This window comes from Ochotona princeps, chromosome 18 (genome assembly GCF_030435755.1).
Source record: "Ochotona princeps isolate mOchPri1 chromosome 18, mOchPri1.hap1, whole genome shotgun sequence".
Classification (NCBI taxonomy): Eukaryota; Metazoa; Chordata; class Mammalia; order Lagomorpha; family Ochotonidae; genus Ochotona; species Ochotona princeps.
The window spans coordinates 3,103,723-3,174,758 of NC_080849.1; the positions used below are offsets into that span (position 1 = coordinate 3,103,723).

Sequence of the window (71,036 nt, forward strand, 5' to 3'; positions counted from 1 at the left end):
TAAATCTGGTTAGAGAAATAGGGCTAAAAATGCTTTGTTTCATCTCGGCAGCCCCGCATGCAGTATAGCTCAATTTGGTTTTAAAAAAAGTTCTTAGGAGAGCTCAATTTATTGCTCAGGGAAAGACTGAGCTTGCTAAATTCTATGATAAAAGAAAGTGCTCCATTTTATAGATATGCCATAAAAATCTGGGCTCTAATCTTTAACTACTGTTTCCACAGAATGCACATTTACCCAACTCCCAGTCCCTCGGGTGTATGTGAAAGGCTATGGAAACCCTACAACTTCTCCCTGGCAATTGCACAGCCCAGAAGGCTGAGGGACCCTGACCCCGCAGGGAATGTGGGAGGGGTCAGGGTCCCTTTGGTGGCCGGGATCACCCTGCTGGTTTCTCAAGGAGTTCTGGGCTCTGCAGGTGGCTGGGGAGACTTCTGGCCGAAGTAGTTCAGTGTGATTCTCAGGGAAAATGCAGAGGGCAGAGAACTCCCTCGCAGGCAGCTGCTAGGGCTCCACTGGACACACAGGCTGCGGGAACCGCTCCAGAACCTTACCTGCCGCTGAGTAAAAAGAGGAGGACAGAAGAGATCAAGGACTGCTAGCTTCAAGAAAGGCCTTCGAAGGACGTGCGCCTGTCTGGAGACCCGGGCCAGCCAGGAGAATCATGGTTAGCCATGTTAACATGGCTGCTGCATCACACGCTCTTCTTTCCTTTAAGATTTATTTTATTTTTATTGGAAAGTCAGATTTACAGATGGAAGGAGAGACAGATCGTCCAGCTGCTGGTTCACTCCCCAAGTGATTGCAATGGTTGCAGCTAAGCTGATCCGAAGCCAGGAGCTCAGAGCCTCTTCCGGGTCTCCCAGGTTGGTGCAGGTCTCAAGGCTTTGGGCCGTCCTCGACTGCTTTCCCAGGCCACAAGCAGGGAGCTGGATGGGAAGTGGAGCAGCTGGGATACGAACCTGTGCCCATATGGGATTCCAGCGCACCCAAGGCGAGGGCTTTAGCCACTAGGCTACCATGCTGGGTCTGGTTGGCTTACTTCCTTGGTGATTATCAACTTCTGTGAGTTCAGGAGTCAAAGAAAACAAAACAAACAAACAAAAAAGCCCAAACCAAAATTTAGGAGTCCAAAAACTCAGTGTTTTCAAATGTTGATTCTTACCAAGATGAGCATTTACCAAGTTTAGGGGTAAAGACAAAAAAAGGAAATTGAGCTTCCCTTTGCTTCCTAACATTTCTGAATTTATTTCAGCATGGCAATACGACTAAGGAACAGAACTAGGAATTTACTTGAAAAAAGAAAATGTGCATGTAATCTTTATGCTCAGAAACAGAACCACCTGAGTTTGTCTTGGAAATTCCATCCTGTTGCTCCTTTTACCTGCGTGGCCTTCCCGACATGCTCCCTGCGAGTGCAGCCGAGGCTTTCTGGTCAGCTACGCTGGTGGACAGGAGCTGCGCCGCACGCTCGGGGTGCGTGTGCTGGGCCGGCTCCCCGTCGCTGTGAGCGTGCAGTTGGACCTTTCCTCCAGCACACCAGGCTACCAATGAGAATGGATTCCTCTTGGGGCTCTGGAAAGAAGCCAGGGGTACAACATAAAAATATTATGGGTATTTTGAAATCCTGGAATGTAAATAGCCCACCATTCCTTGAGTATTTTTAAATTCAAGAATTTCAGAATATAATGAATATAAAGTAGTAGCAAGATGATCTTCGTGAAATACAAGACATTGAAGAGTTCTTGATGGAAGCTGGCAGTTTTACTGGCAGAACACAAGAGAGGAAGTCTACATTTAAAATTTAAAAATCAATTCTAAGACTCATGATTGACTCAGATGATTGACTGAGTCTTTTTTCAATTAGTTTCAATGTGGTAGTAGTTTCCAGAAATTTAACAAACTGTAGAGGAGAAGCTTAGGATTGGGAAGTTCTGGCTCACAGAACAGTGGCCTAGCTGCTACAGTCCTCGCCTCGCACATGCCGGGCTGCCATATGGGCACCAGTTCTAATCCCGGCGGCCCTGCTTCCCATCCAGCTCCCTGCTTGTGGCCTGGGAAAGCAGTGGAGGACGGCCCAAGGCTTTGGGACCCTGCACCCGCGTGGGAGACTTGGAAGAGGCTCTGAGCTTCTGGCTTCAGATTAGCTCAGTTCCAGCCATTGCAGCCGCTTGGGGAGGTGAATCATCGGACGGAAGATCTTCCTGTCTCTCCTCCTCTCTGTATATCTGACTGTCCAATACAAATAAATTTAAAAAAAAAATTGAAAACTTCTGGTTGCCTGATGAAATCTCATGAGGTGTTTGTTCATTTTCAGCTTTGTCCTTTCACTCCACATCACAAATTCTTTGATCGCAAACTCTGTCAATCTACACTCCCACCAGCAGAACCTTGAGGTCATATCTGTAAACCGAGTCACTGCCAGGCTGCTCCCTGGGGACTCCAGTACTGTCTTGCTCCAAGCTGAGCACGCGTGGTGTCTTGGGAGTGGACTGCGGCAGGCGTTAGGGGCCTCTGAGCCTCCACCCAGAGCCTGAACACTGGTCCTTCAGCCCTCCACGGGCAAGCTCACTCCCCTGGGCACCTCTCTGCTCCAGCAGTCCACCCTCACCCACCTCGCCTTGCTCTAGTTCCTTCTTCCGCTCTACTTGCCACTTTATAATCATGATATCACTCACTCACTATGTTTATTGTGATATTGACTGATAGGATGCACATGTGGTGTTGACTGAACTATCCCAAGCATCTGTAACAGTTTGGGCACATAACAGATACATACAGTACAAAATATCTGTCTAATGGGAGGACCAGGGCTCTGGGGAACAAAAAGCCAGGACCCAAGCAGTTTGTATGTGTAAGGAAGCACAGAAGGGAAGGGATTTGGGAAGCAGCTGCGCCTTTTCGTTCCTGCAGGAAGGGGCTTCCAAAAGTCTGGGGAAGTAGGAACTGGCTTCAGATTCCACTTCTTGCAAGCTTTTTGCGGCCCCGTTGTGCGCTTTGACACAGAAAATGCGTGTCTGACACGGTCCTGTGTCCACTCATGTAAAAGCAGACAGCAGGCAGGTCGCAGCGCCAGCACTTCAGGCGCCGCTGTCTCTGTAGCCTCTTTGGATGCGGGTAGATGCTGAACACTCTTGAGTTTTAACAAATAGTATATTGGCAGCGCTAGAATAACACCACATCACATGAAATTCGAAAATCTGGTTAGTAAGCTGGTTGGTTAAATGATAGCTTAACATTGGTAAGCCAAATTTTCAAAAACTTTTTTAATACAGAAAGCAACAAAGTACACAATGATTAGAACATTAAAATACAAAGAAAAATGTACAAGTATAGCAAGCCACAAATATTACTTAACTATACGAGCAGAACATGAGCAGCATTTTTCACATTCTATAAATGCGATGCTTGGCGTCATCTTGGCCCTCTGCCCAAGGCTTTTTAATGCAATGACTGATTTCTTAATAAGAGTGTCTGGATATACGTAAATATAAAATCACTTATTTATGGTTTTAAGGTTCTAATGCTTCTAAAAATAATGTACATCTGGAATGTGAAGAATTCTTGGAGAGGGGAAGGAATCCATCCTGAATATAAATCCCCACAATCTTAGACAAAGAAGTAAAAGTTGGTTTTTTCTAATTAGATTTAGAATTCTTTTGGCTTTCAAAAATTGCAGTTTTAAAATAACCAACATTATCAGTGACTTCTCTGGTGAACCTGAGCGGAAACAGCTGGACAAGAACCTTTCTGAACATGAAATGCTAAATCAACAATCAAGCTATCTACCAATCTATACTAGTTCAGACACAAGTATATGCATGTACATACTTAAAAACTTTCATAGGGGCCCGGCGCATAAGCCTAGTGGCCAAATCCTCACTCGGAATACACTGGGATCCCATACGGACACTAGTTCCTGTCCCAGCTGCTCCACTTTCCATCCAGCTCCCTGGGAAAGCAGAGCCTGGCTCAAAGCCTTGGGGTCCCACACCCATGTGGAAGACCAGAAAGAAGCTCCAGGCTTCAGATCAGCTCAGCTCCAGCTGCTGTGTCTATTTGGGGAGTGAACTAGCAGATGGAAGATCTTTCTGTCTCTCCTTCTCTCTGTAGATCTGCGTTTCCAATACAAATAAATAAATCTTTTAAAAATCTTTCATTAGGATAGAAAATAAAGCTACATAATAAAACACACTTAACAGTGTAGGTTTTGTTTATAAGTTAGCTTTAAATTAAATGTACACTATAAATGCTAACCTTCAGACATTAATGGACTAGAGGAGAGACTAGCAGGATTCTATATAGTGTTGGAAGACAGTGCTTACCATCTCATCTGTTGGTTTATTCCTCATTCCACACAGTCCAGTACTACAGTGAGTTCTCCACCTGCGGCCTGCTGCCCGACCACGGACATGTTACGGGGTGCGAGCGAGATCATACCAGACACGTTTAAGCTATATCAAGGAGTCTTTACTAACCAAGCTCGGTGATAACAGAGCACACTAGAAGTAGCAAATCACGAGTCCATATGGCAATCCAACCAATCATAATCCAACCAAACATAACCCCAAGAGGAACAAATGGTCATTACCCTGAAGTCCATCCATTAAGCTGAAGACCTATGTCCCAGCTTCCCCAACAATAGAAGTTATCCTAAGAGACATGCAACGAATAACCTGGACACACTTACAAAGCTGCAGACACTCACCTTCCCCTGGCTTCTCCGCCCACATTCCATCACTGCTAGGCCTCACTGCTCCTGGAGCTCCTGACAGCACACAAACCAGAAACAACATTATATTCATTGCCCTATCTAAGCAGCACACAGGGACCATGCTCAGGGGTTTACCTGTCCTGGGTCAGCCAAGAGTCGAGGTGCCAGAGCAATGGAAGCACCTGACAAGAAAGAGAGCAAGAGCCCCTGCTTCATGGGCCTTTTAAAGGGGCTTGTGAGAGGAGTGGTTACAGGACAAGGCAGACCGTCCCCTCTCAGATGACAGGTGAGTCACAGGTGGGCAGGAGGGAATACCTAGGTGGTGGTGGGGGAGTGGCTGAGGGCTTCCTAAGGATGGAATTAACATTCCATTGCCATTAGGACCCATCTTCAGGACAGAGGGTGGGGGACACAGCCACATTCCATTTGCCCACTGTCAGTGGGTGCTGGCTATCACTGGCTGTACCCCGTAACAGACAGGCTGCTTCTCACAGGGTGCGTGTGGCGAGGCTGACCACACATGACACAGTCACAGTGTGACTTTCAAAGATGAGTGTCTTCACACAGCCTCACACCACGACGGAGCACCACTCTTCACTGGCTCGCTGCACCTCTCGCACCAGCTTCCCGCTGAGAGGGGCACGCTCCACACGGTGGACACTGCAAGTACGGCTCTGCGAGAATGCTCAAATCACTGTGAAACCGACAGTTCTGGGAAGCACAAATGCTTATAGGAAAGGAATATAGCAAACTAATCAATGAGGCACAATTTCAGGAGCAAGAGTTACAGTTTTGAAGTGGAGCTGATATTTTTTTTTACTCTCAGTTACAGTATTTATTAAAGTGGTGGAGACTATCCCAAATTTAAAAAAAATTAAAAGCTCAGTTTACACTTGGTTCTCTGTGATCCTTTTCATCTGAGAGCTACTGCTTCAGCGCAACCCTGCAGGATGATGCTCCCTTCTAAACACCTCACACAAATTATGTCCTATTTTATAAACTGGACGATCCTTCTCAGTGAGAAACTCTATTTGTTTCTAAAGTTTTCCCTCAGTGTTCTTTATTTGTGATGGGGACAGCAGGCCACTGGGACATTCGCCTCCGAAGCCTGTGCTGCATTTTCTAGAGGTCAGAGCAGCACCTCAGGGCTCGGGCCTGCACAGACACACAGCACAGGGTAATGGCCTTTACTGGACAGCGGTATCTACACGCCAATAAAACTTCCAGTGCTCTTGTGAAATAGCTTTTATGTTTACTTGAGATTTCCTGTTGATTTTCATGTAAAAACAAAAGTAAAATTTAGTAAGCTAAAAGAGGTGGGCGCCTCCAAAACAAGTGCATGCACCTATCCCTTCCTTTACAGTGTAGGGCACCTTCTGCTGGAGGGAAACACGGGGTGCCTCTGGGTGACATGACATGGTGGCTGGGTTTGCCTTCAAATACGTCAGCAGAGGCATCACGTGTGGGAAGAGGTGAGACAACGGCTGAAAGTGAACAACTGGCTATGTCAGCAGAACTTGGAGCTGCTTCTGCCGGCACTGTGCGTTGCGTGGCTTGGCAATAACCAATAATTACACTTCAATAATAAAAACAAGGGAAAAATAAGGGTATTTTTCACCTGTAAAACTACTGTTTAACTGGATTTTTTGGTAAGGATCCATAGAAGATTATGTCACATGGTTAAAATAGTTAAAAGTTGGGAAGACCTTAATGTCACTCAGGAGGTGACTGGTGAAATACAGCACATGCCTCAGGAAGCCACGCCAGCAGCGCGGAGGGCGGCCGAGGGAGCACAGGGCCGGCTCCCTCGGAGCGGGGAGGAGCCGCGGCACAGTGCTCCGTCAGTGCTCCGCCAGTGTTCCGCCAGTGCTCTGGCACAGTGCTCCGCCAGTGCTCCGGCAAAGTGCTCCGGCACAGTGCTCCGCCAGTGCTCCGGCACAGTGCTCTGGCACAGTGCTCCGGCACAGTGCTCCGCCAGTGCTCCAGCAAAGTGCTCCAGCACAGTGCTCCGGCAAAGTGTTCTGCCAGTGCTCCGGCACAGTGCTCCGCCAGTGCTCTGGCACAGTGCTCCGGCAAAGTGCTCCGCCAGTGCTCCGCCAGTGCTCCAGCACAGTGCTCCGGCACAGTGCTCCGCCAGTGCTCCGCCAATGCTCCATCAGTGCTCCGGCAAAGTGCTCCGCCACAGTGCTCCGCCAGTGCTCCGCCAGTGCTCCGCCCGTGCTCCGGCACAGTGCTCCAGCACAGTGCTCCGCCAGTGCTCTGCCAGTGCTCCGGCACAGTGCTCCGCCAGTGCTCCAGCACAGTGCTCCGGCACAGTGCTCTGCCAGTATGCCCAAGGCTGGTCTGCAGAGGAATTCCAAGTGCTTTTCTGCTGTTTCCTTGAAACTGTTCTGAATTACTCAAACATTTTACAGGTGGAGATATTAATTTTATAACCGAGGGAAGCTATTTTCTATTGCATCGTACAATTTTTCTCATTATGTTGTTCTTTCTAGCTAATGAGAAAGTATCATACTTTTAAAACAATATGACATCCAGAACACAATTCATTTATTTCAAAAATATAAATGGCAATCTTTAAGGATAAACACCATTTTCCTCAACCTATGAAAATGCACTAAACTATAAAATGCCAAAGACTACATAAAACAGAGCATTATAACATATATAGGAACAGAAATAAAAATCTTTTGGTTAATTCAAATCAGGCTAAAAATACTGTTAGTCATACGAAGAAACAGCATCTGGAAGAGGGAAGATCATGTTTTCCAGTTGGTTCTTGAAGAATTTGAATTGAAAGTGTTCCAGCAGTTCTATGCAAAATATATTTAGGGATATTTTGGTAGTATGTTTCTTCCTGGAATAGAAGAGATGGCAAAATAGAATAACATAATTTCCAGATGCATGACTTTGTAAATTCAGTGCTACCAACTTAGCTTTATTTCACTGAATTTCGAGTCAGCACTGAATTTTAGTCAGCACAAGAGCACTTTTGGAGTAAGGCTGAACTTACTGGTGACCCCTGAAACATCATGTAGGGTTTATTACCCTGGGGGAGAGCCCAGGACACTAGATGCTGCAGCGGCTGTGAGAGTGTGAACTCCCAAGCAGTCTGCATGGAGTTCAGGAGGGGGCAGGAGGGAGCCCCGGGGAGCTCCACACCAGCCCTCTCCAGGCTCCATACTGCACACAACAGTGCTGTGCACACCCCTGATTCAGGAGGCACAGTCTTCCCACTGCTTCCTAGTTCCTCGCTACTTTAAGGTTTCAGGGAACTTAAAAGTCACTCTCTCTCATCAAGAGATTAGGGATCTCCGAGTGTGGCAATCCCATTTTGGAAACCGTAAAGACAAATCAGCAGATACCTGGGAGACATTTTCTTCCTTCAAATCCATGTGCTAAGCTTTAGGAATGATGAGAGGTTTCCTAGGTTTGGATTTATCCATGTCACAGATCTGCACCAGAATGGAAAAGAACATTTTATTAAGAAATAGCCATATTCATGTATACCACATTTATGCTAGGGTGCACTCCTGTGCCTTAATTATTATGCTTCTGCATCACATTGGGGAAAATTCCTTAACTTGTTACAATGTGTTACAAGTGTACCATACAATGAAGCAGCCCCAGGTTAAAATTCGCACCTGGTTCCTAGCAGTGGGCTGCCCGGGATGGCTGGCACTGGGGTGACGCTCCTTGGATGAGCTGGAAGAGTGCAGACACGACTTCCTCTTGGACCCGAGGCTTGGTCTGCCTTCACCCTCAGTGGGATGTGCTGACTGCTGCTGTGGCCGTGGGAAATCGTCCATTTCTGTGTCTGACTCAAAGATGTGTGGTTGTCTTCTGGGCTTTGATGGCTCCCAGCACTGCCCCGGGGTTTGCGCTGTGTGCTTGCTTGTTGACTTTTCTTTGGCCCTCACTGGGAAGTCAACAGCATTTCTCATCACACCGAAATTCTTGCCTGACATCTGAAAGCCTGCCTCACTGGGCAGCTGCCGACTCGGATTGGAAGGAACACTGTGTTTCCTGGATCCCGCAGCAGAGGAGGGCGGTGTGGCCATCTTTCGGGACTGCGTGTCCCTTTTTGGCAGACGTTCGGAACTCTTCTGATGCACATTTCCAGTGTGCATTGGAATGTTACTATTAGATCCTTTCTTAACAGCTGGACCTAAACTTAGTTTGTTTTCCTGAATCATGGTAGTTTTAAGTGAAAACAATTTATGTTCTGTAACAGTGTACTGATTTCTTTTCGTGCTGCCAAATGCTAAGTTATTTCTATTTATCTGTGGAAATCTGTTACTGAAAATAGGCACAAATTTAGGGGTAATTTGACTCTGGGAGCTGAGGTGACGAGCCTGGACTCCTTTGCTGAACTTAGGCGCTTCCGCGTGTCCCTGTGGAAGCTCGTCAGACCCAGGCCTCTTGTTCCCAGGGACAGACTCTGGCTCAGCTTTGCAAGCCGAGAAGATGCTTGGCTTTGGCTGGCTGCTCACGAGTGCTCCCTGGTGGCCCACTTCTCTCGAGCATGGTGGTAGGCTGGGAGCCAAGGCAGGTGTTCTGGAAGTGGCTTGAGTCATACAAGGCCTGAATGGATTTTTAGTGGTCAAATTGCATGGCTTTACTTTGTTTTCCTGGAAAAAAAAATAGAGATTAGGAAAACTTCAAAATGTATTCAATTTCATTAATGGGGAATAAGCAAAATATATTCATCAAAATAAGAATATAAAGTAAGAGTACTATACACAGAACAGGTAAAAAACAGAAGTTTGCCTTTGCTGGAAATGTGTACCTTTTCTGTAGTTTGCCTTCTTTTGCAGTTTTACCACCTTTTCAAGGTAGTGTTTTAGATGAATATTTCTCCTAAATGCTGTATCAGTCAGCCATGAGCCCGCGAGCACAGCTCCCGGCAGGCCTCTCTTGCTGGCGACAGGCTGTGCACCGGCTCTCCCGTTCCCATAGGGCTGAGCCATCACTTCCCCAGGGCCCTTCCCCCCCTCCTCCCGCAGTCCAGCCGTGAGAAGTGACTCTCACCTCAGCACGCATTTGTCACACACACTAGCACAAGGTGACCCCCTCACGTCTCAGGGGGCAGATACCAGATGCTTGGAAGGAAAGTCACTCCTATGTCCTCAGCAGTTACTCCAAAGCATCTGCCGAATAAGTGTGAAAAGTGCTGCCTTGTCCACTTGGGCCTCTGGCAATAGGTGGGATTTGACTCCAGGGCAGGAACAGCATTCGCATTTTCTTGAACTTCATTGTGTTTCTATGGCCAGCCACTGAGCCTGCCACCTAGCAGCAGCTCAGCAAGCTTTTACAACATCAAAGGCAGCTGAGCATACAGTATTTTTAAAGAAAAATCATATACATATATGCAGCGACATTTATAATTTATTCATTTCTAATTTTTAAAAAAATTTCATTTATTTATTTTTTTTTGGAAAGTCAGATATACAGAAAGAGGAGGGACAGATAGGACAGCCCAAGGCCTTGGGATCCTGCACCTGCGTGAGAGACCTGGAAGAGGCTCCAGGCTCCTGGCTTCAGACGGGCACAGCTCTGGCCGTTGCAGCCACTTGGGGAGTGAATCAGTGGATGGAAGATCTTCCTCTCTGTCTCTCCATCTCTCTGCATAAATGACTTTCCAATAAAAATAAAGATAAAATAAATCTTTCTACAAAAGAATACATTACTTATATTTTTAGACACAGAAATTTTCTGGAATATCTGTTTCATGTCTAAACTATACTCACACCCTGTTCCTTCTTCTTGTGTCTCTCAGATGTGGATCTCTGATGACAATAATCTCCAGGAGTGATTTTTTTTTCACTGACTAGCCTGTCAATATATTATTTACCCATTCTTTCAATTGTTAAAAGAGCAAAAATAACTCAAACAAGGAAACCCCTAAGCTCATATTCAAAATTCATAAAAAGCCTACAAAAAGGAGCTGTGTAAACAGCAGATGACATAATAAATAATTCATAGAACTTAAATATACTTCAACAGGAAGCCAAAGCTTTGTGACATCATAAGCAGACATTTAAAATGTGTGCTTTACTGTACATTTCTATTATTTTTCTAAGTGTCACTAGCAGAAGTAGCTTGGTGTTGTTTTTATGAAGGATCTATTTATCTATTTGAAAAGGAGAATGAGAAAGAGAAGGAAAGACAGAGAGCTATCTTTCTTTTGCTGGTTCACTCTGCATACAGCTGTAATGAGTGGAGGAGCAGCCTGGAGCCAGGAATCCAGGAGGGCTCAGGCCCTCTGCTACTGCCTTCCTGGGAACGTAACAGTGAGCCAGATGCAAGCACAGCATATGGGACTCACACCCCAATAGAAGATGTTGACACTGCAAGTGGTAGCTTAGCCCACTGTGACACAACATCGGTCCTGCTGGCTGACCTCTAATTTCTATGATTTATGTATAATTTAATGCAATTTTATACATTAACATAAAAAAACCTTAGCCTATGTTTAGATATAAATGGAATATAGCAGAAATCTAGTAGTATGGTAATGATTAAATGAAACCTGGAGAATGACTTGACCAACTGTCCTGTGTAAGAACATGTTAGTGTGTTTCTGGCTTCAAATGAACCAGAACTCAGTTAAGCTTAGATCTAATCATAGGTAGATGGGAAAGGCGGACGTCTCAACAAGGACAGGTCAATCAAGTCCAGATGGGGACCTTCTCAAGGGCAGATGATCCAGGGCCCGGCGGCGTGGCCTAGCGGCTAAAGTCCTCGCCTTGAAAGCCCCGGGATCCCATATGGGCGCCGGTTCTAATCCCGGCAGCTCCACTTCCCATCCAGCTCCCTGCTTGTGGCCCTGGGAAAGCAGTCGAGGACGGCCCAATGCATTGGGACACTGCACCCGCGTGGGAGACCCGGAAGAGGTTCCAGGTTCCTGGCTTCGGATCGGCGCGCATCGGCCCGTTGCGGCTCACTTGGGGAGTGAATCATCGGATGGAAGATCTTCCTCTCTGTCTCTCCTCTGTATATATCTGGCTGTAATAAAATGAATAAATCTTTAAAAAAAAAAAAAAAGGGCAGATGATCCAGTTTTCTAGCAAACAGCTGGCTAGGATAGTACTGAACAGAAGATCTTAAGAGACAATAAAACAGAAATAATGTGGTTCTCGCTTAGATTTTGATTTAAACAAGATCTCAAAATCAACCTTAGAGATAAAAATGTGGAATTGCAGCATGGACTGGTATCTGATTACATTAAAGGGCTACTGTTAGTTCTGTAACCTATAATGCCATGAGGATTGGGTGAACATTTTCACAAGGCCCTTTAGAGACAGAAATACATACTACAGTCTTAACAGGTGAAATACCATCTTAGCTTGGATTTGTTAGAAAATATTGCAGTTTATTCCATCACCCAAAAATATGCCGAGAGGAGAGCTAGATTATACACACACCAGAGCTCCTTACACTAATTCCTTTTATGTATCTTTGAAAATTCCCATCAGTTGAAAAAAAACAAACAAACTACTTCCGGTAAGCACTCCCACTAACACAATTCTCGAGAGTGTATGCTGACTTTTCCGAGCTCAGGAGGGGCCCTAAGGCCTGGCTGGGGCCTCTTCGCCACGGCGCTCCTCAGGTCGGCCAAGGCTGCTGCCTCCTTGCTCGAGTCAATCTCGCTTCCTTTTTACCTTCTTTCACTTCAAGGACAGACCCGAACAAATGTGTCTCAGAGTTGGTGCCAGACAATCCAGTTTGTGACAAGCACCATCAGTGTCAAAATTACTCTCACCACATTTTCACAACTGAGAAAACTGAGGCGTAGGAAATCAAGCCTCCTGCTCAGTGAGCAGCACAGAATCCAAATCCAGGCGGCTGGCTCTTAGAGCCCAAGTTCCTGACCACAAATCTATACTTCTCCTAGTTACAGACTAAGAATCTAACAACATGGGATTCAGTTCTAATTCTGCAATAAATTTCACTGTGTGACCTTAGTTATATTACTTGAAGGCTTTAACTTCTTCTTCTGCACTCTTGAGAGAACAATTCTCTGTTCCAGGAGTCAATTCTGATAATAACATGTGATAATACACACAAAAGCAGTTGGCAAAAGAATCAAGCAGGCTAAGTTCTATCAGCAGCTTCAAGTTATCCGGAAGACTACAGAGATCAGACTTTGCAGTTCAGTGCTACTTTACCTGTTTAAGACAACATTTAACAAGCATCTTGTCATGATTCAGTACTTCTGAAACCATCAGGAGCTGGAAACAACAAGTACTCAACAATAAGAGGCACATCAACAAACACATGATGTGATGACCTTCCGATCTTCACTTACATTTCTCAGATCCAGACGGGACCAGCAGCTAAACGTCCACCATGTGTGGTCTGGGCAGGCTATCTACTACCATAAAGCTCTACTGTCCGTTGGTATTTGTCTCCCTAACCCCTTCTAAGGAAGGGGCCTTGCCTAACGCCTCTGACGGCCAGGTTGTCATAATTTCTGTATCAGCTTTCTCTAGCTCCTGCAGGAAGGATTGGCTGATGACTTGAGGTTACTAAATCCATACATTGGCTAGTATGTGGCCTAGCTTGGACAAACGCTGGATCATCAAGGATTGTAGAACGAAACCTGCAGGCGTGGTCTAAGGTGCAGTGTGCGTGCGCAGAAAGCAGCTGAAGTCGCTGGAGCGGTAGGCACAGTGACAGAGGGCCCTCCTGAGCCCAGAAAGCAGACCCGACATGAGGGATTTCAGCATACTCCTGTGCTGACAGGTTTGCAAATCCAGTTTCAGTATGTGTAAATCCCCCTAAAACAAAACATCCCCCGTTACTGAAATGGAGAGGCTCTCTTTCATGATGAAGATATGTTTATGTGTTACTTGGATGGCACCACACAGAAGGTCGTTTTGAGGAAGAGCTCTCCACCCTTAATGGAGCAGACACTTTCCCAAGAAGGACTTGCGGGCAGCATGACAAAGGCACTTGTCTCCTACTGTCCCCTCCCAGTGGAGGGCCCTGTGTCTGTGGGCCTTTGAGGACTATTCAGTTGAGCTGCACACGATGGAACTTTCTGTTTGTCGAATAAGAAAGGATTCTAAAGACACAGAGAGGGCAGAAGCAGAAGGAGCGCCCCCCAAGGATGTTAGCATCAGTAAAATCAAAGCTAAGTTTTCCTTCTTTATTCTGACAGTCTGGGTAGGCTAATCCCATCAGCCCACAGCCAGTTGTATTCATTTCTTCATGATGGAGCCAGCAGTGCCCCTGCCCTCTGCAGGAGTGAGGTTCCAACGGCGCCTCCTGCTGACTTCACTTGAGGGGGCGGGCACCCTACCTTCTACTCAGGCGAGCTCACACTTACAGCACGGTCTCTCCAAACAGTCTTCATAAAATCAGCTCCTTTTAGTCTCCAACTACGCAACTCGGTTATATCCTTGACGTGGGTGTTGCATTTCAGTGAGCAACTACTATCATACTATGTCAAATACAGCGCTAACCAATGGCAGTGACAGGTGCTAGGTCCAGTACGAACAAGCAGTGTTAGGGAAACGATGCTGCACGCATTATCACAGAGATGTAATACAGGTGCACGGGAGGCCATGAGGACAGAGAATCAAGTCTCTTACCTGCAAATGAGCCTTAGTCAGTTCCTGTGTGTAGTAGCACGGCTTATTTGTCATCTTTATGGGAAATCCACATATATGGGGCAGTGTAGATTTTAAATCCGAAAGAAAGCTTTTCACCACATTTTCCAGGTCTACCCTTGGGAAAAACTGTACGGGCTGGCTTCTGATGCAACTGAGAGGGTATCGAAACATCAGTTAAAGAACAATGGAAAGGCTTTTGTACTTACGAGACAGAATCTCAATGGAATTAAAAATGAAAATAGAAACGTTAAAAAGCACATATAAGCAAAGTTTATGTTTGTTATTTATCCTGAACTGCCCAAAGGTATATTACACTTTCTCTTAGGGATCTTTACTCCACGTATTTTTTTAAAGTTCATTTTAAACTAACAAATAATAATTGCACTTGTTAGTGTGATATATCATGACATTTAACACTTGCAATCAAAGCATTCATTGTGCCCTTTGTACCTAGCTTTCTAAATGCACCAGCAAACTAAGACATTTAAAAATCTAAGGAATGGGCCCGGTGCCGTGGCCTAACGGCTAAAGTTCTCGCCTTGAATGCGCCGGGATCCCATACGGGCGCAGGTTCTAATCCCGGCTGCTCCACTTCCCATCCAGCTCCCTGCTTGTAGCCTGGGAAAACAGTCGAGGATGGCCCAAAGCCTTGGGACCCTGCACCCGCGTGGGAGACCTGGCTTCGGATCGGTGCAGCACTGGCTGTGGTCACTTGGGGAATGAATCATCGGACGGAAGGTCTTCTTCTCTGTCTCTCCTCCTCTCTGTATATCTATCTGACTTTGTAATAAAATAAATAAATCTTTAAAAAAAAGTCTAAGGAAGACAGTATGGCCCTTCAAGAGTACGACAGTTCTAGGGAAGAATGGCAGGTTGTAGCTCCACAGTGATAAAGTCATACGGAGAGCTCCGAAGGAAGTTGAGAGAAGGATTTCTGCTGAAAAACACTCTGAAGACCTGGACTATCACCGTGCTGCTAGTGAAAGGGAGTGGCTGGCATAGGCTGACCTCGGCTTTGCTGTGAGGGCTTGGGTCAGAAACAGACTCCAGATTGGGAGAACCACGGCTCTTCCTTCCTCTACTTTTAAATCTCAGCTGGCAAGAATACAGAGACAGACTGAGAAATCATGTTCAGATTTAATAGTTTCAGACCCAGTGCGCAGTAGCCTAGCAACTAAAGTCTTCCTTGCCTTCCACACCCCAGGATCCCATATGGGCACCAGTTCTAATCCTGGCGGCCCCGCTTCCCATCCAGCTCCCTGCTGTTGGCTTGGGAAAGCAGCTGAGGATGGCCCAAAGCCATCCTCCCATGTGGCAGACCCGGAAGAGGTTTCTGGCTCTTGGCTTCGGATTGCGGTCACTTGGGGAGTGAGGCGATGGATGGAAGATTTTCCTGTCTATAAAAATAAATCTTAAAAAAAGATGTGAGAGTTTCACTTGGACACCTGTGCTCTTTCTTTGCATAATTTTTTTAAAAAATCCTGTTAAAGAGGATTTTTTTTTAAAAAAATGGTGTGGTACATGAAGAGCACAGTAAATCCTCAAAACTAAAATAATCTTCAGTTTCGGTCAATGATTTCAAAATAGCCACCAGAGGGAGCTCTTGGCTAAGCAGACGCGTAATTGTTGTTTTTTTTTTTTAAGATTTATTTATTTATTTTTATTACAAAGTCAGATGTACAGAGAGTAGGAGAGACAGAGAGGAAGATCTTCCGTCCAATTATTCACTCCCCAAGTGACCGCAATGTCCGGTGCTGTGCCAAGCCGGAGCCAGGAGCCAGGAACTTCTTTCCAGGTCTGCCATAGAGGTGCAGTGTCCCAAGGCTTTGGGCCGTCCTTAACTGCTTTCCCAGGCCACAAGCAGGGAGCTGGATGGGAAGTGGAGCTGCTGGGATTAGAACCAGCGCCCGTATGGGATCCGGCGCGTTCAAGGCGAGGACTTTAGCCGCTAGGCCACGGCGCCGGGCCTGGCAGATGCGTAATTGTTTTCTTAGAAAACTTGTCTGACTACTCAGATTTTTGGTTTATGCTCAAAACTGTAGACAGAGCATTAAAAAAAATCTTGTTAATTTCATCACTAAATAAAAGTAGAACAAATTCTAGGCAAAACAAACCTACTCACATGGATAAGAAATAAAGTGAAAATTAGTTTCACTTGGACATCCACCCCGAGAAGGCTGAAACGTTAATGACACAGGGCTGGGAAAAGCCTGGGCCCTGGGCTGACACAGTGGTTCAACAGCTAACCTTCCACCCTGGGGCGCCAGCATTCCATGGGGGTGCCAGTTGGCTTCCCAACTGCTCCACTTCCAATCCAACTTCCTGCTTATGACCTGGGAAAGCAGGGGAGGATGGCTGCTGCAGCCCTGTGGGAGATGCGAAGAAGCTCCCGGCTCTGGATCGGCTCAGCTTCTCCGCTGCAGCCATCTGGGGAGTGAGCCAGCAGATGGAACATCCTCTCCCTCTTGTCAGTCTGGGGAGTGAGCCAGCAGATGGAAGAGCCTCTCCCTCTTGTCAGTCTGGGGAGTGAGCCAGCAGATGGAAGAGCCTCTCCCTCTTGTCAGTCTGGGGAGTGAGCCAGCAGATGGAAGAGCCTCTCCCTCTTGTCAGTCTGGGGAGTGAGCCAGCAGATGGAAGAGCCTCTCCCTCTTGTCAGTCTGGGGAGTGAGCCAGCAGATGGAAGAGCCTCTCCCTCTTGTCAGTCTGGGGAGTGAGCCAGCAGATGGAACATCCTCTCCCTCTTGTCAGTCTGGGGAGTGAGCCAGCAGATGGAAGAGCCTCTCCCTCTTGTCAGTCTGCCTTCCAAAAAAAAAAAAGTGCAACCCCTAAGACGGGCAGAGGGCATCAGATACAAGCGGTGTAAAGGATACGTAAAAGTCCTTTCTCCGGTCATCTTGAAGTAGATGCTGCAGTACGTTTTAGCATTTTCGCAATCTTCTGGAAGCTTGTAGCCATACTGAAAGTTAAGCATATAATTTAAGTCACCTTGCAGAAAGCTGAACTTGAACTAAATGTCAAGAAACACAACCAAGCAACCTCTAACATATATTTCCTTTGCTTACCAGCTCCTCCCAGTGCATTCGCAGCTCTGCATGTGAGTGGAAAGGACAGTCCGGGGGGATGGCATGAAGAATATTTATTATTTGCCCCATTTTCATACTATGAAAAGAGTTGGTAAAATATTAGAAGCCAATGTTTCAATATAGTTTGAAAAATTACTTGATTTAGAGTGTTCAGAGTCAGCAAATATCTCACATTTGAATGGCTTCCTCTTCCAAATAATTAAATCTTGTTTTTATTATTAAATATTGTTTTATTTCACAAAAATTGCATGCATTTATCATGTATGAAATGATGTATTGTATGTACACTGGGAATGGCTAAATCAAGCTAATTAACATGTGTTACCATACAACCATCTTGAGTGTGTGAGATGGTAATTTAAATATATTCTTGGTAAATTAAAAAAGACATTGTTCTTAATTGTAGTCTCCATGTTGACCAAGGTCTCCCTAGGCCATCCCTCGCCCTTGGCCCTCCCTCCCCAGGCCATCATTCCAGCCCTTGGTAACCATAATTGCGTTCTTTGCTTCTGTGCCTTGAACTTTGTAACTGTGTAGACTTCACACATGTGGTCTTACGGTTTGCCTCGCTTGTCTGTCACCGAGAAGTCTTTCAGGTTCATCCATGTGGTCACAAATAGCAACATTTCTTTCTTTTTCAGGTTGAATAGTATTCCGCTTTGTGTGTGTATACCATATTTTATCTATGCATTCATCATGGATAGATAATTTAAATGGTCCCTGTCCCGGCTATTGTGAATAATGCTATAATGAACATGGGAGTATATTCTCTGACATACAGATGGAAATTCCTTGGATATACACCAGGAGAGGTATTGCTGAATAATACACTAATTCCATTTCAGATTTTTGAAGTAACCTCCAAATGCGATGCCAGCACATGTAGGTGGAGGATTAGCCAGCTGAGCTATTACACCAATTTTGTTTTCTATAATGCCTGTCCAATTTACCTTCCCACCTACAGTGTGCAAGGGTCCTAACCTTGTTACCTTACATCTCTTTGCTAATAGACATTCCAACAGATGTGGGTTGATATCTCACTGAAGCTGCAATTTCCGTTTGCCTGATGATTAGTGATGGAGACAATTCCTAGTGTACTTCCTGGCAGTTTACATGTCTCTGGTGAAGTTTTTGTTTTCCAGGTCTTTTGCCCATTTTAAAATTGAGGTTGTTTTCTTGCTAATGAGTTGTTTCAATTCTTGATAAATTTTGGATAACAGTACCCCTGCTACGGTTCAATATTTGATCCCTGCCAAATTCACGTTGAAATCGAATTGCTATCTGAACAGCACTAAGAGGTAGAACCTTTAAGAGCTTAGTCCACAAGGTACTACCCTCACAGCGAATTTAAACTGTTACCTCTGGAGTCAGTTCCTTGCCAGGGAGAGTTTCGCTCCCTTCTTTTTCTTTCTCTCATCTTCCTTTACTCTCCCACCACGGGACGACATACCAGGAAAGTCTCCCCCAGACATGGAATCTTCTGGCATCTTCATCTCAGACTACCAGGCTTCCAGATATGTGTGGGAAAATGTCACAGTCTCTGGCATTCCGCCACAGCAGCATGAAATGAACTGGGCAAATCCCTTATTGGAAAGATGGATTGTTCACAGATATTTTGTAACTTGCTAGGTTTTCTCTTCATTTTGTTGATTGGTTGGGCAGAAGCTCTGTAGTTTCACGTGGCTCCATTTATCCACCTTTGTATTTGGGGCCATGCTTGTGGGGACATGTCCAAAACAAGCAGCATCACACCAACAACCCTTCTGTCAGCCCACGTCCAGCACGTTTGCTGTTTTCTGCTGTAGTTTTACAGCGTCAGGTTTTTAAGTCTCCAAATTCATCCTGAATTGAGTTTTGCATATGGTGTGGAATATGCATCTAGTTCTATTCTTCTGCACAGAGTTACCCAGTTTTGTTTGTTTGTTTGTTTAATTTATTAATTACATTGCATTGTGTGACACAGTTTCATAGGATCTGGGATTTCCCCCAACCCCTCCCCGTACTCTTCCCCCATGGTGGATTCCTCCACCTTGTTGCAATATTACAGATCAAATTCAGTTGAGATTCTTTCATTGCAAGCATATACCAAGTATAGAGTCCAGCATCTAATTGTCCAGATACATTCAACGGTTTCTTGGGGAGACCATCTCTGGTCTGAAGGTAGAGCTGGCAGAATATCACTCTGATCAATTAAAAGCCCAACACAACATCAAAAAAAAATTTACAACATTATGGAATTAATTGACATGGTATTGAGTAACCAATATGTTAAAAATATAAGTTCTTAACAACATCCTGTGACTACTTCATTGACATTTTGATTTTAGTTTATATACAACCCGCTTCTATACACCTTAAAATGGCTATAGGAGAGTTACCCAGTTTTATCCCATCCCTTCCCCACTGCATGCTCTTGGCGCCTCTGTTGAGAATTAACTGATCATAAATGCATGAACTGGTCTCTGGATTTTCTATTCTGTTCCACTGGTCTATCTATGTCTTTCTTCATGCCAGTGCCAGACTGTTATATTTATGAAAGATTTAGAACATATACTTTGAAATTACTAATTAACTACAAATTTATAAGTTTTATTAACATTATTATGATAGTTATTATTTTGGAATGAGAAACCTAGAAATTTTACTGCTTTTTGCAACTAGGTCTAAAAATAGATGTGACTATATACAGTTATTTTACTGACTTAATAAGGAAATGTATGCCTTGTGTAACATGATGCTATTTTTGCAATATATTTAAAAATTATAATTCAGTTTTTAAAATTTGCCAAATGATTTATGCTTTTCCATTACAATGTTAAGGAAGTAAAATAAAGGAAAAATATATCATGCCCACTATAGATAATACAAATGTAAATCTCACCTTGGCAAAATGTAGCACCAGTTGCTTAAGATGGAATGACTTGCAATGACAGCATTCGTATTAGTAAGGAAGTCTTTTATAAGACTCTGAGAAATATTAAATTCTTCAAGCTTTTTAACAGAAACAAGATTTTAATGTATAAGTCCTCAAAAAAATTGGCAAGGAAGATTAAATGATAAAAAATAATACATATCCATTACATACACACACAGTAGTTTCAAGGCAGTTTTAAATCCTAAGTTACACTGAACTGGGCATAACAGCCTCACGTAATCAGTATTTCAGGGCACCCTATTTCTTCTCTAGACAGTAGTAGAAATATTTCATGTTGTCTTTATTCTTCAGACGAAAACTCCTATTTCTTATTTATTTACTTATAAAATTTTATTTTTACTGCAAAGTTAGATATACAAAGAGGAGGAGAGACAGACAGGAAGAACATCCATCTGATAATTAACTCCCCAAGTGACTGCAACGGCCAGAGCTGAGCCAATCCGAAGCCAGGAGCCAGGAGCCCCTTCCAGGTCCCCCACACGGGTGCAGGGTCCCAAAGCTTTGGGACGTCCTGGACTGCTTTCTTGTCCACTGGGAAGCTGGGTGGGAAGTGGGGCTGCAGAGATTAGAACTGGCACCCATATGGGATCCTGGCACGTTCAAATGAGGACCCCAAACCACTAGGCCACCACCCAGGCCCCTATTTCATATTTATTTCAACTGGTTTTCAGTTTTGACTATGTGTTACAAGAAATGGAATCCCTTCTGAAGCAAGAGATTTACATTTTTTAAAGAGTAACTTTTGGGGGCCTGGTGCAATAGCTCAACTGAATAATTCTCCACCTGCCAGGGCTGGGATTCCATACAGGTGTCTGTTTGTGCTCTGGTTGTTCCACTTCATATCCAGCTCCCTGCCTGTGGCCTGGGGAGACAGTGGGGGACGGCCCAAGCTCCCGGGACCCTGCACTCAAGCAGGAGGGAGATCAGCTCAGCTCCAGCCATCGCGACCATTTGAGGAGTACCTAGCAGATGGAATATGTTTCTGTCTCACCATCTCTCTATAAATCTGCCTTTCCAATAAAAGTAAAGAGTAACTTATTAACTCAATTTGCTTATTTTTTTCAAAAGTGAAGGATGAAAAGGATGGTCTTTTGAAGTGGAGAGAACAGAGCTGATATTCCATTCCGTTTATCCATTCCCTTCCTAACATTTCTTCCCTGTCCTCAGGTCCACTATAGGACATTAAACTTGTAGGTAGCCAACAAGAGTTTTCCACTTAGGGTATCCTGGTAGGAATTTTGTTATAGCGTAGCTAGTTAAGGACAAGGAGTTTTCTAGTGAGGTGGACAAAAAAGGTGTTAGTGTAAAAGGATCTTAAAGATTACACAGAAGATTCACGATCCTTCCCCTCCTTTCTGACCTCTCTCCACAGCGTCTAATGGGAAATGATGTTCCAACCTCACTGCCAGCTAACCTGAGCAGCTCTTTCTGCTTGGACAAGTCATCAGTGTTCAAAAGCGCACCTGCTTAAAGCCTATGCGCCGACTGGCCTGACTGCTCCTGCTCACGGGCCTAGGTCTAGGCTGCTCTCTTCCACGTCCAGTGCCTGATACATTCTAGTAGCATTTCTTACGGTTAATGAAAATGGGTGACTAAGAGAAGAAAAGGCAGAAGACAAAACATGCTGGTGATGTTGTGAGTCAAGGGGGGAGGAGTGCCCAGAGTCAATGAGGATACACTGTCCTGTGCAAGGTGACGTACTAGACTGAGAGGGAAAGGTGGCTAGGGACGGTCATGAATATCAGAAAAAACTAGAAGCCAGTGGATGCCTGCACTGAGGGAGACAGAATCTAAAAGGCAACTCAAAGGAAGTAGGCGCCAGGTTCAAATATAGCTTACGGATCCCCACAAGAGCCTATGTGATCTTAAGTCTGCCCGTTGGGGGATATTTGCTACCTACTCAGAGCCCCAGGCTAACTGCAGCAGAGGCTCAGTGCTCCCAAGCTCTTGTCTGCACTTTCTTTCTCAGTGTGCACAGTTCACAGACTGGCAAGTTACCCAACCGTTTACCACAAACCCTTGAATTTATTTACTTAAATATTTATAAATTTCTTGATATGACCAAAATCATACCAATAAGCAGTTGCTCAAGAAATATTATTTCCTCCTTATAATGCTAATCCAAAGAATCTGGACTTAGTTTTCTACAGAAAACACTGAGACACTAAAGATATTGTGTGAAAATAAGGGCTGAAATGCATGTCTCATAATAAAATTATAAATTTCCTTAAAATTTGCTTATATAAAGTGAACAGCCAGGACTCAGAAAATTACTTCAATTTCTAGCACTGATTAAATAACATTTAGAAGTAATAGTCATATAATTCTAAACAGAAATTAATCTTTGCTCCATTCAGCCCTGTATCACAACACAAGACCAGGATAAGTGACAGGGACTAAGGTAGGCTTCTGTGATAGAAAAATTCATAATGCAGAGACAGTTACCTCTAAGAAAATCCACTCTAATGAGATACTAAACAAACAACAACATGTGATAGGCATGGCCAGAGCAGCACAAAGGCTGAGGCGGGCTTCCCAGGGCCTGGCATCCCAGCGAAGCCCGGGAAATGCCTGCCAGTTCAGGGGCAGTCTCAGCAGACACGGAAGGATGAACTATCTGTCATCCTTCAGAAAGAACTCATAACTTGGCCACTCCAGGGAGGATGATGGGAGATGAGGCCATCCATGGGAAAGCTTGGGTCCATTTGGTAAGACCCCGTAGATCACAGTCCGCAGAGGCCATGGCAGGTCCCCAAGGAGAACAAAGTCACAGAAAATGAACTGGCGGGAAGGGATTGCCCCATCTGACATTATAACTAATACCAGATTTTTATAAAAGCAAACTTAAATGTGGAAAATTCCCTGTTAGCAAAGTGAGATTTCAAATGATCAGCCATAATCTATGGATCAATGAGCCAGCCACGCAGTGGGTATATGAGTGAGAGGGGTGCGATGTGTCTGTCCCCATTGCAGTGTTGTCTGCCGCGCTGAGAAGCACAGCTGCCCGGAGCTGCTCTGCTCGGCCGTTCGTTCCTCCTTCTCGAGGGCAGAAGGGATAACTCGGTCGACTGGTAAAACTGGGATGGAGAAAGCCCGTCTTTGGCTCCACTCTTCTTCAACTTAAGAACTGGCCTACTGGCAGACTGGAGTCTGCATTCTCTCTGCCTCTGCACCTGAATTCCCAAGAAAGGCAAGCGATTCTCTCTAGTGCCTTAAGCCAGGAGTGAACCAGCCCAAGCTGGGGTGCAGCCAGGTAGGGCGCTTTATTTAACAGCTCTCATTTCCAACAATAAAAGGGTCAGTACCCCAACAGGATAGTCTCTCTTTTCTTTACAGATTTAATTTGTTCTTATTGGAAAGTTTCATATATAGAGAGGAGGAGAGACATACAAGAAGATCCTCCCATCCACTAGCTCACTCCCCAAGCAGCTGCAATGGCTGGAGCTGAGCCGATCCGAAGCCAGGAACCAGGAGGCTCTTCTGGATCTCCCACACAGGTGCAGGGTCCCAAGGCTTTGGGCCATCCTCGACTGCTTTCCCAGGTCACAAGCAGGGAGCTGGATGGGAAGCAGGGCTGCCGGAATTAGAACCAGCACTCAAGGGATCCCAGTGTGTGCAAGGTTAGGACTTTAGCTGCTAGGCTACTGCGCCAGGCCCAGGATAGTATCTCTGGTACTCTCAGTATGTTTCATGTCTCATTTTGAACAATACATTATACTAGTGTTCCTTTTCTGCTTTGTCAGACTCTAAAATGATTCAAACTCAGACATACAGAAGTGTCATATGTAGAAATAAGATATAAGATGCAATATTTTCCCTCATCATGCTTACTCTGATGAAAGTTGGGTCACAAAAATAATTCCAAGACGACAAACAAGGGTCTGAGTGTGGAGCAGAGCAGCACAAGGGTCTGAGTAGGGAGCAGAGCAGCACAAGGGTCTGAGTGTGGAGCAGAGCAGCACAAGGGTCTGAGTAGGGAGCAGAGCAGCACAAGGGTCTGAGTAGGGAGCAGAGCAGCACAAGGGTCTGAGTAGGGAGCAGAGCAGCACAAGGGTCGGAGTGTGGAGCAGAGCAGCACAAGGGTCTGAGTAGGGAGCAGAGCAGCACAAGGGTCTGAGTGTGGAGCAGAGCAGCACAAGGGTCTGAGTAGGGAGCAGAGCAGCACAAGGGTCTGAATGAGAGCAAGGGACCATACAGGCTTCGCAGCTTGCTCCCTGGCCAAGATACACATCATGTCACTCATGGAGTGAGCTAGTTGTGGGTCAACTTCCTCACAAGCGTATGTATCTGTAAAGGCTGGAAAGTATTCGTTTTTGACTTGCTTATTGCCTCAACACAACACCAACAAAAGTGAAGAGAAGCAAATGAACTGAGAGCAAGCTCTGTCAGCGAACAGGAGCAGGATCTGTGCAGCCGATCAGGGAAGGCAAAACTGAAACACCAGCTCTTTCTCCCATCTTGGGTTTCTCAACCCCACCATTACTGATGATTCGTGTGCGGTAAGTCTCAGGGTGGGCCACGACTGGCACGCAGGGCAGGGAAGTACATTTCGCAGCCTCCCTGGCCTCTGCCTAGCAGGTGCCAGTGGCGACATCATTCTCTCCCCCACTGTAACAACCTAGATCGTTTCTGGACACTGCCAAATTTCTCATGGGGAGCAAGCTGCCCATGTTGCCCTCCACAGCCCCTGTGGGGAATCACCGGCCTAGAAAAAAAGAAATTACCGAATGACCACTAATGAATTAAGACTCTGCTAAGTTTTATGGAAATCTGTAAAACAAAAGATATCTACTAAGAAAAAGGAAAGTGTTATGAATGAAAAATAGATGCAAAAATCCTATCATAATGAAAAAGGGAATGGAGTGAATATTACTTTTAGTATGAACTGAAACAGCGTTTTTAACAGTTGAAGCAGAAGAATCCAGAAGTGAGTGCTGGCCCAGGATAAGGCTGAGAAGAGTTTTAGATGCCTCCTAAAAAGATGGCTGACCAAAGAGATAATATGTAAGACATGATATGATAATAAGAATGAAGGAACAGTCAAGATGATGGTTACAACAAGCACACCCAGCCCCAGGCCCCAGAGCATCAGTCCCAGCTCTGCTCTTCACTCCGCCTTCCTCCAACGCACCCTGCGGGCAGCAGGTGGCAGCTCAAAGGATGGGGGATCTGGATTGGTTTTCCAATGGGGCTCTCAGCCTTTGGCTTCGGTCTGGTCCAGACCCAGCCACGCAGACATCGCGGAGGATGAACCACACATAGTAGCAGCTCTTGGTCTCTCCTCCCATCATCCTTCACTCTCTCTCCAACTTCTCAAGAAAAAGATACTTCTTTCAGAGAAGAATATTTAGAACAATATAATTGGAAAACAGTAGAAAAATCTATGAATTTTAGATAAAGAAATTTCCCTTTATGTTAAAAGTTAAGATATAATAGATGTTAATAATAATAAACATTAAATATAATTACATATAGTAAATTCTGAAAAATAAAATATTTGGTACCTCAGGAGGTGGCAGTCTGATTGTGCAAGCTTCTACACTTAGACAAACTTGAGTTTCTGTTACACTGATGTCTAATACTGAAAATAAAATACTTAACTGTGAACTGTCTTGAATTATTGATCCATCCTATCAACTTAAGTATTTCAGTAAAGAAATTAACTTAATTATCAAGTAAAAAACCAAGAATATAGTTCTCTACACATAGTAAAATTCAGATAGTTAGAATATTTGACATTCTGCACATAAAACATTAAAGATAGAAGTCTGGCACAACTTGGTGATGCATTGGGTAGAGGGGTACAAGGAAGGTTACAGTAAGAAAAATGAGAGGTCCCCAAATTGAGAAAACCCAACCATTGCCCACTGAAGCCTGCAGGGGAGGTATGCCATGCTTCTGATTGAAGCAATCTGTTAAAAGCAAACAGCCTGAAACACTAGGGGCTTCAAAAGTTTGTGGAAAAAAAAGAATTAGAAGATAGTTCATTTTGGCCTGAAACTTTTTTTTGAAACCCAGGCATGGTTCTTCATAATGTGCATTTTCTATGGACTTTGTTTGGACTCTTGGGTGTATGAACAGATTCTTGAGTGCCTGGAGAGTTCTACCCTTCTTTTTTCAAGCAAAGCTGCTGAGAGTGAGGGTAGGGGGATGGTGGGAGGGGAGACCTAAAGAAAGCAGGGGTGTTTCTGGAGATACTGACCATGCTGTTTCTCTGAGAACTGGCTGTTTGATACGTTCAGTTTGTAACAATTCAATGAGTTGCACAAACAATTTTTGAGTTCTGCTGCAATTTTTATCTTTCAAAAAAAGTGTAAAAAGATAAAACCTTGCACAGGCTGGAGGAATTTTTCCCTCCTAAACCATTTTGGTTAGTCTCTGCAGCTTTAGCCTCATGACCACGTTCGGAGCCAAAGTCAAATTTAGGTCATGAACCCCCTCAGCCAGAACTGGATGCACCGACTGCCACCGCACAGATGAAACATACAGCGGCCTGAGGCACGCGGCTTGCAGCAGGTATGTGTGCTCAGACCCAACCAGGCGGGCTACAGGCAAGGCGGTGACGGCCAGGTCCACTTGGTGGGGAAAGCTATCGTGACTGATGGGCAGTGTCCTCTGTGGGGCTCAGGGTCCCCACCATGTGCTCTCTAGCCTACTGTCTAGAAACCTGATCTGCAACATCACCCCGCAAGTCAATGGAAGAACTGCAACTGACCAGAGAGTAAACTCTATGTAGAGTGTATGTGTTCCTTTAGATGATCTTTCTGTGCAGGGGGAGGAGGAAAAGAATCACCTTTTCTTGTAGGAAGTAGGTTTGTACCTACATTAGTGCTAAGGTCCACTTCTATGATAGGATTCTGGAGATTATCATGTGAAAGAATTAAACCCCCCTGCGGTGAGCATTTGGAATAGCAGTCAGCTGGTACTTGAGGGCCTGGTTCACATCCAGGCTCCCCTCCTGATCCAGCTTACACTACGCTCCCTTAGGACAGCAACAGACGGTAATGCCCCCTGCACTTGCACGGGGCTGGACTGAGTGCTGGGCTCTGGCCTTGGTCTGCCCCAGCCCTGACTGGTATAGGCATTTGGTGAACCAACAGAATCATCCATCTATCTATTTATCTATCCATCCATCCATCCATCCATCTATCTACTTCTATATCTCTGTGCCTTTTGAATAAAATGATAACAGTAAGAAAGAATTAAGCTTCTCCAGTCTTAACTTTATTTACATAAAATAAAACACAGCCTTTTTCTAATTAAAATAAGGGACACTGTTTCAGTAAACATACATTTTGAGCTACAAGTGAGTTTCCAGGTAAGATTCTGAATACAATAGTACTTAACTAAATTCTGATATAATCTATCAGGATCACAATTCAATGATTTATGAGTGTTAATGATATTATTTACCAAGTTACATATTTTACTTACCAATAGCACTTTGCTTTCCCATTTGAGAAAGAAAATCTCTTCCTTAAAAAATTCAGAGAATGTTGTTTTATTATGACTTATAATCACGATTGACAAATGTAATCTTTTAGTATGAGATTATCAAAGCCAAAGAAAACATTTTAAAAAGGAGTTGTTATATAAAGGAATATCTGATGATGAGGAAAAATATAATTTTTAAAATTATCTCTTTAATTAAAAGGACAAAAATAACCAATTATTTCCTCACATTTTTGTCTCTTAAATACTTAGAAAACAGATTTCAACAAAAATTCAGGATAGAATTTCAGTACCAACATTAATAATTTATTTTTACTTAGCAGAATGATTCATAGCTTATCTTTCTCCTGAGTATCCAGTAAAAACATTTTAAAGAAACATCCCAGGCCCCTGGACATAATCCCAAGGAAGGAGGTGATAGTCACGTTGTGACATTGCTTGAGATGCTTAGTTGGGCTGTCTTAAGAACAATTCCCTAAAAATAACACATCTGGAAATTTAAAAAGACACACAGAAGCAAGCTGGTTCAGAAAAAGAGAGTCACCTTGGACCAAGAGGTGGCCGGCTTTGTTCCAGGCTGGAGCGAGTCTGGCAGGCAATGAGAAGGAAAGGCACGCTTCAACAATGGCAGGGATCACTCTTTGTGGAGCCTCCATCTACAAACATTAAAGGGCAACATGCAGGCACATATGTGTAGGGAAACTGATCCATCACACTGAACCAGCAAGGTGGGTCTTCTAGACAAAAGCTGTAACCGCTTCTACAGCAAGTTAAATAAGTGTTCAAAGATACTGACTCCAGACGCAGTGCTTTCGCCATACCATCATGGCCCGATTCTATACTCTGGCCCAGCACACTGAGCCTTGAGAGTTCCTGCGCTAAGAACCTCTAACTTCCTACTCTTCTGCACAGAGGGGACAGGCCAGAATGACCTTGCTATATTTACCATGATTGTTAAGTGTGGCTCATCAACAGAAAATGAATACTTACACAGAATTTCATGCAGAATTAATTTTAAAAAGCAAGGCTTTTATTTCTCTTTTAAAAAGATCTAAGGATTTACTTATCTTTATTTGAAAGTGAGACAGAGAGATCTTCCATCTGCTGGTTCATTCCCCAGATGGCCCAAAAGCCACAGCAGGAACCAGTGTGAACCAGAAGCCAGGAGGCACAGGGACCCAAGTATTCGGGCCATCCTCTGTTGCCTTTCTAGGTGACTGGCAAGGAGCTGGATCAAACGGGGAGCAGCTAGGACTCGGATGGGCACCCACATGGGATGTCAGGCTGCAGGCAGAAGCAGCACATGGTGCTGGACCCTAGGACTTTTTGCTTTTGACTATGAATAACTGGAACTAGATTTATTCTCTCACTTTAAAGGTCTAAAATGCTAGGCAATTTCTATGAAACAATGGCTCGTCAGATGTTGCATATTGGGCGATCGAGTCCAAGCACATGGGCAGCCAACAGGATGGTCTGTCCAATGGTTTCTCCAATTTACTGATGAGACAGGGCTTCCAGGCTGCCACACAGATGGAGACTCAGGAAGACCTTGGCCACCTCCCCAGTCAGGCAACAGAGTTAGGGATTCAGGGACACCAAGATCCTGGAGTTGTGGAAGCAAAGCACTGCAGATGAGAGCGCCGCAGAGCCAGCAACCTGCAATCAGAATACTCCTCTGAGTACAGATCAGCACATGCGCAGCCCAAGACTGGAGAAAGAGCTAAGGCTCTTGGCTTTACATTGCTGGAAATACAATAAAGAAAACTTCCTTTGCCAAAAAGACATGTGAAAAAGTGAGAAGCCCAAGGAAAACTGTCATCATTACCTAGTCCCTGTTTTTGTACCACTCTGGCTTCTGGTGGAAGTTGCCAGGACACTCCTGAATAATATAGTAACAACGGAACACACCAAAGCTGCCCATTTGCCTCACGGAGAGTTTAACTAAGGTTCCTCGCCACAAGGTCCCTAACAGCACTGTGAAGGTAACCTGCAGAGAACATATCCCACACGCCACCAGGGTCCACCTTAGAGTGCAGGTGGCTTTCTCTTTAGTTTCTGTATTACCTTGCTCCCTGGCCTGAGGAATTAACCCCGACGGAGCAGGATCTGTAAGGACAGACAGCTGGTTGGCCAGAGGGAAGTCTGCGGCAATTCTCACATGTGTAATCATCCAGACTGGTGACCAGATGCCTTCTAGAGTGAACAAACTGCCATCTGCCATTTCAGCTAAAATTGGAGACAGATTTTGTGCCACCTTTTCTAGTTGTGTAACCCCCCCCCCCCCGTACGAAAAACTCTCTCCGGGTGTGTATGAACTAACAATCAGCTAGGCCTCTAGCAGGGTCCCTCCCAATAACCAGGAGTAGCCTCACTTTGGTGAAATCTACAATTATCTGTGGCCCACTGACAGAACTTCAAGGAGAAATAGAAAAATTCACCACTAAAGACTGAGATTTCAACAATTAATAAAGTAAGCAGAAAATGAAAGAGAACATGATTAACTTGACACTGTCAGCCCGATGAACATCTACAGGACTCCCGACACATGCTTCTCACATGGTCCAGCTATTCCGTCAGACAGACAATGATCGGGGCCAGAAAAAGGTCCGAACACATTTGAAAAAATCCAAATCATACCAAGCATGTTCTCTAACAAGAAAGTGAGAAATGATTATTGGAAAGCTCCCTAGAGAATCTCCCAATATCTGGGAACTCTGTATTTCCAAGCAACTCACAGATAAAATAGGAGCTATAAAGCATTTCTAAAAAAAAAAAAAAAAAAAAAAAAGGAAAACACTTGCCGAGGAGGAAAGGGCTAGCCCTAAATATTCCAATATTAGAAAAGAAGTTCCCAAGGCACTGACGCTACAATTTACCTTAAGAAGCTAGAAAAGCAAAAGAAAATAAATCCCAAGGTAAGAGGAAGTAACAAAATAGTAAGAACCAAAACAAAAGTCAGAAAAAAATGCAAAATTGGAGAAAAGCAGAGAGACTTGATGAGTCGGAAGCTTGTTCCTTGGGCAGATCTGTGGGATCAACAAGCCTCTAGCTCTCCTGCTGAAGGAAAACCACCAGTGACAGCATGATAAAATCAGGGACAGAACAATCACCTCGCTTCTGCAGCCAAGGAAAACAAGGGAATAGTAAAGCAACCTCATGCCAGAAGTTTGACATCTTTTTTTTTTTAAGGTTTATTTATTTTTATTGGGAAGGTGGATATACAGAGAGCAGAGACAGAGAGGAAGATCTTCCATCCAATGATTCACTCCCCAAGTGGCCGCAATGGCTGGAGCTGAGCCGATCTGAAACCAGGAACAAGAAACCTCCTCCAGGTCTCCCACACAGGTGCAGGAACCCAAAGCACTGGGCCGTGCTCGACTGCTTTCCCAGGCCACAAGCAGGGAGCTGGATGGGAAGCGGGGCTGCAGAGATTAGAACCAGCACCCATATGGAATCCTGGCGTTCAAGGTGAGGACCTTATCTGCTATGCTATTGCACCAGGCCCAAGAAGTCTGACATCTTTAATGATCCATGTATTACTTGAACGAGGGAACTTGAATTGCTCTACTTCCACTAAAGAAACCAGGGGCCAGTGTGATGGCCTAGCAATCTAGTCCTCAGTTGGCAAGCACTGGCACTGCATATGGGCACCTGCTCCTGTACCAGTGACTCCACTTCTGATTCAGCTGTCTGCTTACAGTGCTGGGAAAGCAGTGGAGGACGGCCCAAAGCCTTGGGACCCTGCGCCCACCTGGGAGACCCCGAAGAGCTGCTGGCTTCAGATCAGCTCAGTTTTCAGGCTGTTGCGGCCATTTAGAGAGTGAACCAGCAGACAAAAGCTGTTTCTGTGTCTCTCCTTCACTCTGTAAATCTGTCTTTCCAATAGAAATAAATAAAGCTTAAAAAAAATAAAACAAAATTATAGCTAAAAATCTTTTACAAGATAAAATCAAGATAGCTTAGTTTGTGAATTTTACAAAACATTTATTGGAGAAATATCAAAATTCCATACAAGCTCTTCAAAACATCTCATAAAGAAGAAATTTATTTCTTCCTGTAGAATTTCTGGAGGCAAAAATTTTACATAGCTCACAACTTCGTCTCCAGGAACAAGTACTGCTCAGAATACTTTGGGCTTTGGATAAGTAGCCACTAGCCATGACCACTACCTTGTGAAAAGTGCCCATAGAAAGAAAAATAAGCATAACGTTGAAGGCAAGGAAGGCTGGAGGAAAGGTCACAACTAAGAAGGAATTCTGAATCTCAAAATCTGATGAAGGGAACAAAACAAGTTGTTTTTTAAAATACAAATGAAGAATTAAGATAAGTAGAGAAAGGTCAGACTGTAAATAGAAAGATTACAAATATTTTAGAGATGTGTCATCCTAAACTTACGAAATCAAGTGTGTGAACTAAAAACTGGAAGCAGAGCACAAAGTGAGTATTCCTTATCAATGTAGAAGAATTATGAGCAATATTTTCCCTAATTTTAACTTTTTCTTATGAGTTACTAATAAAATGATGATGCTTAGCATAAACGTTCTTTTTATTAAACACTGAAATACTGCCTATGAAGCTTAGAAAATGTTTCATTTTCAGATTTCAAATTAATTTCATGATATTCATTATTTTTAGAATATGTGAAAGTATTCACTTATTTGAGAGACAGAGAATAAAAGGGAGAGAGAAAGAAGAAGCAGAGGGTGAGCAGAAAGGGAGAACTATTCACTGGTTCACTGCCCAGGTTCCTGCACTGGCATGCGCTCCAACACAAGCAACATCTGGAATTATTATCCTTGTAAAAACTCACCTTAACTCCATACTTTTCAGTATAGGCATTAAGTTTTCCAGCTTTGTAAAATGATATCTGCAACAAAATGAACATTTACAAAAGGACTTAACACGCATACACAAAGGACGTAAGCCATGCATTAAGATTTTAGGCATTTTACTTCTGTGTGTGCCAGCTGGGTACCATCCTGGCAGCGCCTGAGCCAGAGAGGAGTAATCATAGACTCTCCTCAGCCTAGCAGCCTTGGGCACCTTCTCAGGCAGGAAGAACCTCTCTGGGAATAATGCGACTCCAGAAGAAATATAAAGAAAAAAGCCAATAAATTTCACATACAAGCATTTAATATCCTTCCTAATATGTAATAAACTTGAATGTGAGTAAGGAAAGTGAAGATAAATGGAAGATCAAGTCTGATAAATGAAATACAAATGAAAGGAAGATATTATTTTTAACCTAACAGATCAGCCAATATTAAAAATCTGCTAATTTTCACTATTCACGAGTGGGAAAACAGAATCTCTCAGACACTATTTGCCAAAACATAATTCAGTGCAAACTTTTCCAAGAGCAATTTAGTAGGATTTACCGTCAGGTTAAAATGTGTGGCAAGGGTTGGTGCTGTGTAACAGCAGGTGAAGCCATTGCTGGAACATTTTTCACCCGTATTAGAGGATAGCGTCAAATCTTGGTTCTGTTCCCATCAGCTTCCTGATAATGTGCATATCTGGTGACAATAGATAACGGCTCAAGGCCTTGGCTCCCCGCCACCTGTGTGCAATTCGTGGCTTCTGGCTTCAGTCTGGGCCAATCTTAGCTACTGCAGGCATTTGGGGAGCGAACCACGGGATGGAAAACTTCTCTCTCACTCTGTTATTCTGCCTTTCAAAAAATGTGTTGCCACCCCACTTTTAAAAACTTTACCCCCAGAAACTACCAAATAAAAGGCATGTAATTTCAATGATGTTTTCTTTCAGCAGTTTGTAGCAGCACAAAACCAGAAATTCAGATGTGCATTAGAAAGCATTAAATAAATTACTAAATCATTCACGGCCTGAAGAATGTTACTTAGAAAGACATCTAGGCAAGACTATTCAAGGAGGACACAAAAGACAGGCTTCCAAATAAGATGGATAGTAATCCCATGTTGCACAAACAAAAAATAGGCAACTACTTTCTTATTACTCTTTCAAATACTAGGATATCTGAACCAGAATTCTAAAACAGAATCTTTGTTTTTCCATGAAAAATTTCAATAGAAAAGGACATAAATAAGAGAGATACTAGTCTAACTGTTTATCAACAGATTTTCTCTTTGCTATAAAGATTTATTTATGTGAAAGGCAGAAATACACAGAGAGAGAGAGAGGGGGAGAAAAAGAGAGACAGAGAGAAAGAGAAGGCTTCCATCTAATGGTTCACCAAATGGCTACAAATGGCTGGATCAGGCCGAATCTAGGAGCCAGGAGTTTCTTGCAGCTCTCCCACGTGGCGCAGGCACCCAAGCACTTGGATCACCTGTTGCTGCTTTCCCAGGCACATCAACGGGAACCTGGATCGGATGTAGAGCTGCTGGGACTCCCAACTGGGGCCAGTATGGGTAACTTCCAGCAGCTAGCAGCTTAACCAACATGCTACAACTTCAGCACCAGCTTCTCTCTCTTAAAAAAGATTAAAGAAAACAAAAGAAAATATGGACACAGAATCAAGATTCAGGAGAAAAAGAGACTGAAGGTTTCGTATGACTTTTCAGTATTGTTAATATTTCTCTCAACTCTGTGGAATTACAATGACATAAAAACTGGATTTTCAGAAATATTTCTGACAAAAGTACCAGGATAATACGATTTTGATGCAGATTTTGTAAACTTCATTATAACTTCCAGTTATGCACAGCTTAGTAAATGTTTCCGCTCTGATCTCGGATTAAAGTAATTTTTATATGAAATCTGCAAATTAGGCATTAATAAGTTATTTAAAAACAGTTGGAAATCCATCAAAATGTAAACTTCTTTCCTTATATTAAGCATAACTCTATAGAATTAAGTCTGTGTTACCTAAAGCCATACAATAACTTATTTATTAATAGTCTATCATGGCATTTATAAGAAAATGAAATACTAAAGTGTAACCACAAAAACAGGATTCTAAACACCATGCATCTTATAATCTGTTAGCACCTCAAAGAACAATGCAATTCATCTTCATAAACCATCTCCAGCTTTATCCTTTACTTGATGATGTGCATGAATATTGCTCCCAACACGTGCTAATAATATTTCTTCAGAAAATAATATTTCTTCAAATGTTACAATACTTACTGCCATTACCACCCAAATTTGGTTGAACAGTTCAGGCACAGGCGACGTAAGAATCTCCTGATGCAAAAGCAGCAAGTGCCTGTGAAGCAAAAATACGTTAACTTTGAAGAGACTGTATGTGTTTCACTTTTTGAGACACTTAGAAAATTCACAAAAACTATAAAATTTTTTCTAGACAAGGATCTCTCCCCATACTTAGCAGGCTGATATGGTACCATGGTACCTTGAACACTGGGAACTTGGCCAGCATTCAAATTGTGAAAATCACGAAACCTCACATACTGTTGCTACATGAGGCCTTCCCCAACAACTGATTTCTCCATCTCTTTCTTTTGGGAAAATTCCTCCTCTAACACCCAATCTGTCCTGAATGCAGACTTGGCAATGCATAAATCCAACCCTATCTCTTTGAACTCACTTCTGCCTTTTTTTAAAAAGATTTATTTATTTATTTATTTTAATTTACAACCATGAAATTGTTTATTAAAAAGAAAACCTTAACTACACAAATATTATTTAAATATTCTGAGATTTCAGGTAAGATTCTGCATGTCACAATATGAATTACATGCAACGTTCTAGTTTTAGAGTTTTATGCATTAGATGTAGCTCATAGTTACTTTCACTCCAGTATGTCACTCTTTTCCATCCCTGTCCCCTTTAACAGCATACCCTATGAGAGGAGTTTGTGTTGCTGCTTACTGTGCCCTTGGGACACCAGATTGATTTACTTATTACAAAGCCAGATATACAGAGAGGAGGAGAGACAGAGAGGAAGATCTTCCATTCGATAATTCACTCCCCGAGTGAAAGCAACGGCCGGTGCTGCGCCGATCCAGAGCCAGGAGCCAGGAACCTCTTCCGGGTCTCCCACGTGGGTGCAGAGTCCCAAGACATTGGGCCGTCCTCGACTGCTTTCCCAGGCCACAAGCAGGGAGCTGGATGGGAAGTGGAGCTGCCAGGATTAGAACCGGCGCCCATATGGGATTCCGGCACATTCAAGGCCAGGACTTTAGCTGCTAGGCCATGCCGCCAGGCCCACTTCTGCCTTTTTTAAAAAGACTTGCCTATTTGTATTGGAAATGTCAATTTACACAGAGACAGAGAGAAAGATCTTTCATCCTCTGGTTCACTCTCCAAATGGCCACAACGGCAGGAGCTGAGCTGATCCAAAGCCAGGAACCAGGAGCTTCTTCTGGGTCTCCCATATGGGTGCAGGGTTCCATGGCACTGGACCACCCTCCACTGCTTTCCCAGGTCATAAACAGGGAGCTGGATGGCAAGTGGAGCAGCTGGGACATAAACTAGCTCCCATGAGATGCCAGCGCTTGAAGGTGGACAGTCAGCCAGTTGAGCCAGCACGCCGGCCTCCACCAGTATCCTTTCTCCTTTCCCCGAGGGCGAGGAACCCAACGACTCTCCTATCAGTGAAGTCATCAATCACTTCACAAGCATAACTACTGACTAGCATCTTTTTCTTCAAAGAAGTAGATCTTGGGGTGTTAATTCAGAGCCCAGCTGCTTCACTTCGGGCCGGCTCCCTGACACAGCCGCCGTGGAGAGCAGCCTAGGACGGCCCCTTCAGATTTTCTACCTGCTTCATTGTCTCTAACAGGGTAACAGACAAGTAAGTGCACAGTAGGTATCATCAGATTACACCCCTATAGGAAGGATACAAGCTTCCTGCTGCGAATACGCAATGCAGAGGGAAATGGAAGATACCCAACGGTGCCTTCCTGCTTCTTGCCCCAGGTAATTTTATATTTGTATATTAATGATCTAATCTTACCATGTATTCTACAAGCCCTCCTTTGACTGCCTCAAGCAAGTGAAGAAACTAGTGTATTGTAGGTCCTCTGTACTCATAGAATTATACTTTAGGTTTCAAACAAGATGCTTTTCTTTTTGGAAACATTTGATTTTACTTATTTGAAAAGCTACAGAGGAGAAGAGAGGGAGAAGTCTCCCCAAATGATCACAAGAACAAGCTCTGTGTCAGGCTGAAAACAGGAGCCAGGAGCTTCAGCCGGATCTGCCACATGGGTGCAGGGGCCCAAGTACCCAGGTCATCATCTGCTGCTTTATCAGGTACACCAGCAGAAAGCCAGATCAGAAGTGAAGCAGGACTTGAAGTGGCATCCATCTGGAATGCCAGCATTGCACGTGCCAGTCCCCAAGACGTTTTTTCAAACTTATCTTCAGTCAAGTCACTTTGAGATTGTTTTTGGAGAATCAACCTTCAGTGTCTTACACTAGGATGAAAATTAAGAATCAATACTAATTAAAAATGTGTACAGTATATCAAAGTGTATCTTAAGCAGTATTCTGTCAATATTAATTAATAGGATGGGCATTTGGGCCTAATGGTTAGGATGCCAGTTAAGATGTCCATGTTGTAGCATGGTGAGTGAAGCCACTGTTTGCAATGCCAGCATCCCACATGAGCACCAGTTCGAGTCCTGGTTATTACTGCTCCACTTCCAATCCAGCTCCCTGCCTAATGTGCCGGGGAGAACAGTGGAAGGTAGCTGTCAGGTATTTGGGATCACCCATATGGGAGATCCACATGGAATTTTAGGTTCCTGGCTTTGGCCTGACAGAGCCTAGGTTGTTCTGGCCACCAATAAACAAAATGTATCTTTCTCTGCATCTCTGTCCAAAACTCTGCCTCGCAAATAAATATGTCTAAAAAGAAAAGAAAAGAAAAATGAGCTGCGCATCTCACATGAAAGTGCCTGCATTCAGTTCCTGGCTCTGGCCACCAAACTCCAGCTTCCTGCCAAGGCAGGCCATGCGCGGCAGCAGTGCCAGCTCTGGGAAGTAAGCGGTTGAATGCTTTGCTTTGAAGTTTGCTTTAACAGAAATATTTCTGAAACAACTTGCATGCATTTTAAGAGATTTGTACAGCTGGAGTTTTTACCTGCACATTTTCCTCTGGGTACTCCTTATCTCAGTATTGGCGAGGCCATGACTCAGTAGCAGTCTGACAGCACAGAGTTTGTGTAAGTCTGGAAGTGTCATGAAGAACAGTAACTGCTGCTTGGGTTCATTCATATTTTCCTGTCGGCCGAGTGTCTCAGCAACCGGGCCTTGGAAACAAAACACCAATAAAGATGCAGTAAACTACCTTACCCATAGGGCTTACACGCCAGTTCAGCATGTCATATTTGATACTGTTAGAAGATGATTTAAAAAACATTATTAGCAAATTTCAGCAATCAAATATCACTGACACTTTGTTTTCTATGACTTTTGTGCAAGTTTTAAGATGATTTTCACACAACATAATTCATGCAAGTATACAAGTTGATGTTTTTACTACAGTCGCAGAGTTGTGCAATCAACACAATAAATTTTAAAATATTTTTATCATACCAAAAGATACTGTTTTAAACTTGCATTTCTAGAACACAAAAACAGGATACTTTTATGCAAATAATACAAAGCACCATTTATCACATATTCTGCTCGAGGTTATCACATACTTCTTCTATACTACATATATGAAAACAATTCCTTCTGTAATTCCTGATGATGCTTAGGTCTTATTCTGCTTTCAGGAAAATATTCTGCTTTCTATGACAATAAAATTTTCAAAATAAAAATTACATCAATATTTTCTTTTTGGAGATTATCTCTACAAAGCTCTATCAAGGCTGGGAATGTTGTTCTTCATACACGAAATAAAACGTTTATTGATATCTTTAAGTTCCTATCCAGTTTTTTCCCTTGTTAGGTTATCTAATTCTAAAACTTCTATTTGGGGTACATTTTGCATGCTAATTTACATGATGTACATTTAAGGTCTTTATGATTTATTACAGAAGTCTAGAATATACAAATTGATCAGCCTATTGATCAAATAACCTAACATGCATAAATACATTCAAGGAAGATAACTTGAACCCTGGCACTTGAACCCACACACACACGTTTTAGCATCAACATACTTTCTCTCTCTAAAAACACTAATCACACAGCAGTAGTTGGGCATCTCATCCAGGATGAGCCTTCATTCTGTCATATCAGTGTCCTCACCACCAGAGGAACACTGGCCACGGCCTTTGTGCTCCAATACCTCTCCCTCACCCAGCAACCACCGTGTTGGAAATCTGCTTCATCATGGACCATTTAGTCCTTTTAAAATGGGAAGTTCTCTCAGAATGATTCACACAAATTCATTCAGGTGTTGATTAACTAATTTGACTTCGGTATCTTTAAAAATAAGAACATTTATTTCTTCTATTTTTCTGCTTTTTTATATAAATGCCTATTGGGACAGGCCTGGCTACATGGCCTAGCAGCTAAAGTCCTCGCCCTGAACGCACCAGGATCCCAGATGGGCACTGGTTCTAATCCCGGCAGCTCCACTTCCCATCCAGCTCCCTGCTTGTGGCCTGGGAAAGCAGTCGAGGACGGCCCAAAGCTTTGGGACACTGCACCCACGTGGGAGACCCGGAAGAGGTTCCGGATCCCGGCTTCGGATCAGCACAGCACCGGCCGTGGCGGTCACTCGGGGAGTGAATCATTGGACGGAAGATCTTTCCTCTCTGTCTCTCCTCCTCTCTGTATATCTGACTTTGTAATAAAAAAATAAATAAATCTAAAAAAGAAAAAAAAAAGGCCTATTGGGAAAGTACAAACTCTGAAGACAAACATAGCCTACTTTCTAATTTCAATTCATCTTAAGTATTTTAATAGACGGTGTCAATAATGAGAAAGATGAAATAGAACTTGACTTACGACAATTGATTTTAAAGAAAACAGGTAAATGATGTTGATGAAAGTTAGTACACTGTTATTTCAATTTTAAAATATATTATTTACTAAAATTCATTTTTTTTTAAACATCTTACAATCAGGAGGCTTAAATTTCAAGTCACCCAGAAATTCCTGTGAGCTGTCCTCTCGGTCGATCTTCAGAAACCATCCAAACTGGAACGCAAACAACACTGAAGAGGCCACAATCTGTTATTAGAATTAAGTTTTTAAAATCATAATTGTTAAAACTTGCAGATTCAAAATGTCTGGCTTTTTTGGTTAGATTTTGTAAGGCCTGTACTGTAAGGCTCGAAACCTGGGCCAAACCTTGCAGATCTGTACGGATGGGCTAGTAGCATACTGTGCAGAAACTAGCGCCCTACACTAGAGTTCAGTAGCTTCGCCTTGCTCCCAAGGAGCTACGGGTGGAGTCAGAATTCTACACGAAACCTTACAGAACGTGAGGAGAACTAGCACTCCCACCCAACGCCTGGCTTGAACGTCAGTGAAGGAAGTCCGGGCGGCCCTCGGGCAGCGGGGGCATCAGACCCTTGGTGGGCTCTCACTCCAGCCTGCCCCCCAGGGCAGTGGGGCTGGGGGGCCCGAGGGGGGCTCTCACTCCAGCCTGGGCCCCCCCAGGGCAGCGGGGCTGGGGGGTCTCACTCCAGCCTGGGCCCCCCCAGGGCAGCGGGGCTGGGGGACGGGGGGGGGGGCGGTCTCACTCCAGCCTGGGCCCCCCAGGGCAGCGGGGCTGGGAGACGGGGGGGGGGGGCGGTCTCACTCCAGCCTGGGCCCCCCCAGGGCAGCGGGGCTGGGGGTCTCACTCCAGCCTGGGTCCCCCCCAGGGCAGCGGGGCTGGGGGTCTCACTCCAGCCTGGGTCCCCCCCAGGGCAGCGGGGCTGGGGGGTCTCACTCCAGCCTGGGCCCCCCCCTAGGGCAGCGGGGCTGGGGGGGCCCGAGGAGGGTCTCACTCCAGCCTGGGCCCCCCCCGAGGGCAGCGGGGCTGGGGGGCCCGAGGAGGGTCTCACTCCAGCCTGGGCCCCCCCCCGAGGGCAGCGGGGCTGGGGGGCCCGAGGAGGGTCTCACTCCAACTGGGCCCCCCCCCGAGGGCAGCGGGGCCGGGGGGGGCTCTCACTCCAGCCTGGGTACCCGGGAACTGTCCCAGACCCTCGGAGGGCGCCTTCCCAAACGGGTTCCACACTCCTGGCGGCAGTAATGGAGCTCTCCCTATTGAGTGTCAACACATCCTCCACCGGGCGAGACAAATCACCGAGGCGGCGCTAAACACCGCTGCCTCCTGAGGCAACTGTGAGGAACGCTGTGGGAAGTGGGTGGGCAGGCTGCCGCTCCTCGCCCCACCTCCTGCTCCTCCAGGCTGCCTCCGGCTTCCCCGGCACCGCGGCGGAATCTTCCTCAGGCTGGCCTCTGGGACGACTTCCGCTCCCAGGCTGCCCCGAGCTCCCGCCAGGCCCCCCCCCCCGGCTCCCCCAGCCCCCGCCAGGCCCCCCCCCCGGCTCCCCCAGCCCCCGCCAGGCCCCCCCCCGGCTCCCCCCCCCGGCTCCCCCAGCCCCCGCCAGGCCCCCCCGGCTCCCCCGAGCCCCCGCCAGGCCCCCCCCGGCTCCCCCCAGCCCCCGCCAGGCCCCCGGCTCCCCCCCCCGGCTCCCCCGAGCCCCCGCCAGGCCCCCCCCCGGCTCCCCCGAGCTCCCGACAGGCCCCCCCCCGGCTCCCCCAGCCCCCGCCAGGCCCCCGGCTCCCCCCCCCGGCTCCCCCAGCCCCCGCCAGGCCCCCCCGGCTCCCCCGAGCCCCCGCCAGGCCCCCGGCTCCCCCCCCCGGCTCCCCCAGCCCCCGCCAGGCCCCCCCCCGGCTCCCCCAGCCCCCGCCAGGCCCCCCCCCCGGCTCCCCCAGCCCCCGCCAGGCCCCCGGCTCCCCCCAGTCCCCGCCAGGCCCCCCCCCGGCTCCCCCAGCCCCCGACAGGCCCCCCCCCCCCCCGGCTCCCAGGCTGCCCCGAGCTCCCGACAGGCCCCCCCCCCGGCTCCCCCGAGCCCCCGCCAGGCCCCCCCCCGGCTCCCCCAGCCCCCGACAGGCCCCCCCCCCGGCTCCCCCAGCCCCCGCCAGGCCCCCCCCCGGCTCCCCCAGCCCCCGACAGGCCCCCCCCCCCCCCCCCCCCGGCTCCCAGGCTGCCCCGAGCTCCCGACAGGCCCCTGACTGCCAGCATGCTGAGTTCCTGGCTGGTCAGTGGCCCCCACTACGGCCCTCGTGGCTGGCTGATTTTCCTCGCAGCACGCCTATGATCTCCCTACCAAACTAAAGGGGGCTGGCTCTCCAGCACCTGCCTGCCTGGACACTGGCCAGGCCAGGCGCCTCACCTCCATTTGTCACCAGTTAATGCCATCTGGATGCATGTGTTTCCCTGGGGGCTGGAGACAGGGCGCATCAAGCAAGCAAGCCCCTGCCCTCGCGGAACTTTGATTCTACCTGGCGGTTTGAAAGTTGATGCAAAGATGGAATTGTGTGTTCAGTCCAAAGGTAGAGCCACGCCTGTGGCCCAAGTGAGTGTGTTTTCAAGGGCGTCCCAAGAAGGGTGTTCTTGTCCTGTCGTGTAGTGTGCTTTGTCTAGCTCACCAGCATGCAGAAAGTTCCCTCAACAGGTTTATCTTTGACATTCTTCATTAAGGTTTTGCTGACATATAGTACTTACAAAAATACCAAGCGTACATAAGGAAACAGAATAGGATCTTAATGAGATTGTCTTCCAAACATGAATACTCACATTCCTTCACATTCCAAAGTTCCTTATTCCACTAGAGACTTGCATGTGTGCACCAAGAAGTATGTTCGTCAAATATACAACTGCAATAAATGAGTCTTCCAAATGTTCCAAGTTATAACACAGAAATAAATTGGATTGTATTTATATAATTGGCTATTGCAAAGCACAGTAATGAACTGCAACTTTTTGCCACAATATAGATGCATTTTAAAAAAGATTTCCTTACTTTTATTGGAAAGGCAGATTTACATAAAGAGAGAGAGAGAGAGAGAAGATGTTCCATCTGCTGGTTCACTCCCCAAGTAGCCGCAAGGGTCAGAGCTGAGCTGACTGGAAGCCAGGAGCCAGGAGCTTCTTCCAGGTCTCCCACACAGGTGCAGGGTCCCAAGGCTTTGGGCCACCGTCAACTGCTTTCCCAGGCCACAAGCAGGGAGCTGGATGGGAAGTGAAGCAGCTGGGACATGAACCAGGCCCATATGGGATACTGGTGGATGCAAGGTGAGGATTTAGCCACTAAGTTATTCCACCGAGCCCCCAAATATGAATCTTTTAAAGTTGAAAAATGGACAAATTTTAAGTCAGCCATCTGAGTTTTCAATAATACAACTCTTAGGCACCCACCACCCAGCTCTAGAAACAGAACATCGCCTTCCCCCGGAAGTCCCTCATATCTCTTCCTCAAAGACAACACCATCAGAACTTCTGACAAGAGCGACATTTGCTTTTATTTGTTTGGAAGATGTGCACTGATAAATCCCTATAACATGGAACCACAATGCACCCTGACCCTAAATTTGAAGGGTTTTATATCAAAGGTGGTAATGAAGTGTAAGCTCTGCCAGGCTCTTGAGTCATTGTACTGTATGCATAATTCTTTCTTGCTATCCTTCAGGGAACTTAATTTAGATATTGGCCATGCTCTAAGGGCTGTGGACCCACACTTGTGTGCTATGGTTTGGAGGAGAGTGTTGAGCTGCAGAAAGTGATAACATCAATCACTGGAGGAAACAAGGGAAAGCGGACTCACAATTAGAGCTTAGCCTCCAACTTCAGCTTAGAAGCCCTGCACGGAGTTTTTCAAGTAGGTTGCCGAGTTTCTGCAGTGTGATTCCTAGCTCTACAGACTGTCATCATCACGTGTGTCCCTTAAATAGGAGGGAACTTCAGAAAATTTGTGGAAAAGTGAAGTAAGTTTACATCAGTGCAAATGCTTTTTGGCATCCATGTATAGTGTTTTCCTAATATGAATTTCCACAAACCTTCTTAAGTGCTTTTGTACTTACCAGGATGTACTAAGCACCTCGGACTCATCCTAAACTTCAGCACACGGCTAATTTAAAGCTATTTTCATGACGCTATTGCCCTGACTTTTCTTCTGTCTTCTAGTTTGCAAAGGAAATAAAAGAATGTTTTAACCTTAGCAGAATTTCTTCTTAGTAGAAGTTACGGAAAAAAATTGAAAACTTGGCTAGTATTCTTGCTTGTGACATTAATCCACGTCTTAATATAGTTATAGCGTACTTTGATTTTCAAAGTATGTAAACTCCATCCTCAATATCACACTTATATCCTTGTTTATTTTAAAAACATATTGAACAGCTGTCATGTGCCAGGTACCGTGCTAGCTGCCAGAGACCCAGTGGGTCTAACTGTCCCCACTCATGGGGAACTCATGGTCCAGAAAGAGACAGCCGTGTCAACTAATGATATAGCAAATGTGCATATCAACGTCAAGAAAGCACACAGAAGGCACCTGCTGGCAGGGAAGGGTGTTCGTCCAGGCGGTGGCGCATACGCTGAGTCAGAAAGAGGCCTGGGTCCTTGGCCAGTGAGAGGAAGTGGGAGAAAGGAGAGAATACTTTTGGAGTTGAGCAAGGGTGTGGAAGCTAGGAAAGTGTGCTGCCTGGAGAAGAAAGAATGGCTCACTGTGGTTGGCTTTAAGTTCTGAGGAAGCAGTGACTAATGTTGGAGCTAAAAGGGTGGCTGGGTTCCAGATTTTGCCCAGTCTTGTAGGCTGTGAGCTTTGCTTATCGGGAGGGTTTGGGACAAGTAGTGCTGTGATCCAACTTTGATTCGAGGTTAGCTCTCTATGGAGGATGGACCTGAGTTCAGAATGGTGGACACCTGCTGGAAGTTATTGAAAACAGAGCAGTGAGGTCATCACAGACGCAGAGCGACCGTGAGACTGAAGAGAGGGACACTGATTAGATGTTGGGAAGACGAAATCCGCCAGGCTGATTTTGAGGACGACACAAACGATTCCAAAGCTTCTGACCTCAGTGAGCTGGTGATGGTGAAACCATGAGCTTTGCAGCGCTCTGAACACTTTAAAAGTTAAACAGGATACTTGCAATTCTGCTTATCAATGCTGCTTTATCTTGGTTCTGTCTTTTTGTGTTGGAGTCAAAAAATATTTAAAAATAACTTAAATCTTCCAGCGGTTTGCTACTCACAAACGTTTCTTGTTCTTTTTGTCCTGCTTCTCCAGGGGCCTGCAAGGAACATGTGCCCAAGAATGTGTTTACCAAGATGTTCTGTGCATCTGTTTGAGGTCATGGGGAAAAGCTGCATCTGCCCAGCAGCAAATTGAAGCCTGCAGGATCCCGCCTCTGCTCAGAGCCACCTGTTCATCATCTCGGCTGCTGCTTCGGCCTCTGCGCTCCAGGATCAGATGCTCTCACAGAGAGCACAGCTGGGTTACAAATACTCATGGGCGGAATCCGAACTCAGTTAGTTGGAAATGCTTTTGAAGAATATTTGAGGGATGTGAACCTTTGGATTTTGGATGCTTTCACTAGGAAATGATAAAACTCTCATGGCAGCAAATTAAGCCTGTGCTTGCAGTGCCGGCACCCCAGGTGTGTGGGGATCGGAGTCACAGTCATTGCATTTTTTCATACCTGTTAATGTGACCGGAAAAGCAGCTGAAGGTTGTCCAAGGGCTTGGGCCCCTGCAGCCATGTGGGTGACATTTGAGGAGTGAACAATGGATGGCAGATCCTTTGTCTTTCCCCGTCTCTATAACCCTGCCTTTCAAGGAAATAGGATAAATCTGAACAAACAATATTTAAAAATGTTAAATGTTTAAAGAGAAACATTTATGTACCCTAACTTACACAATATACGCAAATATGGTGCAAATGATCTATGCAGATAATTGGAGTGTGTTTGCAGGTGCCAATGTGGCAAGGGAACCAGCCCTCTGTGCTTTGTCCATGGGCAACGACTTGCTCAGGGCAGTCCTGACAATGACTGAAAGAAGGAATCACAAAAGGGTAATAATGCTTATTTTTGTCTTATTCTGAAGACAATATTGATTATTTCTCACAGTACATTTTTAAATGAGGAAATTTAAGATATTTTCTAAAATGTTTATAGACATCTCTGTTGTAAGGAAGAAGTATGTAAGTATTTGTATTCTTTTCCTGTCGCAGGTTTGTTTCTACATTTGGCTGGACTGACTTTGCCTTGGGGTGCCTGCTGAAGCATATACTCCATATACCTGGGCTTTACAATAGAGAAGTCGTATGGGTAGTAATAATATAAGGGTAATTCTAAATGCTAGAGGGAGTATAGCTGAAAAGGCAGGTTATTTAGTGGAAACACACTCAAATCCATGCCTGGTGGACTCATCATGTCCATTTGCCATGAGTATCTGAGGATCCCTCATGGATCTGGCTACTGATTGCTGCCTACGTCCCAGGTAGTTAATAAGCAAGGAGTTTAGAACTGTTGATTGACGGGCTCACTAATGTGTCTGGTTATAAAACCAGAGCTAGGATCCAGGTCACTGGCACCAAACAACAACTTCTGGAGTTATTTGGAACTGGGACTACAATCTGGAGCAGTTTTGTCATAGATTATAAAGGTAACTATGGGACCCAGCGTGATAGTGTAGTGGTTAAAGTCCTCGCCTTGTATGCACTGGGATCCCATATGGTTGCAGGTTCTAATCCCAGCGGCCCTGCTTCCATCCAGCTCCCTGCTTGTGGCCTGGGAGAGCAGTCGAGGACGGCCCAACACCTTGGGATCCTGCACCCATGTGGGAGACCCGGAAGAGCTCCTGGCTCCTGGCTTTGGATTGGCTTACCTCCAGCCATTGCGCTCACTTGGGGAGTGAACCATCGAATGGAAGATCTTCCTCTCTGTCTCTTCTCGTCTCTGTATATCTGCCTTTCCAATAAAAATAAATAAATCTTAAAAAAAAAATAATAAAGGTAACATTGTTCTCAAGAAACTGCTTTCGGGGCCCGGCGGCGTGGCCTAGTGGCTAAAGTCCTCGCCTTGAACGCGCCGGGATCCCATATGGGTGCCGGTTCCAATCCCGGCAGCAACACTTCCCATCCAGCTCCCTGCTTGTGGCCTGGGAAAGCAGTCGAGGATGGCCCAATGCTTTGGGACCCTGCACCCACGTGGGAGACCCGGAAGAGGTTCCAGGTTCCCGGCTTTGGATCGGTGCAGCACCGGCCCGTTGCGGCTCACTTGGGGAGTGAATCATCGGACGGAAGATCTTCCTCTCTGTCTCTCCTCCTCTCTGTATATCTGACTGTAATAAAATAAATAAATCTTTAAAAAAAAAAACTGCTTTCTTCACAAGCATTCATGGATAGATTGAACAGACCTGAGAACCGGTGGGGACCAGAGTATAATTTGGTCCACTATTTTTAAAAAAGTACAGGAAATGTACCATGCTAAATATATGTTTTAATAAAAGGAAGTCTCAAGTGAATAGTCTAAACTTTCACCTCAAAAAACTAGCGGAAGAGAAGCAAACCAAGTGAAGTGAAAAGGGGGCCGCAGAGAAGCACTGGACAAAAAGCTTGCCCTTTCAAAGGATCGACTAACTTGATCAATCTCTAGCAAGGCTGACACAGAGGAAGAGTCAGAAGTCACAAATGACTAGTAGAGGAACGGAACGAATCACGACAGATCCTGCACGTCAAAGCGTTAATGTGAGACAACTACTCCTCACAGATGGCGAGTCAACGTGGAAAAGCATCTAATATACCTCCACTCACCCACAAGAAATGGATAATCTTAACAGTGCTATAACTATCAATGAAATTGAACTTGGTTTAAAATCTTCACAAATTTTTAGGTTCACATGGCTTCACTGGAGTGCTTTATGTTTTAAAAAATGAACCGTACCAATTCTAGATAATCTCTGTTCCAGAAAAATAGAAAAGAATAGTCCTAACTTACCTATGAAGTCACTGTTACTCTGGTCTTCCAACCAAATGCAGTTATAAGAAGAAAACAAGAGGGGGTTTGGGGCGCACTTTGGGGCCACTGCTGGGAGCGCCTGGGCTGTATCAGAGTGCCAGCCATGCTGCTTCTGATCTAACCTCCTGCTGTGCACATCTTGGGAGGCAGTAGGTGATGGCCCCAATATTTGAGTCTGTCACCCACACTGCAGAGCCAGGTCCAGACTGAGTTCCAGGCCCTTGACTTTGGTCCATTCATCCCTGGCTATGGTGGACATTTAGGGAGGGAAACCCCTATGCACTAGTATCTCATATATCTAGATACAAAAAAATTCTTAACAAAATAATACATATATATACATATATATCTTATATAGATGAGTGTGTACATATGTATGTATGTATGTATGGAAAAAGAGAATATATCATAGACAAATGTGGTTTATTCCAAAAAGGCTGATTCAATATTTTTAAAAATTGGTATATTCAGGTCCTGGTGCAATAGCCTAGTGGCTAAAGTCCTCGCCTTGCATGCCCGGGATCCCATACGGGCGCCGGTTCTAATCCCGGCGGCCCTGCTTCCCATCCAGCTCCCTGCTTGTGGCCTGGGAAAGTAGTCGAGGACGGCCCAAAGCCTTCGGATCCTGCACCTGCGTGGGAGACCCAGAAGAGGTTTCTTGTTCCTGGCTTTGGATCAGCGCAGCTCCAGCTGTTGCAGCCACTTGGGAAGTGAACCAGCAGACAGAGGATCTTCTCTGTATCTCCTTCTCTCTGCATATTCGCCTTTCCACTAAAAATATCTTTCAAAAATTTGGTATATTCAATCACATGAAAAATCTACAGGAGAAAAATCACATGATGGTGTCAGTTGATAGAGAAAAAGCATTAGAGATAATCAATCCTCATTCATGGTAAAAATTCTCAGAAAACTGGATATAGTGGAGGACTTGCTCAATCTATAAAACACATACTAAGATCATACTTCATGGTATAAAATGTTATTTTCCCTCTAAGATCAACTAAAAGACAAAGCTGAACACACAACTGTGTAATGCTGCATATCTGATGTAACACTGTATATTCTAGCCAATGGAATAAGCGAGCTAAAAGGGATGCTATTCGCAGGTAACACAATGATGTACTCTGAAAATCCTCACAAATCTATAGCAGGCTAAGTTCAGTATGGTCACAGGATATGAGGAAAACATAAACTCGACTGCATTTATAGATGCCAGCAATGAACACGCAGAAGCAAGTAAGACAGGACTGTCAATAATCATCCCCCAGAAAAACACCACCTAGGAGGAAATGAACGAGACACAGCGTCTTATGTGCCCAAACTACAAAATGGTGATGAAAAGAAATCAATGAATACCCTAAACAGATGTTCTGTGCTTAGAGGTTGGAACAGCAATTCTGCCCAAATTAAATAAACATGTCTAGTACAATTTCCAGCAAAATCTAAGTGATTTACAGGAAGACATAATTATTTGATTTTATAGATTCCAGACAAGATTATCATAAAATGTATGTGGAAAGGCAAAGGAACTGGAATCACTACAACAACTCGAAGGGGGAAGAAGACCCCGGAAGAAGTCCCGCCCTGATTCCAGGACCTATCAGTTATCACGCCCATCAGGAAGATGTGATGCCATAGGAGGTCGGCACGCGAGTGAGTCAGCCAAACACGATACAGAACTCAGCCTCATACAAGTGCAACGGATACACTGTTGACAAATTGCAGAAGTAATTTAACAGAGGAAAGAGTCTTACCAACAAGTGGTTCTTGAGCAATTAGATATAAGAACAATGGACTTTGACGTAAGACTGGTGCTTTATACAAAAATCGACTCCAAATGGATTTTACATATAAAAGCATAATAATTTTAAGAGAAAATACATGAGAAAATATTTGGAGTATAGGGCTTACAAAGAACTCCTACAACATTATGTCAAATGCAAGGGAAAAGTGACAAATCGGACATTTACAATATTTAAAATTTCTTCTACAAGAAAGATTAGGGGGTTTGAAAGATGAACTACACACTCCAAGAGTATTCCCAAACCATGTATCCGACATTGTTCTCATGTAGTTAACTTATGATAAAGATGCAACCCAATACATTCATTAGGAGCTGAAAATACGAGTGTACTAAGGTGGAAGAAAGTATTCAGCATACCTAGCCTCCTGCCAAGCACAGCTTAGCCACACAGGACACTGTGGTCCCGTTTACGCCCATGTCGGCAAGGCTGGCCGCGAGCCACTGGAGATGCTGGTCCCGTGCATCAGTACCCTGTGAAAAGACCGAAATTCAATTTGAAGTTACAGTTTCTGCTTCATATGCATCCTTTCCACCATCATAAATTAAAAAAGCAAAAGGCTGAACCACTGTAAGTCAGGAACCATCCGCTGTGACAGTGATCTGTCCTGGGTCCAGTGTAGTGGGCTACGCCATTACCTGTGTTGCCTGCCGACCTCTGCCGCTTTGAGTTCTAGCTGCTTTACTTCTGATGAAGCTGCCTGCCAACGTGTCTGGGAAGGCATGAATAGATGGTCTGAGTGTGTGGGCCACTGCACCCATGTGAGAGACCCAGAAAAACCTCCCTGGTTTTGGCCTGGCCCAGTCAGGGCTTTGAGGCCATTGCAGGAAGGAACCAGCAGATGGAAGACTTTCTTTCTCTCTCTCCTAACTCTGCCTTCAAATAAGTTAATCTTAACAACAACAAACAGAAGAACATTCAAAATTCTTAAAACTCAAAATTTAAAAATCAATTCTTTAAAAATGAGTAAAAGATATGAGGCTACATTTCATTGAAAAGCACATACAAGTGTCAAGCCGGGACATGCAAAGATATTCCACATTCAGGACAGAGAGCTATCATTGCACACCTGTTAGTAGGTACTAAAAGAAAACAGAGATCTTACCGAATGTTGGTGAGGACACGGAGAATACGAGTCTGTCATATGCCGCTGGCCAGAACACGGAAGGATGCACTGAGAGCTATCTGGCAGTTTCTAGAAAAACTAATAGTCTTACTAAATGTCCCAACAGCCATGTTTACATAAAACCTGTACGTGATTATTCACAGATGCCTGTTGCAATAGCCCAAAACTGGAAACCAGGTGGATGGTTGCACAAGCGGTGACTCCGCAGCCCTTCTGTGCCATGCAGTGACACTGGATAATGAGAACACACTGCAGGCACACTCACAGCTTTAATGGGTCCAGAGATGTATTGTGTCAAGTGCAAAAGGCATTCTCGTGAGACACATGCCGTATGATTCCATCTGTATAAAAATCTTGAAATGGTAAACTCGTGCAAGTGGCAAACAGCTGTCAAGAGGCCAGAGTCAGGCCTGGTGTGGGAAAGGAGGAAGGGGCTGCAGGTGGGAGAACTCGGGATGACAGACTTGCTCCATGTCTGGATTGTGGTGGAGTGACTCAAATCTACACTGAGACAGAACTACACAGAATGTCAATTCCCTAGTTTGATATTGTGCTGTAAATTAAGACGTAACTACTGGGGTAAACTCGGGTTCGAGGTGTGTGCGATCTATTATTTTTGCAACTTCCTGTGAATCTACAATCGTCTCAGAAGCAAAGGTTCAAGAAAGTACAGAACTTGTGGGGACATTATCTCTACGTTTTATTTTGTTGGTTGGTATGAAATAAAACCTTTGGGTACATGACTCACAGTTGATTAGGATGAGTGCCGCCGTGCAAACAATTTACCTCCTCAGCACCACTTGGAAACACCTGCGAGTAAGGAAGTGTTACACTTGGGAATGTTCTGGCAAGAACAACATGGCAAGCAGTCCTGGAGGACGGACTCCACGGGTCACCACCCGTGTAATTCCTTTGGGGATCGAGCGTCCTTTATGAACAGGGCCCTAAGAACAGAAATGTGGACTTCTCAGAGCGTGGCTTTTTACCCCAGGGCCAGCCAGGCCACCTCTCCCGGGGAGACAGCTCTAAATGAGTCCTCCATGTGGTGGGTCAGCAGTTAGCCACCCAGAGTGGAAGAACTGACTGCCTCTGTGTGTGTGTGTGTGTGTGTGTTAGCACGAACTGACCACCTGGGGTGTGTGTGTGTGTGTGTGTGTGTGTTAGCACGAACTGACTGCCTGGGGTGCGTGTGTGTGTTAGCCACCCTGAGTGGAGGAACTGACCGTCTGGGGTGTGTGTGTGTTCACGTGGGGGGCGCTTCAGTTGTCTGTGTGTGTGTGTGTGTGTGTCTTCACGTGGGGCCCTTCGGTTGACTGGGGACCTCACACTGGCTTCAGGAGACAGGCCGCAGGCTTTTTCCTGCCTAATTCTCGTCTCCCGCGACGTCCCCTTTGCGGGCGGGGAGGATGACCACCTCGTGACAAACCAACGTCGGCGCCTACGGCTGATTCGGTTCGATTGGGAAACGCCCCGCGATAACAGGCATACTCCGCCGCCCTTCCCGACGTGAACTCTGTACCAGCCCGCGCCCCTTCGCGCGCCTCCTCCGCCGCCACCGCCTTCTGCGCAGACTCAGCGAAGTTCCGTCCACCCTCTGCACGCATTGTGGGATGGCGAAGGGCAGCGCCCGCAGCCAATCAACAGCCGCTTTCCGGGCGGGGCAGTCGGCCGAGGGCGGAACCGCTTGAGCGGTAGGCACGCTGACCAATGCGCGGAGGCCGTGCGCGGCCCGCCCCGCCGCTGCGCCCCGCCCCGTCCTGGGCGCAGCCGGGTGGGTGCACCGGGGATGTCCCGGGCGGAGCTGCGTGAGTCGCGGCTGTGCGTGAACCCGTGTCGGCTGAGAGCAAGGGCCCGGCTGGCCGCGTGCAGAGATGGCCGAGCAGTCCAACCAAGCCGTGAAGTACTACACCCTGGAGGAGATTAAGAAGCACAACCACAGCAAAAGCACCTGGCTGATCATTCACTACAAGGTGTACGACCTGACCAAGTTCCTGGAGGAGGTGAGTGGACGAGGCGCGGGGAGCGGGGCCCGGCTTGGGGGTTCGCAGCGCTGCTCCCCTGGCTCCGCGCCCCCGGCTGCGCTCTCCTTCCTGCTGCACGCCCCGGCCCGGGCCCGCGCCCCCGCGGCACGGCGGTGTGCGCACACCTGTCCCCTAAACGCTGCCCCGCTCCCGAGTGGGGCGCAAGACCGCGTCGGAGGCGCCCTGCTGGAACGGGGTGCTCGAGCGGGAGGGCGTGGGGTCTCCTTCGGGGCCGCTACCCGTGACCCTGGAGGAGTCCCTGGCTTGTCAGCCGCGTCCCGGCGTGGCTTGGGGACGAGCGGGACCTGCCTCCCCGCACCCTGGCGTGCGGCTGGACAAAGTCCGGGCAGGGGCAGGGCCCAGCAGTGAAAGTCTCCCTGCGGGTGGGGCTTGGGCCCTTCGGAGCTTTGCGCAACTGAAAGGGAAAAATTCCTTTGGATAGGATTTTTTTTCTCTTGCATTAAGTTATTATGGTTATTTTTTTTTACATTTTATTTTTATTATTATTATTACCATTTTATGATACAGTTCCATAGGCTCCTGGCATTTCCCTTATCCCCTCCCCAATTATGATTATTCTTAACTGTCCACACTAAGTATGTCACACTGGGAGAAAATGAATCATAAATGTTAAAAGCACATTGTTTAGAGGCCCTGGGGGCAGGCGTGCTCCCACTGGCTGGTTCACTCTCCTGGGGCCAGCCCACCGCCTGGGTGTCAGGAACCCATCCCTGCTGCCTGCCAGGTGTGCCCTGTGGGAAGCCAGGTCAGGACCTGGCGAGCAGCCCAGGCCCCCTGATGTGGGACATGGCTCTCAGCCACAGGTGGCCCCTGCCTGGTGAGCGGCAGTCTTCAGGCAGCTCTGACTGTCCCGCCACACCTGCCCGCTGGCTTCACGTGCGGCCAGAGTCCAGAGTGAGCCCGTTCTGTGTCTCTTCCCTTCACTTTCCTCCTTGTTCCTTGCTCCTCGGTTAAAAATCCCAGACACTGCACCAGGCCTCTGCGTGTGGATTGAGAATGTTCTGTCTTCCCTGCTTTCTTTCCACATGGAAGCTTTTGCTCTTGGAAGCTCTGAAAAACTTGCAGATGTTGTGGGCTGAATACACCGCTTGGCGTGGTTTCCTGCCTGGGGTGAACAGTGTTTGTCAGGCACCAGGAGGCAGGGCTTGGATCCACTCTGCAGGGCCGGGCTGGGCAGTGGATGAAGCGTGCAGCTCGGGGTTAGTGCGATTTTCTAGGTAAAGGTGTAGGTCAGGCCGGTGGTGCAATGGCAGAGCAGGACCCGGGTTGGAGTTTGGCTGTTGTGCAATGTGGGAAGTTGTTTTCTTGTTCTGGAGGAGGGGTGAAACCCAAGAATGGAAGTAGGGCTCGTTGCTAGTGCCTGGATATAGAGCGGCAAGTGCTGGGCTCCTGCCTAATGCTTGCCTTGAGGAGGGATCATCAGCCTTATTGCCTGCATTTTTAAAAAAACAGGCTTATGTGTTATAGACATGGGGGGGGAGTGAGCTTCTACCCACTGGAACTCCCTCAGGGTCTCCCGTGTGGGCTGCAGGGGCCCAAGCGCTTGTGGGGCAGCCAGGAATCAAACCAGTACTCCGGGATTATGGAATGCTGGTGTCGCAAACAGTGCTTTAACCCACTGTGCCCTCTATTCTGAAACGTGGATTTTTTTTCAGCCATGAGTTCTTGTTTTTGAGTTTTAATGTATGGAATTGACTCTTGTCATTTCTGGTTTACTTTCATTTACTTGCAAGGCAGAGCTACAGAGAGGGGGTCAGCCAGGGCTGGGCCAGGCTGAGGCCAGGAGCTCAACATGCCATCCGGGTCTCCCACATGGGTGGCAGGCACCCAGATGCTTGACTCATGACCTCCTGCCTTCAGGAAGTTGGATGGGAAGGGGAATAGCGAGGCTTGGACCAGCATCTTGGGGAACGTGGGCCCTGCAGGTGACAGCTGTCTCCTGTGTCCTAGCACCGGCCCCGCAAGGTCTATAAAGCATGCATTTCTCTCCCTTTACGTTTTCAAAATGGACACTTGTTCCTGTGGGACACTTTCTGGCAGCCGTTCTGCTCCATGAGAACTGCTGGCTTTCAAAGTTTTTGGTCGTGGTCTCCAGATGGGGCCTGTTGTGTGGCCCGTGCGCATGGCTGCTGAGCTGTCCCAAGCCAGGCGCTGGGCGACGGTCTCCCAGGACCTGGGGAGAGATTGTGAGTGTTTGAGATTCACTGACCTTAATTCTGAAAACAGAGGAATGCGTTTTTACCTTGAGAAGGCTGCCAAGTTAGGACTGAGTTACTGCTAAATGTCTTTGCTTTTTGCAAGGAATTGTTCTTTTCTGTTTATTTTTTAAACACTGTGCTATTCAGAAAGAGTTGCCATCTGCTAGTTCACTCCCCAAATGTCTACATCAGCTGGAGCTGACTGGGCCAAAATTGTGAGGCAGGAACTCATCTGGGTCAGTCAAGCAGGCGGCAGAAAGCCAGTCGCTGCCTGAGGAGGAAGCCGGAGTCAGGGGCACGGTGCCCCGGGTGCTGGGGCCCAGGCACCTGCTCTGCTGTGGGCGGCTGCACTGAGCGCCTGCCCCACAGAAGCTCGCTGGGATTCTGATGCTCATACTGACCGCCTGTGAGTGCCAAATGTGCCTTGAGTGGCTGTGGGATGGGAGCATTCGTTTTTACTTCCTAGAGTGCCATGGGGGTTTAGAACGTGTGAAGTCCATAGCGGGAAATGTGAAGGGGCCACCAGTGATGTGGCTAAGGAATCTTGGGGGGGGGACAGGACACAGCTGCATCTCATAGGGCCACAGGGAGAAGGTGACCCTTCTAGATCTTTTATGTATTTCTACCTTTGTTTGTTGTTGGTAACTCCGTGAGGCTATTTGGTTGTAATGTAGTAAAAAGAACACCCAAGATTTTGAAGCTCCGCTCTTTGTGGTCCTTAGGATGGCTGAAACATTGTGAAGAAGAAAGGAAAGGTTATAGAGGCCGGCCTGGGTAAGCTAATTTCTGCCTTAGACTGATGCCTGTTGTGCTGCAAGCCTTTCAAGACCCTGGAAGACAACCAGGAAGTGCTGTCGCTTGGGGAGCCTGTTGCCCAGGATGGAGTTGGGGCTGCCCAGAGCTCAGCTGCCCGGCGGCGGACCGCAGGAACTCTGTTGGCAGATGTTCTTGGGCGCTGGGGATGCAGGCACCTTGCTTGCGGGTGTGTGTATGCCCCAGGGATTGTCCCTCCTTGTACTTCTGCGTTTGGCTTCCTTCCCTGCTGAGCTGTTGAGGAGAGCCAGCTCTCTGGCTAGGCCCTGGTATGGTCCTGGATGGTGATCCTAACTACAGCCCCATCTCTCTCTCTCTCTGCTGTTTGGTTTCCTTGGTAACAGGGGTTCCAGGTGAACACATTTCGTATGCCCTCTGCACTTCTGCTGCACTTGGCTGTGCGTTGCCAAAGCACCCTGGAGTGGTTGCCTGTGACCACACTCTGCTGGAGGGCTCAATGCCCTGGAGCTCTCCCCGTGTCAGTTCTGAGTTCTCCAGCTCCTCCCTTTTGTCAGAAGAGGAAATGTATGGAGCTGGGTTCTTCCTCCTCCCTCCCTCCCTCCTTCCTTCCTGCCTGCCTGCCTGCCTGCCAGCCTGCCTACCTTCCTTATCTTTAGGATATGAGTTTCGTAGGTGTGTTGCGCTAATATCCTGTCTGTGCTATGAAGACTTTAGACATGGTCCCAGTCTGGCGGAGGGGGCCTGGGAAGGCTCAGCACCTGGGAGCATCTTCATGGCTCTGCTTTCTTCTCGTTAGTTTTGTGGAAATACTCCCTTCATTGCTTTCCTTACCTCTCTGCTTGTCTCTTTTCCTTAGCTCTAATTTGAGGACCAGGAGAACCAGTTCAACGTTGGGACAGACTGGGCCCCTGCTCCTCACGTGGGATCTGACAGGGAGAGTGGGCATCTCTGATGTTGGCAAAGTTCCCTTCTCTTGTCCCTGGTCCTTTAGAGCAGTTCTGATGGCCGGACACAGTCCCGTGGCACTGGGCCCAACAGCCCCCAGGCTTGTTCCAGGTCCGTGGTCCCTGGCATGCACTTGGAGGTGGAGAAACTTGAGTTCTGAGGCTGAAAGCCTTGTTTGTCTCAGTGTCTGTTGTTTGTGGTGGCCAGAGCTGCAAATCCCGATTGTGCAGCTACGTCCAGCACAGGCCAGGGCGTGAACTGTGTGCAGCCTGCATCCCTCCATCTTCCAGAGCATGCTAAACCCAGGGAGTGGAGGAGCGCTGGCCACGCATGCCTACTGAACTTCAGCAGCTTTCTGCCTGGCCCAGATAGTTTGCCAAATGCTGCCTGGGCATAAAACCTGCTTTGCATTTTAAGCTTGTCAAGGGCCCACCCTTGGGTTGTAGTGGCAGTGGCCTCCTTCTAGGAAGTGAGCAAGTGTGCCTGGGTGCGGGTTCCCCATGGCGCTCAAGTCGCTGCTGGAAGGAGCTTGGAGCCCGTATGTTTTCCTGTCTGCCAACTCTGCTTTCAGCGCAACCCGGACCCTGGGCACAGAGCAGCCGCTTTTTGCTGCCATCCCCTCTGGGGGCGGAGGACTGCTCAGATGCCTTTGAGTTACCCACCCGTGCTCCCCAACCAGTAACACCGTCCCCTCTCCTGCCATGCCCTTGCTCGGTCTCAAACAAACCACACTTGTTCTGCCCTTGCAACCTTTGTACCAGTTCCCTGCTCACAGCGCTCTACCCATCCCAGCGCCTTGCGTGCTCGTCTCGGCCTCGGCCAGGGGATTGGTACCCTCAGCCTCTGCAGTCTGTGACTAAGTCAGCAGCTGAGGTGTTCCCTGGCCTCAGTCAGCGGGCACTGGGACATGTGGCGGGCACGCAGCAGGGGCTGCCCGGCTGGCTGAAAGGAGAGTTTGATGGAGGGAGGTGCACAGGCCCGCTTCTCTTGCTCTGAAGAGACTGGAAGGAAGCAGGTGTGTGAAGGGCGGGAAGCGTGTTTCCAGGCTCTGCCTTCCGAAAGCCCCAGCTGCTGGGCCCTCACTGTCCCCTCTCCTGGCCTTCACCCCGTGGGGCGGTCTTGGCCAGTGTCCAGCACAGCCTCTCACATCCCGGCACTGTGGGGTGGAGCTCTGCTGTCCCAGGATCAACTCCCTGCTCTCTGAACCCCGCTAATGTGTGCACACGCCCTTGCTATGGTGCTGGGGCTGCCACTTGACGGTCCTTGGGTCTCTCCTCTCCGTAGAGAGTTGAGGGGCGACCCCATTTCTCCTTGGCATCCCATCCTGTCCCCTGCTTTCCTTCTGTCTTGCTGGTCAGACTTTCTGGGTCTTTTCTGACAGCAGAGTTGGAGGTGCCAGGGCCCAGCTTGCTGTTCTCCCTGGGATTTCTCTTCTGTGTCCCGGCCGTCAACGTGGGGTGCCTCCTGCGTTGTATTCAGGCCAGAGGCCTCTGTCTTCGCTGCACTTCTGTGTCCCCCCAGACCACGTTGCATCTCCTCCCAGATAGCCCATGCACACAGCTCACTCCTGACAGTGTCTTAACAGCAGAATTCCCACCTTTCCACCCATATCTGTCTCCACTGCAGCCGATGGCTAGCAGGAAGCTGCAGTGGAACCAGGACTCAAATCTGTCACTGTCATGTGGGATGCTGGTGTCCCAGGCTCTGTCTTATCGCTAGGCCAAGTGTCCACCCTCTTTCCAGCTGATTTTTTTAAAAATTTACTTTGTTTTCATTTTATTTAAAAGAGACACATATGCACATATTTAGCATTGGCTGGTTCACTCCCCCAATGTGCCCAACAGCCAGGGCTGGACCAGGTTAAAGCCGAGAGCCTGGAGTTTCATCTCGTTTCTCTTGGGTGACAGGGACCCAAGGGCTTGAGCCAGCATCTGCTGCCTCCCAGGATGCACAGAAGCAGTGGAGCTGGGGCTCAGATCAGCACTGCAGTGTGGGTGAGGGTCCATCATGAATAACTCACTTGCTGAGCCAAACACCTGCCACTTCCAGCTGATCACAACATAGCAGTTTTGAGTGCAATTAGATGGAAGAAAGATAACAATTGGACATCAATAGGCAAGAAACAAAAACCTTGGCCTAAACTTCATACGGTGTGGATCACAGCTCTAAATATAACATGTTAGACTGTCTTTTTAGAAGGTCCACCTTGCATCCACTGGTTTAGTTCCCAGATGCTGTAGTGATGAATGGTACAGGCCAAAGTTAGGAGTGTGCAACAACGTCTTGGTGAGCCCCCATCTGCTGCCGTTCCAGGCCCCTTGGATTCACAGAAACTCCTTGTAGAGGAAGGGAGTTGGTTAAAGGGCATATGCATTAAGGTGATATGGCCTTTGGCCATAGAATGGGGCCAGGATGCATGCCAGGTGCTGTCGAGGGATCTTTGTGGCAACAGAGCCTGTAATAGGGCTGGAAGGGAAGAGAAACCGAGCTGATACTCTTGGAACCCCTCGCACATGTCAGGCACCCCATGAGTTAATCACATTGTTTGAACTCTGCAGGTGAGGAGGGTTTTCCATGACTTTATAAAGGGTTATTTATGAAGTATTGGGCAGTGGTACATGCTTAAAACCTCTCTCGACTTGTCTCTCCTCCCCTAAGTAGACAAAACGAATGCAACAACTGTCATGAGCAGCACACTTCCAGGCTGTGCGGTCTGCTGAGGGTGGTCTGGCCCCCAGCGAAGCTGTGGAGAAACTCGGGCCTGCGGGAGGTGAGGCTGGACGGACATGTGGAGCTAAGATGGATCTGAGTCTGTCCTAGCAGAACCAGGCAGTTGGTGGGGGAACTTGGCTGCCTGGGTGCCTATCCTCTGGTGCCCCTGCTTGCTCCCCTGTATTATGTAGGGCTGATGGCCACATCTGTTGGCCAGGGACATGGTCAGGGACACAGTCATGGTCTCCCTGCAGGTTTTCTCCCCAGCTGCTTTGGTGGAGAGTGAAAGCTGAAAGATTGTGGATTGGAAGGGAGTCTGCGCTGCAGACACAGCTCCAGGAAGTTCTCACAGGAGAACTGCATCTGCCCTTGGTGGCATGCCAGTGTGCACCCTTCACGTTATTCAGAGCTGCTTGCAGGTGCGGGTCTGTTTTGGTGCCCTGCCTTGACCCAGCGTGCTCCCACAGGCTCCCTGCCCAACCACGGTCCTTGCTCCTTGTGACCCCATCCTTGCCCTCTCTCTGCTGTCCTGCTCCAGTGGGTGTCCAGCCCTCCCATGACTGCTGCATGTGGGACCTCGGCTATGACTTGCCCCTGCTGGAGTCACGCTCCTTGAGGGCAGGGCCTTGACTTGCCCCCCTTGCTGGAAGGATGCCTGAGCTGATGCTTGGCAGGTGTGTGAGAGCCAGTTGGAATTTTATCCTGGGGTTGAGTTGAGGAGAGGAGAGGGTGTGAAGGAAAGGTTGCCCCAGCTGGCGTGGCTCCTTAGCACAACTTGAGGTCTGAGGGGCAGGCGTCACATGGTCAGGGCCCTGAGTGTAAAACTACCCACACGCATCTTACCAGCTTGTCCTGTTATTTGATTCCAACTCTTGTTTAAGCCGCTCACCCTTCAGACGCTAGAATTGTTTTCCTTTTAGGCTTAACTATTGCAGGTTGTCCCTTTAATGCCCCTCCCCCCCTTTTTTTGCCTAGTCATTGTTTTTGGACAAACTGTTTCCCTTCCTTTTTTGGTGGAGCAAAGTAATTGGAATGAAGGATCTTGTGCAAACTCCACTGCTGTTGGACTGCTGCTCTTAGGTGCTAAGGGTTTTGTTTTCTTCCCTCCCCAGTTGTGATAGTTAAATTTTGTCTTGGTTTTGCAAACCCTGCAGGGAGGGACTGGTCTTGACCTGGTGCAAATTGCAGTGTGATTCTTGGCCCCTCTTGGCCCTTCCTCCGATACAGCTTCATGGCTGGAGGGAGCCTGGGCTGTGTGTGTGTTTATTGTGGCATGTGCATGTTGAGTCTCTCTTATAGTTGGTAAGTTCCAGGAAGATAGTAACTATGTTGTTCATAAATAGAAAACGATTCATGGCTCACATAGTCTACAGAGTCAGAGCGTACTGGATGCTGGCCTGACCTCCCCCATGCCCCGTTGGTGACTGCGAGGTCCAGGCTTGGCACCATGTACTCTGTGTGCCTTTAGGGTGGCGGCTGTCTGGAGGCCCTTTAGACTATCACCTTGAGTTCAGCTCTCCACAGCCGAAGTGGAGTCTGTCAGGAAGCTGAGGCTCTTCTGTCACTGGGGCGGGGGCCTGAGCTGGTGTCAGGAAGGCAGGCCTCCCCTGTGGAGGCAGTGCTGAGCTGTGCCACCATGGCAGTGCGCAGCTGCCGTGGTCTTGTCGTGAGAGGCTCCTCTGGCATGGTGCTGGGGGGCAGGTGGCTGTGCTCCTCGGGACCTTACTGTGTCCTTACTGGATTCCCATCCTGTTGGTGCCCCAGCCTCTCCACCCTTTGAGCCACTCCATCTGAGTGTTTTGCTTCACGAAGGCCAGTCTGCTGTCTGCTGGCTTTGCTGTGGGCGCCAGCAGGCTGTCCTTGCCGGCTCTGCTTGCTGGATCCAGAGTGCGGCCGCCCCAGCAGAGCTGAGGTCCCGTGCAAGCTCCTGCTTCTCCAGGCTTCCACGCTGTTGGGCTGATGCACGATGCGTGCTCAGACAGCTGCTCCTAAGGTTCCTGGGCCTCAGAACCCTGTCTTCATTGTCTTTTGTATGTTCCATACTTTTGTGTTTTAAAGTATTGTAAGTTGTCTTGACCAAATGGTGGCTGCAGAAGTCAGAATTAGGCTCGGACGGACAACTGCTTAAGGCTAGGTCAGCTTTAGCTGATGTGTCAACAGGGAGCAAGCATGGCTGCCCTGGACTGGAGGAGAGCTGTGCTCCATCAGGACTTGGGGCCACCTGGCTCTCCGTGCTCCCGGCCCTCGGCTTGCTGGTATTACAGAGCTCAGGGCAAAGGGGCTGAAGGGGAGCTAAGGCTTCTGCTTGTATGCCCTTGGTGAATTCAGTCACAGGGGCTTCCCAGCTGCAAGGGAGAGCGGAGAGAGCAGGCAGGGGCACCTTGGGCATCTTCTCCCAGCTGATTGGGCTGTTCCGCTTAGGGCCCTGCTGTGCGATGTAGGAAGCTTTGGATGTAGTTCACTCCTTTAGGTTTTCATTTGAAAGAATTCAGCCCTGGCATGCCGTTGTCTGTCTTCCTGGAGTAGAGAGGACGCAGGGGATCCTAGGAGTGGCTGAAGAAGGTTGGGGCCAGGCTTGGCCACAAGAGCAGTCATGGGCGTGACAGCCATGGTGCCTGGGATTTGGGTGAAGTTCTTGTCATGGCCCATGGTGCGCCACAGCATTCAACAGGCCTCCCAAGTGGGATCCTCAGAACTCAGCTATGAATGACAATGGTGAGGTCTCTGGAGGAGGCTGCAGGTGCAGAGTAACCCACTTCACTGTGGCCTCGCTTCCCGCAGAGGGCAATCGCGAGAGAGGTGAGTGTACCCACCCTGGGCGTCTTTCAGATTGTAGCACATTCTTACAGTTCGGAAAGAAGATAGTGTGGGCAGAGCATAGCTAAGCTGCCCTGTAGGTGAAGAGTTACAAGTGGGTGGTCAGTTTAAGTGCGGCAGGCTTGTTTTTTTTTAAAGAAAGATTTATTTATTTGAAAGGCAGAGTTACAAAGAGGGTAACGCAGAGGGAGGAAGAGAGAGAAACAGAGAGAGGAAAGAGAGAAGGATCTTCCATTGACCAGCTACTTTCCAGGGTGCATTAGCAGGGAGCTGGGTCAGAAGCTGCCAAAGCTTGAACTGGCATTCTTATGAGATGCCAGCTTTGCAGCTGGCAGCTTCCCGTGCTGTGTCACAGTGATGGCCCTGGCATGGGGATTGTTTGCTGGTAAACACTGGTGTGGTACTACTGGTTAAAGACGAAATGAGAACCTGGCTGTAGCACTGTAAAGAGGGCCGCGAACGGTGCCTCCTGTTCTGGGTCTCTGACTCAGTGAAGAGCTGAGCAAGTTTATGCTGTCTTTCCTTGTAAAGCTCTCATGGTTCTCAGGAAACCAGGGACAGACCTGAGTCAAGGAGCAGCAGCCAGGTAAGGCAAGGGCTGTTAACTGGGGTGGCCACCTTCCCTGTCAGTCATCCGGCATATTGGGCTGCTTTTGTGGCCTGTGCCCTGACTGGAACGACCCATCCTTCCCTGGAAGTCACTGACACCATCAGTAGGTGCTCTGACGGTTTCCCTCTTCTTTGCCTTGACTTTGCTCAAATTCACAAGTACAGTCACAGCTGAATTTTCTGACACGAAGTCAAGTGTACCTGGGGCGGCATTTGGTGAACACCTGTACCCCTGTCTGAGTGTCTGGTTCAAGTCCCAGCTCTTCCACTTCTGATCCAGTGTCTTGCCAGTGCACAACCTGGGGGGCGGCCGGTAATGAGCTGGTTCTTGTGTGGGAGATCTGCCTCCAACCTGGCCCAGTCCTGCCTGCTGGGGCTTCTGGGGAGGAAACCAGCGGATTTCTGGAAACTCACCTCCACTTCCCCCTTCCCTTCTTTCTTTCCCTCCATCTCACCTTCTGAATAAATAAGCATAAATAAAAAATGTTAAAGTAATGAGATAATGGAAATGTTTAAGAGACCACTCAGACCTTTAGTGATTGTAAAACAAGGAACTGTGAAACTCTTGAATTATGTTAGCTTAATGTAAGTGTGTTATGCAAGTCTTTATCATGTTGGTATTGTAAGGACAAGAGCTTCGACCTGCTCTTCCTTCCCTGGCCCTGGAAGGATGGTGGAACAGGTCTGGCCTGTCAGCCGCTGCCACCCAGGAGGCCTGTCCTTGGCCGTCTCTCCCGCGATGCGTCGGCTCACGCAGGCCGCCGTTTCCTGGGCTGAGCTCCAGTCCGGAGGTGGATGCCGCGGCTAACACTGAGCGCTCGAGTGTTGATGGTCATTTCTCACCCTCCACTCCCCACCCCCGTGAGAGGTGTGTAAGCAGTGTGTGCATGTATCAAAGATCATACGTTGCATATCGTAAATGTGTGTGTCTTTTATTTGCCAACTGTACCTTCATAAAGCACATGAAAATATGCTTCATAAAGCATAAAGAAAATTAAGAAAGCTACAGAAGAACAGAGGCAAGAATCGCCAGACGAGGCTGTGACGTGCTGCAGAGCTGGGCAGTGCCCGTGCTCATTGGGCAGAGTGAGCTGGAGTCCTGCCTTAGTGGTACCATAGAGACCACCTCATGCCAGACTCCACCAATGAGGCTGGCAGTGATGGCTCAGGGACTTTGTTACTTCGTTAACTCTCCAGAACTTCTCTCAAAACTTTTTTTTTTTTCTCAGAGATTTATTTATTGGAAAGGCGGAGTTAGAAACACACATGCACGCCTTGTATCCTCTGGTTCGTTCCCCAAATGGCTGCAATGACCAAAACCAGGAGCCAGGTGCCGCTTCTGGGTCTCCCATATGATGAAGAGGCTCAATCACTTGCGCCATCTTCAGTTGCTTTCCCAAATCCACTGTCAGGGAACTGGATCGGAAGTGGAACAGCTGGGATTTGAACTGATGCCCAGATGGGATTCTGGCATTGCAGGCAGCAGCTTTACTTACTATGCCACAACTCCTAGTCCTTTGCATGCCTGATCAGACAAAAATCCTGTTGATTTTTCACCTTCTTTCCCATGTTTCACGTGAATCTTACACCCAACAGATAATGAATAATTTTGATGAAATCAGGCAGCAGTTAAGTGTGAAATCCTACGATTTGAATGGTAAGAACCCTTATGATTCCAGGAAAGCAGTGTGAGATGGACTGCAGTGGTTGGGGCGAGAGAAGATTCTTACCACCAGGCCGGCTGGGTGTGACAGTCCCAAAGCTGTGTGTGATCTGTGCTGTCTTGTCTGTTTGCCCTACAAGTGCCTGCAGGTGTTGAGTGAGCCACGCACCCGAAGTCTGTGTCCCCATGATTCTTACAGTAGGAAGCACAAGGCCCAGCAGGAGAGAGTGCTGTGGTGGAGAAGAGAGCTGGAAACCTGGCGCGGGTCTGTGGGGCAGACCCCTGACTTCAGGGAGGGGCTCCGAAGACTTGACCTTGGAGAGCAAGGGAGTGACGGATGCCCTTGTGGTCAAGACCCTGGCTGAGGGCGCCCCACGCAGAAGGCACATGGGATCGCCTTGGAGAGCCTGCCTGATGCTCTGTGGTTGTGCCAGGGGTCCACAGGGCCTGGATGGTACCTATTCCCTCCCCCTCACATCTGACAAAGATCCAAGTTGTGGAATAGACTGCTCTTGAACTGGGGGAGTCAGAGGTTAGCAGACACTGATAGGGCCGTGGCCTGAGGCCAGGGAGCTCCTGGCATTACCCTCAGGTCGTGGAGGGGCAGACAGGAGGCATTTCACGGGTCAGAGCCCCACTGTTGGGAGTTGGAGCACTAGAGCCGTGCTCGGTGTCCGCCAGGCCAGCACCAGTGTGCCAGTGGGTGGCTCAGTGGCTTTGTGCCTTCCTGACGGTATCCTTGGTGTTGGGTGACCATGCAGCAGGTTCTCCTGACTTACACAGATTCTACCAACCACTGGTCATCTCAAACTCACTTTCCTGTTTATTTTCCTGTAACTCTTAAACAACAAACAGTGAAAGTTGTCTCCGATTCTCAATTGCTGCTGGAGGCTCAGGGTATTTGGATTGTTGGTTACAAAGTGGGAGTTCTAGGGGTTGGCACAAATGGCTCAACTTGCTAATCCTCTACTTTCAAACACCAGTATTCCTATGGGTGCCGATCTGCGTCCCAGCTGTTCCAGTTCCCATCCAGCTCCCTGCTTGTGGCCTGGGAAGGCAGTGCAGGATGGCCCAAAGCCTTGGGACCCGCGTGGAAGTCCTGAAAGAGGCTCTGGGCTGCTGACTTGGGATTGGCCTAGCTCCGGCAGTTGTGGCTGCTTGGGGAGTGAACCAGCAGGTGGAAGTTCTTTCTGTCTCTCCTCCTCTGTAAACCTGCCTTTCCAATAAAGAAATCTTAGAAAGGGAGGGAGGGAGAAAGAGAATGGAGGTTCTGGAACAGCCTAGGGCAGGAATTATGGGCTCCAGAGTACATGGGCATTGTGGGTTAGGGATCCTCCCTGCTAGACACCCCCTGAACTCTGCCCCCTGGATGGCACCCTTGTCCATTCAGGTATACCTACCAGATGTGTGAGCCAGCCGGTGCTGTCATGCTGCCCTGCTCCCTCTGCTTCTGCCCCGTCATCCCAAGCTTGTCTGATCAGATGGCAGGACCCTCTCTCACCCGTCTGATCTGATTGTGGCCTCTTGCTGGCCACAGGACCAGGTTTGCATCCTCAGAGGCTTGGATGCCCTGTGTGGGCTGCCGAGGTGGCCTTCTCACCAACCCTGACCGCTCTGAGCCCTGCAGGGTGGGGCCTGTGACACCCGCCCTCTGCCCCGCGTTAGCACTCGCTCCTGTCTGCTCACGGGCCATCCTGAGTACAGGAGACATCGCTATGTCCTCTTCATGCATGGATGCCTTCCATGCAGTTGCCTGGTCATAGATTGTTCCTGTTCGATCCCTGTGAGTCTGAACACCCCAAGGGTTGGGCCATGTCCATTGTCTTACCAGGCACCTGCAGACACTCAGTGAGTACGAGTCAGGTGAATGAACGGTAGCACACAGTAACACAAATGGATGTAGGAATTTGCCTCCAACACAAGGAAGACTGTTAGAAAAGCCCAGCCAGGGGCAATGGCTTCTCACCAGTCACTTCCCCAGTTCTGGCCTTCCTTGCTGCCCCCTCATGTCCCTTCACTGCCACTTCCTTGCTCTAAGCTCTGCACCATCACTGCACCGGAGGGCCATGGGTGGATGGGGAGCCAGAGGGGGGTGTGGACTGTGCTGGAGTGGGATCTGGAGCCTCCCTGGGGCTAGACGTAAGAATTTAACCTCTTGCCACCACTGTCCACCACACACACACGCATGCACACACACGCACGCGCACACACACACACACACACACATCAGATCCCACTGCCTTGCCGTTCCTTGTACTTTCGTTTTCCCCTTTCAAAGCCTTGCTCTTTGCCCTGCCCCTTGCACATCTGAGCCCTGCCGGGAAGGTTGACTCCGGACCCAGCCATGCAGGGAAGCCTGGAAATAGCCGAGGAGGCGCAGTGTCCTGCACCGGCAGTTGAGAGCATTTCCGTAGCCTCACAGTGTGATCTCGGTCTGGTACCACTGTAGTTTGTATTGTCTCTGAGAAGGCCTGCAAGGTGAATTGCCTGGTGTCAGATCATCGTGATTTAGACTGAGTTGATTCAGTAAGTGAAGTTGATCCCTCTCTTCTGTAGCATCATGATTTCAAAGCGCCAGTGTTGTGCTTTTTACTGTCTCATTGGGACCTGCGTCACTCTGTTCCAGATGCTCTGTTTTAAGGCTTGGATTTTCTTACTGTAATTGTTAGAATCTTTAGGGATAAAAATACTAACATTAATTAAGTTATTCTATACCATTTATTCCCTACAATGGTTCATCTGCTTTGAATTTTTTGCATTGCTGGTCAGAGAGGCCAGAGGAGTCCAAGATACTGCTCCTTGGCTTAGCTCTTTCCCTGCTGGGGAAGTTGCCTGGCGGGGGCTTAGGGCAGGATCACACTGCCTCTTGTTTCTGTTCTTGGTCCAAGGTGAAAGGTTCATTTTCACCCGTGTTACAGGCCGGGACTCTTGTGTATGTGCTGTGTCCATTTTCTCCACTTTAACACTTTCACAATCGCTGGAGTTTGGGAACTTGTCCAGCTGTGACTGTAGAGGGGCCCACTCTGAGTGAACTCTTCTGAAGTGTCTGTGATGGAAGGCTGCAGAACAGTGGCTGGATGTGGGGAATTGCCTGTTCCCACGTTCCCTACGCAGGAGTCCCAAGTGGAGAGCTCTTTGAGTTGTACCATGCACCTGTGAGGAGCGGTCATCTGAGAGTTGATGTAACTTGGGGGTGCTGGGTGTTCGGTTAGTCACATGTCACACCTGAGCAGGGCCCGACAGCTGCCCTTTTTCATTGTCCAGCTCAGAGATGTGTCCAGAAGTGCTGTGTGGCTTTGCAGGAGCCAGAGCGCTGCCCCTGCCTCTGGCACACACATGCCTGTTCACAGGACTGAGAGACCCCAGATGCTGCCTGTGGAAAACAGGGAGTGGGTGACACAGCAGGCATTGCTCAGCTGTGGAAGAAGTCACATTGAAGGCTGGCATGATGGTCTATTGGTTAAACTGATGCCTGCAATGCTGGCATCCCAGATGGGGGCTGCTTCTACTTCTGATCCAGCTCCCTGCTGCTGCGCCTGGGAAAGCAGCAATGACCTGAGCACTCACATGGAAACCCGGGTGGAGCAGCCTGGCCCAGCCTTTGGCACTGGCACAAAGGACATAGTATGCAAGGGAGCAGTGCTGTTGGGCAGGTTCCTGTGTGCCCTGTCAGCATTGTCGTCCAGAGCAGCCTGTCTTAAGTGGACTGGCCTTTCCGAGTTCATCTGCCTGGAGAGGCAGCTCATCTTCATCTCACCTCTCGTTGAAACAGCATCCTGGTGGGGAGGAGGTTCTGCGGGAACAGGCCGGAGGGGATGCCACAGAGAACTTCGAGGATGTCGGGCACTCTACAGACGCCAGAGAATTGTCCAAATCATTCATCATTGGGGAGCTGCATCCGGTATGTGTTGGGGGAAGGATGGAGGGGGTTGGGGAGGAGCTTTTTGTATTTCTACCCCTATCTGTAGACTTATATATGTACACCAGTTACACATAACAAAATTCAAAACTGAATGAAGTGAAACAACTCCGGTTGATTCGAGAACAGTATGTCTGCCTGTGTCAGCTGACCCACAGTTGCTCTCCATTTCGTGGGGTGCATTTCTCATGGGCCCGAGAGCCAGAGGCTGGGAGCCCCAAGGCCGGTGTGTCCTGGCAAGTATGTCTCAGTCTCGACTTTTCACAGCCCCATTCTGTTCCCCAAGTGGTAATCACTGAATGCCTATCTTTCTTGAAAGTTACTAAAAGCAAGCACTTTGGAAATGGCATCTTTGTAGATGTCTCAGTTTTGTAATGTGCTTAGTGGTTTTGTTCTGCTTTCATTGCAGGATGACAGATCGAAGCTGAGCAAGCCCACCGTAAGTGTGACTCAGGGGTCCCTGCGGGAGCAGGTGTCTTCATTGTATTTAAAACCTGGGGCGCTTTGGAGCTCCTGTCGGGGCCAGCTGAGGGCTTTCTGGGTAGGGTGGACAGGTGTGATATCTGCTCATTTGCATGGGAGGTTGGTGTGTTTTGTGTTACTTCTGTAAGATCCTCATTATTCAAACTACTTTTTATATCATAAATAACAAGATTGTGCGCTGTGATGCTCTCGCCTGAAACATTGAACACTGATCTGATTTCCAGGGAAGCTGAAAGTGTAGCTGCCGGTTGTTACATGTGAGAACACCGCTGTGTTGTCTGCTGCCTGTTTTTATGTGCCGTAGCTGTGTTGTCTGCTGCCTGTTTTTATGTGCCGTAGCTGTGTTGTCTGCTGCCTGTTTTTATGTGCCGTAGTTGGATGTTTAGCACATTAGTCTCACAGTCTGGCTCACAAGCCCTGGCCACCAAGCTGACCATCTCACTTAGTTTTGAGGATAAATCCAGAATCAGAATTTGAGCAGAAAAATGAGTGTCAGTTGGCAGTGAGTGTCAGTGAAGAGCGAGTCCTGGACTGGTATTCAGGACTACGAAGGAAAGTTCGGCTTAAAACGAATGGCGGGAACAAAGCGGTGCTTTTTGTCCTGCTGGTGTGAAGTCTTGGTTTAGCTAGAGACCACAACAGCACAGGCTCCCCTGAGTTTGTGTCCAGAGCTCCTGAACTCATTTCACAAGGTACTGACCTGCAGCCACCATGAAAGCCCTCGGCCATAGCCCGAGTGTAGGTACAGAGCAGCTTCATTTGTTTTCCTTTTTCTCTTTAAAAACAGGCTTCGCTGCAGGGCTGGTAGCAGGAGCCCTCCAGGAAGCTGAGCAGTGGCCTTCAGGTCTTGAGTGGCTGCAGCAGCCACTGCTGCTGGTTTAGCTCGTACTTAACGACAGTGACAACAAGATCTGTCAGTTGTTTCACAAGGCAGACACACACACACACACACACACACAGAGGTTCATCCCAAATAGCCTCAGGCCTCAGCAGTTGGGGCTGGGCCAGCCAAGGCCGGTTGGGGAAGTGCGTCCAGGTCTCCCGAGTACTTGGACCATGGTGCTTTCTCGGAAGCAGTAGCAGGCAGCTGGATGGGAGGCACAACCCTGTTATTGTTTGTTACTCTCTGTAAGTTTTTGATATGAGGTTTTTTGAGAGACAGAACAAATTTACCTGCTGAATTTTAGAAATTGAGCTTTTACCATCAAAGCAAGCAGCTTTCCTGGCAGCATCAGGATAGGATGAGTGGCTCTACTTACAGAACACTGGGGTTTGCTTCTTCATTGCTTAGACATGGTGCTTTTTGATATTTCTGCACTAGCCAGGTATCGACAACCTCCAGGGTGCACCAAAGATCCCCCTGAACTTGTCCGGAGAAAAGCATGATGCTAATCTGCTGAATTAAGGTATCTGTGTGCAGAGGGATTACAGGTGTTCAGTTACACACGTGCCTGTGTCCGTCACATTTGCCTAGAGCAGATAGTAAGTATGGTTATGGCTGTCTTTGGTGCGCACTGTGTCCCTGGGGAAGGTGACGAGGACAAGGCTGGGGAGCGAGTGTAGGGCTGTCCCATCCCAGACTTGACAGTGGTGGGCTTGAGCTGTGTCTCGGGGACGTTCCCTCCTTTGGCCGTTGAGGGAGGATTGCACTGAGTGTAGGTGTCCTGCGAGGCAGCACACTCATTGTTTTATAAAAGCGTCCTGGACTTTATTTGTAAATGGAATTGATCATACTTTATACTGAGTTATATGGCTTTCAGAAGTCATCCAGGCCCAGCCCTGAACTGTTCCCTCCCTTCACTAGCGGTTGAACCCCTCAAAGTCTTGGGTGAGTAGGCGCAGAGCCTGCTGTGACACTCACCATGTCCCCTGTTCCCTGTGGGTGTCCCTGAACTGAAGGGGGCATCCACTAAAGACAGCTTACCTAAGTGAGGGTTTGCCCCAGGTGATGGAGCCGAGAAGATAAGCGAGCAGGAAGTGGTGGAGCAGTTCTTAAGTTCCATTCTTCAGAGGGTCCTCATTGTTGCTGGTGTGATGATGGGCTTTTTAACCTTAGCCTTGATGCAGGTGCGGCTGGCTGAATCCCTCGAGTTGTCACCTGTCCAGGAAAATGCGTGCGCTATGTTTGCCTCGGTTTCCTCTTTCGTGCTTGACCTTGTGGTGTAACAATAATGCTGTTTTTGCTTCAGTGAGAACTTGGGTTTTAGAATGGAGGATGTCTTCCCTCTAAGTTAAATAATGTTCGTGTATAGTTTTATTATTTTTCATAATCTTTATGTGT

At 47.4% G+C, this 71,036-nt stretch overlaps 2 protein-coding genes across 2 annotated transcripts in view; one reads left to right on the forward strand and one right to left on the reverse strand.

Annotated features, from left to right (window-relative positions):
* Positions 1-8,099: 8,099 nt before the first annotated feature.
* Positions 8,100-39,847, reverse strand: C18H18orf63 (chromosome 18 C18orf63 homolog). The gene is made up of 13 exons (XM_058676762.1): positions 39,795-39,847; positions 37,832-38,000; positions 34,912-34,990; positions 32,612-32,668; positions 28,346-28,457; positions 27,784-27,825; positions 25,854-25,930; positions 20,296-20,405; positions 17,394-17,490; positions 17,184-17,287; positions 14,311-14,482; positions 8,356-9,342; positions 8,100-8,166 (listed from the first exon to the last, which is right to left on the reverse strand). The coding sequence occupies exons 2-13, from the start codon at positions 37,963-37,965 to the stop codon at positions 8,110-8,112; spliced, it is 2,028 nt and encodes a 675-aa protein (XP_058532745.1). The 5' UTR covers positions 37,966-38,000; positions 39,795-39,847; the 3' UTR covers positions 8,100-8,109.
* Positions 39,848-52,362: 12,515 nt separating this feature from the next.
* The window catches only part of LOC101532916 (cytochrome b5), a 21,770-nt gene continuing 3,096 nt past the window's right edge, over positions 52,363-71,036 (forward strand). The window contains exons 1-3 of the mRNA XM_004579432.4: positions 52,363-52,593; positions 68,126-68,254; positions 68,682-68,711. Coding sequence (XP_004579489.1) covers positions 52,465-52,593; positions 68,126-68,254; positions 68,682-68,711 — 288 coding nt within the window. The 5' untranslated portion in view covers positions 52,363-52,464. The remainder of the gene's footprint in view (positions 52,594-68,125; positions 68,255-68,681; positions 68,712-71,036) is intronic.

Excerpts from the sequence above, each read along its gene's own strand:
- C18H18orf63 (XM_058676762.1), bottom strand. The coding sequence starts at position 37,965 with ATGAATGAACCCAAGCAGCAGTTACTGTTCTTCATGACACTTCCAGAC. Across the intron at positions 32,669-34,911 it reads AAATTTGGGTGGTAATGGCA|ATATCATTTTACAAAGCTGG; the intron begins GTAAGTATTGTA and ends ATTTTGTTGCAG. Across the intron at positions 25,931-27,783 it reads GGGAAAGCAAAGTGCTATTG|TATTAGACATCAGTGTAACA; the intron begins GTAAGTAAAATA and ends TTTTATTTTCAG.